General features: G+C 40.1%; 2 protein-coding genes and 1 long non-coding RNA gene across 6 annotated transcripts; 2 read left to right on the top strand and 1 right to left on the bottom strand.

Moving 5' to 3' along the window:
- The first annotated feature begins 42,113 nt into the window (after positions 1-42,113).
- stc2a (stanniocalcin 2a) lies at positions 42,114-50,647 on the top strand. The gene is made up of 4 exons (XM_028009388.1): positions 42,114-42,644; positions 44,951-45,093; positions 46,509-46,720; positions 46,900-50,647. Exons 1-4 carry the CDS (start codon positions 42,506-42,508, stop codon positions 47,267-47,269), a joined length of 864 nt encoding a protein of 287 aa, XP_027865189.1. The 5' UTR covers positions 42,114-42,505; the 3' UTR covers positions 47,270-50,647.
- Positions 50,648-54,359: 3,712 nt separating this feature from the next.
- On the bottom strand, positions 54,360-55,588 carry LOC114139236 (uncharacterized). The gene is made up of 2 exons (XR_003594403.1): positions 54,782-55,588; positions 54,360-54,630 (listed from the first exon to the last, which is right to left on the bottom strand). It is a non-coding gene; the product is annotated as an uncharacterized LOC114139236 (long non-coding RNA).
- Positions 54,609-64,976, top strand: LOC114139234 (cytoplasmic polyadenylation element-binding protein 4-like). 4 transcript variants are annotated; one of them, XM_028009029.1, is made up of 12 exons: positions 54,609-54,749; positions 55,602-56,692; positions 56,782-56,880; positions 57,519-57,609; positions 59,211-59,261; positions 59,825-59,848; positions 60,257-60,433; positions 60,526-60,615; positions 60,713-60,831; positions 61,473-61,587; positions 61,659-61,840; positions 61,951-64,976. In XM_028009029.1, the coding sequence occupies exons 2-12, from the start codon at positions 55,646-55,648 to the stop codon at positions 62,176-62,178; spliced, it is 2,223 nt and encodes a 740-aa protein (XP_027864830.1). In that variant the 5' UTR covers positions 54,609-54,749; positions 55,602-55,645; the 3' UTR covers positions 62,179-64,976. The 4 variants fall into 4 exon arrangements, with proteins under 4 accessions (XP_027864830.1, XP_027864829.1, XP_027864834.1 ...); XM_028009028.1 differs by having other exon boundaries at positions 57,516-57,609; XM_028009033.1 differs by lacking the exon at positions 59,825-59,848.
- The last annotated feature ends 7,113 nt before the right edge of the window (positions 64,977-72,089 follow it).

Genomic DNA, 72,089 nt, shown 5'->3' with positions numbered 1-72,089 from the left:
TCAGGCTCTAACTCTTGCCTACTTGTTTCCCTGCTGTTGTAGTTGAGAAGGTCGTGGCAGCTGACCTTCTTCCTACAGGTGGCTCCTGCAAGGAGTCTGCCTCCTGCCACCTTTTCACACTCAGTCTGGCTGAGCTGCAGGAGCAAAGAGTAGACCACCAGAAACTCGCTACATTCAATTGTTTTGCCCATGCTTTTGTTGCTTAATAGCTCAAGGTCCGCCAGAAGGGGTGAAAGAGCAATTTTCTTATCCTGCCACAGATTCTCAGTTGAACTTAGGTGTAGGCTATTTTAAACTACTATATCTGAACCCTTTCCATTGTAGCTTTGGCTGTATGATTAAAGTCATTATGGTGGTTTTAGACCGTTTTAGACTTTAGCAACCTCTGACTGTTTTCACTGCATCCCATAGTTTCACTATAGTGTGCTCAGCGGGATGTGCAGTGTTGGTATTTGCTTGTGGGACAAAAATTTCAATTTTGGTCTACTTTGACTAGATTACCTTCTTCCACGTGTTTCATATGTCACTTGCACAACCTTGGGCAAACTGCAAACTCGACTTCTGATGGCTTTCTTGCAACATTGGCTTTATTCTGGTGCGGTTGTGGCTCAGTGGGTAGAGTTGCTGTTTTACAATCGGAAGGTTGTAGGTCCAATTCCAGCTCCCTCCTATCACATGTCAATGTGCCCCTGAGCAAGGCACTTAACCACATTTTGCCTACTGATCAATCGGTGTATAAATGTGAGTGTTTGGGAGTGCAAGTGGGTGCAAGTGGCTTTAGTGTAAAGTTCTTTGGGTGGGCAAAGTGACTGGAAATGCGCCATATAAGTTCAGTCCATTTGCCATTCTTCCCACTCTTTCATAAAGACCTCATTCTTGGTGTGCCTGACTAATGACTGCCAACAGATTCTCCCATCTGCAGTTAATCCTTTTCCTTCCTGTTCACAATTTGGCACCGCTACGTGTTGGGCTATCTGGTTGTAACAAGCCCAAGAGGGAACATTAGGAAACTTCTTATGTCTGACTAATTAATGGGTGTGAGTTAAATTGCTGTAGATGCAATCCCCCCACACCCCCCAAAAAATACGGTTCTAAACTATGACAAAAAACAGTGCTACTTAAATTGCACCAGCAGAGGGCAAAAGCTGGTCATAAACCATTGTGGACATGGAGTCTATGGAGCACACATGGAAATGCACATAGACACTGAAAAACAAAGGCGATCATGTGCATCGAGCGCAGATCCACACAACCACTTACTCGCACATTCTGTTACGTTATGGAGCAAGCACAAAACTGCCATACCGCTAAACAGCAGTAAAGATACGCTCAGCTGGGAGGACTGAATGAATCCATAACTGAAACCTCCACATAGGTAACATTAGTCTCTGATTTACATGTCTCAGCGCTGATGTCTTCATTCTGGGCCACGGTGGGTTTTTTCCCCCTCTGCCTATTGGCTGCAAAATTCCTCTTTACGGTTTTTGACGTGATGTGGTTTTATATCTGATATTTCACGTCTGAGGGGATAGAGCCTCCAGGAAAACTGAAAAATAATTAAAAAAAAAAAAAAAAGTGATTCCAGTCGACGTACTCTGCAGCGGTAGATGATACATGGCAACTGCGCTGTGAAGACAGCTTTGCTGAAGCGGGACGATGAAGGACGGCTGTTAGACGCAGCAGCATGTTATTACGCTGTATTTATCGTATGCGGTTTCATCGAGGTAAGCCCTGCTGCTCTGTGCCTGCACAGCTAAGCTCGTGCCAAATGTTTTATGTCTCCCTATATATCTGTGCGAAGATGCAAGCCATGGATAGTTTAGGTCAGCTGTTGTCAAACCCATGCCGAGAGACACGGAGCCGCTGAGGGCCATGACGAGTGCTGTTGTTGCATATGTGTGTGTGTGTGTGTGTGTACTTTTATATGGCTTTAATAGCAGCCTGTGAACACAGACAGACTTGTTTATTCTGCTGCACAGTATGCGCTGAGGCCTGGTTAGCACCGCAAGCACACGTGTCCCACACACCCGGACAGTCCTACGTGGATTAGTAGTAGTAAAAGCCTCTTTCCTGGATGGCACAGGTTGTACCAGTCAGTAAAATATGTCTCGTCTGAAGTGCCTTGGAGAAGCAGTCGTGCTCCTGGGTCTTTTCAAATTTTTGTCACACTGCAAATAAAAAATGCTTGTCTGTTTTTTTTTATTAGGATTTTATGTGACCGAGCAGCACAAAGCAGTGCATAATTGTAAAGTGAAAGAAAATGCACACAAAGTTATCAAAAGTCTTTACAAACAGAACTTAAAGGGGAAGGGCGTTGTGCGTATTTTACATAAATACACTTTGTCAGTCCACTGTTTGCTCATACCATATTGCTACATATTCTTTTGGAATATATCTAGACCAGTTTTGCTTATTCTTGCTTGTTTTTTCCTTGCCAAATTGATCATGTTCAATAACAACGATGAATAAAGTCAAGGCTTGCCTTGGTCTTTGGTGGTGATGTTCTAAAATGTTTCCGCTCTAATCTGAAGGCTTCTGTTGTAGCTCCTGTGATGGACGCCCCGTTGGGAGGTTAAACTCTGTCACAGGCTCAGGTTTTCGACACCTCTCTCAGGTTTTCTTCCAGGAAGAAGTTCTAGGAACAGCCTTCCTAGAACAGCCTGAAAACAGGCCATTTTCCATTCAACTGTGACTGACTTCCCTCTCCCTCCAGTTAGAATGCATGCCCACAGTATGATGCTGCCATCCTTCTAGTGACGAAAGTATATTCAAGGTAAAATGTTGAGTAATAATTTTTTCAGTTTAGCTTTTGTCTGTACAGACAAGAGCAACTCCTTCCTTGTGTTTCCATTGCCCCCTTTATGCCTTATGACAAATAACAAATCTTATTTCATTTTGTTGCTTTTACATAAAATTACTATGTGTGGCATTAGCAACCATTTAAACTGTGGATCTCTGTTCACTAATTTCTAAAACAATCACCTAGTAGGCATTTATATAAAGGTGAACTCAACTTACCAACTGCTGGAGACTGCACTGGATTTTATTTGGCGGTATCAAAGATAAAGGAACTGTACGGAAGAGGATTAGGGCCACTAAAGTCAGAATTCTTTTTTTTTTTTTTTCGGTGGCCCTAATCCTCTTCCGTAGTACTGAATAAAAATGTCCGCAAAAAAAAAAAAATGAAAACAAGACACTGCGAGTGCAGCTATCGACAGCTATAATTGCTTGTCCACTTCTGGACCGTCTGGCGGTGTTTTTTTTAAAAATTGTTTTGTGTTTGTCCAAACATGATCTAACACTGCACTGCGTTGAAGGCCTTCTCCTGTAGTGTAGACCTGAGGTCACTGAGCTCCTGGATGGGGGAACTTGGGGTCTCCACCTCACCACAGTCCATCCTGACCCCCTCTCAAAGGTGCCACCATCCCAGAACGCGACCTCCTCTGCTGCCAGTACGCCCTGCCGTCATCCATCAGCAGACAATCATTATGAGCTACAGGCATCTTTGTTGTCATTATAAAAACACAGTAAAATTTTGTGGCATCTCCCAGCTTAGAATGCACACATAAGATATTAAAAACTCTAAAAAAAACCCCATCGTTTTAATAAATTCTTACAGAAAATAGATATTCTTCTTCACAACAGTCCACTACTATTTTTGGTCTATCACATAAAATCCTAATGAACATTTGAAGTTTGTGGTTGTAAAGTGACGAAATGACAAAATGTTCATGGATTATGAATGCAAAACACTGCGTATTAATTTCTAACCGCGTTTCCTCCATGTTTATCCGAGTGCAAAGCATTGTGACAAACACTCTTTGCAGCGCTGTCTCTCATCGTTTCACGAACTAAATAACATCTTTTTTTCTTTTCTACTCTGCAGGCATTATAGGCACATTAAAAATTTTCCAGAATTGCTTTGGGCAAGTTGCATTCTAATTCATCCAGCTTAAACAAACAGGCTATTTAAAGGACATCAGTCTAACATAAGCTGCTTTATTTTGAGTGAACGAAGACGGTATAAATAGACTTTGAATAGTGCAACAAGTAAATGCTTCATGTGAAATGGCTGGCGTTACATCATTGCCTGTGAGAGTGAAGTTCTGGAGAGGCACTGGGCTCTTTGGGCCAGCCATTATGGTTTGTACTAATGTTCTGGTTTCACAATCCAAACATTCTCAGAGCTGTTATTTGGTCTCTTTTTTCCCCCTCTTGCTCAGTAATTCGACTTTTTTTTTCTCTTTTCTTTTTTTAGCAGAGAAAAGCTGTCAACATTAAGCAGTATCCACTTAAACATAAAAGGGATAAAGAGGAGAAAGAAAATGAACTGTAGACAACTAATGCCCCCCATAGGTGGACAATGTCAAACAATAATGGGGTTTTGTATGGTAGACAAATGCATCACTGCTGCTCTACAACTGTCTTTCAGCGTCTGGAAAGGGAAAAAAAAGAAAAAAGATGTTTGTTTCAACCAGAAATATCAGCCTAATAGTAAGGTGTTTCTCCACAAAGACAGCCAGAGGTCTGTGTGGATCCTGCCGGTAATGTAGCGTCCACCGTGCGGTTTGCACTGCAACTCATCATTACTGCTGGCTTGAGTTGGCGCTGCCGAAATGACTTGTATAAAATATCTGTCCTGCTCTAAGTGCTTCCAACTGGTAGCTTAATCATGGGTCAAACCATCATGTGTCTCTTCTGCATTTATCTTCTGTCAGGAAGAGTTCCTGCTCTCTCTCTTCTTTTTTTTTTTTGCAGATGCAGACCAGTATGAGCAGCATCAGCATCTTTCTAAAGCCAGACTCGAATATCTTAAGTTTTCCATGGCTGGGACATTTGCTGCCATTTTTTTATTTTATTTAAACAAAGTAACACGGATCAATGAGCTGATCTCCTGACCTGTAGCGCATACGGCAGTCTGAGAAATGTTAAGCTCAAGAAGAATCAGAAGACAGTCGCTGTTGAGTCAACATGTGACACAGACCTGGAGCAACTCTGAGCATCTGCAGTTGTTTACAGAGGAGAGGGAGTGTCATGAAGCAAAGTTTTCGGTTCGTTGCAACCTGTTAAGAATTCGTAGCGTAGTGTTCCCTTCGCTGGCTATCGCAATTTTAGAGTTTGAGTTGGTCCGTGGTAATAAACCCCGTGATGTAAAACACAAGCAGCAAAAACAGAAACGGTTCCATGTATTTGTCCACACGAAGAATCTGACGAAAGAGTAAAATAACTTAAATCTTGATAGCAAGACGGGCTAAACCTCTTCCATTTTGCGGTCGTTTTTATGTTTTACATGAGGGAATTATTTGACCAACAGTAACCTTAGGTTTCTTCGTAAATAAATACCTATTGCCAATATGAAGGCGTTTTTTTTTTGGTTTTTTTTTTTACACTAACCGCTGTGATGTTTTTGAGATTGGAGTATTTTTGACATAAGCCTGCTCTTTTTTTTTTTTAACCCTGCTCTGATTAGCTGTTAGCTCTGCAGCTAATCCAGGTTTCATTAAAGTTAAGACACTTAGAGAACTGACTACTACAAGTAAGATATTTGCTAGTCGCAACCTTAGAAAACAAAATCCCACTAAATGTCTGAACTTTCTTTTAATGACCTAGCAGTAGAGTTCAACACAAATATACAATAGAGCCAAATGAGTTGACATCATTTTCCGCCCTATGAGTGGGGATGCAAGTCAACTTTAAACATCCATTCATTGTCTATACCTGCTTGTAAGTGCAGAGTGGCTATTATACTATCAGGACAAAGTGACGGTTTTAACACACATGCAAAAAAAACAAAAAAACATCATGTTTATAAAAGTTACATACTGCAGCTTGAAGTGATAGTTTCCATCCATATAATTCAAAATAGCAGCTCTGAGGCTGCATGAGTAGTCTGCTGAGGTTGTGATGCTGCATTTGGATTTTGTTAAAAATATAGCACTCACTGAGCAAATAAAAGGCAAGATTGCAACTTGGCCTGTTCCCGTTTAGGGATCGTCAAACCACCTCCGAGCATCATTTGTGTAAGCCGTGTACAAGTGGCGGGTTCCCAAAGAAAGAGCAATCAGGGTAACTTTGTTCGTTTATTGCTGTTATTTAATTAAAGCTGAGTGTTCTTAGTTGTTGATTAATCTGCAGTTGCATAGCACTTATAAAATTAGCTTGTTTGCGATGGCATGAGTGTGATTTTTTTAATTATTATTATTTTTTATTACGTGTGGTAGTTAGAAGCAGAAACACCATGCTAGCTATCCCTGCATCTGTAGTTCAACTGTTTTACATCCTGGACGGCGTTCAGAATAAAGAGTGACATTTTTCTCATTAAGAAAACGAAGATAGCACTGAATCTATTATCTCACTAATAAAGCTTTGGCTGCAGAGCCGTACCAGTTCTTGATCTGCATTCCATTGAAAACAGCTCATTTGATAATTGTCCTGCAACTCTTGTCTTTTTTTTTTTTTCTAAAGCCTCCCCAGTGCTCTGTTTTCCAACAAGATACAGCCCATCTGAAAAAAAAAAAAGATCAAATAAAACAACAAAAAGGAACAAGTAATGACAAGAAGAGAGAGATGCAGATAAACAGGTCTTCCAGTTTATCAAGCAAGGCACGAAAGTGTAGCAAATCCGGCACGCTGCACGAAGATCCAGGCGAGTGTCTGGCATGGTTGGCATGGTGCCTCGGGGGAGTGTGTGTGTGTGTGTGTGACGCATGCCACACATTTCTGTGTGTAGCTGATTGCTGTCGCCACATGGGCAGCTGCACAATGCAAACTGCCAAATCCCTCTCCACGGTTAATAAGTCATAAATGCTAAAAGTCCACAGACCTGCATCAATTCATCCCTTTTAAATTAAGACCAAAGAACGTTTGTGTGAATACCAAGAAGCTGACCTTAGGTGAGTGGAAAAAAAATCACACCCTCCAGCGCTCGACGGCGGTGCAACAGGACTGTCCTGAGTTAAGATGAGCCTGCTTTCAATCACCGCACATCAGGCTTTATATCAGGTCTAATTAGCGCATGTGGGTCTGCTGCACAGAGCTTGGTTTGAGACATGAGTTTTCGTGCACTGCTCAAGTTCCCCCCACACGGCACCAGCAGACCTTATGCTTACATGGCATGCATTGCGTGGGACGTGACGCACAATTTTTATGGGTTCTCTATTTCTCATCTTAAAAGCACATGTGTCACACTGTGTATAAAATTCCACAAGATCAAAAGCACAACAGCACAGATATCCATTTCTGTGTGAGACCTTCCACAAACAAAGCGGCGCGTATCACCGCCAAAAGTCGTCCAACTTTTCTTTTCTTTTCTTTCTTTTTTTTTTTCTCGTCTCAGCCTGAGATGGTCCGAAATCTATGAGACAAAAATCGAGGATGATGAAGGGGAAAAAAATTAAGGTGAGACAACTTAAACGTCCTCTATAGGACAGAGATGTGTGGCAATCGAAAGATCAAATTACAGAAAAAAGTTCTTAATCTTAAAATGATTTTTTTAAAATTATTTTTATATATAAAACCTTTGTCAGTCAGTCAGTTGCCAAGCTAAAAAAACCCCCAGAAAAGGCAGTGTTTTTTTTAATGTTATTTTCGTTTTGGAAACCATGAATCCATGTCATTCCAGCATCTCAGAGCCGTACCTGGCACCACTCTCACCTCATCATGAAATGTCAGGAGGGTGCAGTGTTTGGATGGCTGTATTTTACACCAAGCAGTGATCCTGCTCTAACCAAAATGAAATATTTTTGGCCCCTAAACGCAATGATACTTTAGCAATGGAACCAAACCTTCAGCCCCATATGGTCTCTTGCAGGACCAGCAAAGGGCATTGTATCCATTCCATGTATCTATAAAAAGTCAGAGTCAGAAACATTCGAAAAAGATAGAAAAGAGGCAAACAAATGTATTCTGCTGACTCAAAGGACAGCAGTAATGGAGGATATTACGGTCTGTATGTTCGTAGATGATCAGTGAGGTTGCTATTATCGGGTATAAAAGCAAAACCTACCAAAGATTTAGTCATTGCTCGGGATTTTTTGTGAGACCCCTTCAAGGATTCATCGAACCCGATCCAAGCCCAGACACTGAGACCACTGAGGGATTACTGTGACTTTTGACAAGAACCCATGAAGCTGAGGATAAGACATTTTCCATTTCTGAACACAAAATTGTAATCTGCAAGAAATGAGTCATGTCTAGGTTCTTCACGAAAACGCCTCCAGGTTCGATACGCTTTACAAAGCAAAAAACGCGGGGCCATCAGTTTGGGACTTTCATCCTATGCAGCAGGACAACGCTTCGTTTCGCGTCTCCTCTGGTTATCATCATGTGTTTTATCTCTCTGGTCTGCAACTTGCAAGTGTGACGAGATTGCCTAAAGAGAAGGACGCAGTAAGGAGGCAAGTACTTTGTCAAAAATATGGGACAGTCAGAGGCTTAAGCATAAGGACAAAATAAAATTTTACAGCCACTGTCTGGGCCCCTATACAGTTAACCGACCTCAGATGAAAAATCCCTTGTTAAACATGATTTGATTTATACAAATTAAGCTAAAATGTCAAAGGAGCTTTCAAGCTTCCTTCCAAAAATAAATACGAAGCACATGTGAACCACTAATCAAGCATTCCCGAATTATTGCTTAATAAGACAAGGAACACCCTTTTGCATAAGCAGACTGGTCTGGAGCATTCAGGTGCGTTGGCATCATGGCTGACGCATCAGGCTTCACTTTCTGTCCAAGCATTCAGCAACATTAAAAGGTCGTTTGCAAATAACATAGCATCGATCATTTTACACTTAGAGAAATTATTCACAAATGGACAGTTTTCAGGACAGCTGCAAGTTCTCCAAGGAGCGATCACCACTTCAAGTTCACTTTGAGGTCACATGCTGCAGTCCGGTAAAAAAAAAAAAAAAAAAAGTCAAGAGCAATATCGCAGACACTTCAGGCCTCACTCAGCATGTCAAATGTGTTATTTCATGACTCTACACTTGGAGGGGGGGGGAGAAGCAAGATTTCCAGAAGAAGTTCTGAAAGAAAAGCTGTTGCACAGTTTTGTCTGCAAAAAGGCTTTCAAAGAAACAAAAAGCAAACTTGAATGGACATATTTGGTACCAAAAGCTAAAGTCACTATATTAGCACAAACACTAAGCACCTGTCAAACAGAGTTGGAGGGCTGATGATTTGGGCTTGCATTGCCTGCTTTCAGAATGTGACCATTTACAATAGTTCCCGCATGTCACAGTATTCCAGGGAAGCGGTTCTCCGGTTCCATTGCATGACTTAGAACGAGCCCTGCCCCAACACATCTGATGCTAATGATTGCATTACCTTCTCGGCATGCAATAAAACATTTCACCTTGGATTGACCCCCCCCCCCCCCCCCCTCCCCGCCCCCCCTTTTTTTTAAAGTCAACACGGCAACAACTACTCCATGCAGTAAAGTCCTGCCCTTAGAATCAGAGGGTTGGGGGCCACTGTTCACGGGTTATATGCCAGAGCGGCTGAAACTGGGTCACATGGCAGGGCCGCTATCCCAACCACACTTGAAGCTATTGGACTGAATTGCCTGGAAAATCGAAGCATCAGTATGTTGAAATCTCCCACTCAGACTCCAGACCTAAACCAGATACAAATTCTGTGGTATTTTAAAAGACCTGTGAGAAGAACAAACGCAAACAAGTCTCATTAAAGTGAAGCAACGCTGTAAAGTAGAGCACACAATGAGGTGAGGGACCAGCAAGGTCGTAGGGAAGGTAAAGATGCTGCTGCAAACAACTTACTTTTCTACATGGTGGTTAGCCGTGGCTGTCGCTGTTCAAAAGAGCTGAGACATGTTGATTTTTGCATTGCTACGATTTGAGCAATCAGCAACGAGGAACATTCTTCTGCAGTTTTATTTGTCATTTATCAGGGTTTTATAAATATCCATAACACTTTTTCCACTTTCTCTCATGTTGCAACTTTAAGCCTGAGTGAGTTTTTAAAAAAAATTTTTTATTGGAAATCGACCAACACAAAACAGTGTGCAATTATATCCACTGTCTCCTGCAGTTCTGCTCAATTCTCATTCTCCACCAGCTGGGAAAAAAAATCTGGGATTTCTCCCCCATTGAGCTCGATTTGAGTTGAATTTCAAAAACGGCCAATCAGCGAACAGAACGAGGAGATGTGAATGACTTGCTTCTGTTTTCCACGCGGTTTTGGGGGATTGTAGTCTGCCTTTGGTCATAGTTTGGCAACGGCAGTGGAGGAAGTGAACAAAGCTATTCAAGTCCTGTGACTACGCTTCAAAAATTTTGAGCAAATAAAGTCGGAGCCAGAGGAATGTATGAGACATTTTTTATTTGCCGGCAAAGATGGCATGGTCGGACTAGGCATTGGGGTTGTTTACGTTCTGGTAAGCTACGTTGTACATCGAACTGGTACATTACATACATTACGTACATCACAGGCAAAATGGTGCGGACAGCAGAAAGGATCATCGGGGCCCCCCTTCCCTCCATTCAGGACATTTCATCCCAGCGCTGCATGTCCCGAGGCCGAAACATCATCAGTGACCCCTCACACCCCCACCATGGACTGTTCTCCCTGCTGCCCTCTGGAAAGAGGTTCCGCAGCATCCGGTGCAGGACCACCAGGTTCCAAAACAGCTTTTTCCCACTTGCCATCAGACTGCTGAACTCTTAACTGGACTGCACTCAAAATCTGGTCTCCACTTTATACCTTGCACATGTACAGAGCTAAATAACTTCTATTTTACTGTCAGTCCTGCACTTTATATTTTATATTTAGATTTATATTCATATTTTATACTGTATTTTATTTTATTCTGGAGTAACCTCACATTGGAAGCTCAAAACATTGTCCTGAGCCGTATGCAACGAAATTTCGTTCTGTATACACCCTGTGCATGCAAAATGACAATAAAGTCAGTCTAAGTCTAAACATAGACAATTGGGTAAAATCAGATGAAATCATTTAAAAATTCCACACCTCCAGAAAGAAATCATTTCTCAATAGCTGAGAGTCTAGACGCTCTGAACAATCTTGAGCTGAAGGGGTCATTGTTTTGCTGGAAGGTAAATTTCCACGTCTCCAGTCGTTTTCAGTGTCTTAACAATTTTCTTTTCCCAGTATTGCCCTCTGTTTACAGCTCCTGCCGTCTTCCTATTAACTTTGACGAGATTCTCTGCCACTTCTAAAGGAAAGAATCCCCACATCATAATGCTGCCACCACCATGTTTCAAAGTGTGTTTGAAACATGGTTCTGAGTAGCGTTACTGTTTAGCCAGACAATTTTCTGGCATACATTATGCCAGAAAGCAACATTTTTGTCCTATCTGATCAGAGATCTTCTTCCTCATGTTTGCTCTCTCCCCAAGCAGGAATCCTGATTGCCTGTTTTTTTTTTTTGCAACAAATTACAGCCAGACTCATGGAGTGCACGACTAATGTTATGCTGTTCACACTGTCTCCCACTGAGGGTTGGAGATCTCTGCATCCTCTGCAGAGTTGCAAGCCTGACCGTCAAGAGTTTTTCTGAATGCTAATTCCTCTGGCAGGCATGCTTGAAGCTGAACTACCTTCTTTCCATTTTCACACGACAGATTGACCAGCATTCTTGGAGATGTTCAGAGCTCGGGATATTGTTTTACAGATTAACCCTGCTGCCTCAAACTTCGCCACAAGTGAATCGCGGAGTTATCATGTGTGTTTCTTGTTGAAGAAACACACTCGTGATGCTGTTTGTTCGCTTTCTGTTTTCCATCAATACTTCTGCAGCTCTAACAACTGCATTCATACTGAGATTAAATTAGAAGCAGGCAAAGTTATCAAAACGCAAAGTGGTTGTGCTGAATTTTTAGGGTGTTATTTGTATTTGTAAAACAAACAAACAAAAGAACAAGAAGAAGAAGAAAATCATTTTTCTTTACAATTCCAATTAAATGTTTTTGAAGTCTGTGGTCGTAATGTGTCAAAATGCGTAAAATGCAAGAAAGCTTACATGGTATGAATACTTTTGCAAGGCACAGTAAATAAGACTGGCTTGTCAAGCGTATTTTATATGATGGCAGACCAACCGCATGGTGCATACAAGTGAGAGCGCATTACAATGGAAATGTTTGTGTGGGTCTAGTCTTTGAACCAAACCGCTCACCATCATATTGTCTATAAAACGTTTTTTTTTTTTGAGTAGATCCTGGCTGGAGGGCAGAGACTGGCTGAACTGTGTGACTTTATTGGGAAAATTAGAGTAAGTGGTGCGGTGTACAGCATGTGTTACTGACAGCGGAATTTATTTACTGGCCTTGGGGAGACGTTCCTCAGCTACGCTGTGGCTGCTGAAAAGCTAATCCTCGTAGTAAATCATGACATTATGCATTCACGCAGCTAAAATTATCCTCTGAAGGTCGGACACTAATTGTCGCCGGGGTTTGGCTGAATCCTGACAAAAGTCCTAGCAATCCACAGGCGGACAAACATCCAGATAAACATAGTTCCATTACTCTGACCACTTCACACGGCCCCTTGACAATGTCCAAACGTTGCAATTTCAATTTGCATGCTCTGAATCATTACACAAAATGCAGGTATTTTAGGTAAGTTGAGATTGTTTTATTATTTTTAACACAGTAATTGCAAGGCAAATGATCTTAATTGTAACCCCAGCCTCTGAAATAAACAAGGCTAAAAAAACGAAAGTGGTGATTATGGTTTTCTTCGGGCCTGATGTGGGATTTGTGAAGCCGCTGCCAGCTGCCTTTTCATGTCACTGTTTTCGAGCTCCTGCCCAATATAGACACACTGAATCACTCATCAGAATACATGCCTTAATGAAGGATAGTTCTGTGCAGCTCAGGAGAGATGCTGGATCCGTCTGCCCCCGCCTCTCCTCCCCCCCCCCCCCCCCGTGGAATGTTCCCTATGCTGCGCGCGTCGCAATTACCCAAAGTACGGTGATGAATAGCGGAAAAACTGGTTTTAATAAATTATATTTATCAGTGCTTCTTTTTTCTCTTCCACCCCACAAAACAGTTAAATCACTGCAGCGAACCAGGAGACATGCATAAATGCCATTATACGACATGAAGTGCTTTAGTGCTTGGGCTGATTCGTACTCAGTAGAAAGCAAAGCCAGCGGTCTCAGATCGCTGCTTCTCCTGATTGGAATCTTAACTGCCTTGAGGTCCTTTAAAGTGTTTACTTTTCTTGAAAAATTAGACCCAATTGGATGATATGAGCATAAAAGTAGTGCAATTGGACATTGACTAAGTTTGTGGACAGGACTTGGATACCAGGCCAGTGTTTTGATGCCTTCTACATTAAGATGTTTATCTGTCAGTCAAGTCAAAGGCAGAGTTTGATGGATTGTAGAGGGAAAGTGAAGTTAAAGCTCTTTAATTAGGGGAATGCAGTTGCTTGGACCAATGGCTCCAAGCAACTGCATTCCCCTAATTAAACCAATTTAATGCTGTGGCAAAGCTGAGGAAGAACTTGGCTGGTGGAAGTAAAATACATTATTTGTTTCACTCAATAAGCAGCAAGAATAGATGGTGGCATATATGTTGTAATTAAACCTGAAAGAAAAAGATATTTCAATTCACAGTCCATTTCTAGTAGTCCATTTTTATTCAATCATATTTGTTGTTTTTATGTATCTCTAACAAAGTAACAAATATTAAACGGCCTGTACTTTTATATACATTACATACAGTCATTCACATACACACTCTACAAAAGCGCAAAATCTTACCAAGCATTTCTTTTTGTCTAGATTCTAGTGCAAAAAATATCATGTTTTTAATTTTAATAATATCATGGTTTTAATTTTTGAGGGTGCCGAAATTTTTAGTCTGGCATGTGCGTTTGTCGCAGGCTGCACAGCATGACCGATTCTTTGTCTTTGTTCAAGCTACTATCAGTTTGGTTGGAAATAGAGATAGTAGCGAGAAGCCTCTGCACGACGGTCCAGGAAAGCCCTTTTCCTGTAGAAAACAGGTGTTGCTCACTCAGTCAAAACCAGAATACCATACTTTGTGAAATATCTGCGTTTTATTTAAATCTGGAGTGAATTTGTAGTAAACATTGCAATGCTGGAGATAGCTCTACCCACCTAACTTCTAGAAAAGAAAAGATGTCCTGCAAAAGCATTAGCAGTATGAATACTTTTGGTGCCACAGTTTCTAAAACTTGATAAGCAAAGAACCAATCCGTGCTAAGGATGCCCATTTAGCTGAGAGTCAATGCCGCTGATATTTTAACCCAATGTAACCTGGACAACGTGCGTCTTTCCACGTGGCTGTCTTTAATGCCATTGGGGCATTTAGAAATTGCGAACAAGGTTTCCAATTTAAAGCTTAACGCAATACTAAATTTAAAATAAAAAAATAATGAATAAAATTTCACAATTATCCGTTTGAACGACATCCAATACAGTTCTTTTGTGTAAAGGGTTTGGATGCATTTTCTTAATTTATTATTTCAGCATAGCAGTCTATATTCATTGAGCGCCAAAAAAAGAAGCCAAATTATCACAAGCTGATGCCATTTCCTCAGGTCCAATTAATCGTCTGTGACATCCTTCGGTTTTAAAGCACACTTGATGGAATGTAAAATACCTGGCCTGACAGCTCATATTTGCACGCACTGGAAGCTACTAACTGGCATGTTAAAGCTCATATTCTTTAATTACCCTAGGACTTCTGGTTCTGACAGTACGTACCGATCTGTCTGTCAGGCGCAATCTCATCAAAATGAATCTGTTAAAACACGCTGAAGTTCATAAAATGCTATGCCAACAAAACAGGGGAACCTTGGCAAACCAGTGCAGATTTTCTAAAAATACCAACTGCATTGGTTTGAGTACCAACACTGAAATTATTGAAGCATCATATCTGTGGGTAATGAGAGTCCGTTCACAAAAACATGCGCTACCCGTTTTTGGTAACCACCTCAATTTTTCATAAATACTCTAGTGACTGTCACGAGTGGAGATTAATAGAGTAGGAAGCTAACCGGCTTAAAAAGCCAAAGTTAAAGTTAGCATTTCATTATCGTTTACAAAAGAAAACTGGCAGAGTGAGCACATGTTGCTTTATCAAAAAATAAGCAGAAGCAGAGCCGACTGGCTGTGGTGATTCAGGTATTTGGATTCCCTCCTGTAAAGATTACCTTTCCTGAACTAAAAACTAAGACTTTAAACCCTTAACCCGCCACATATTTTCGTGAAATAATAACAAAACTAGCAATTATAAGCACACATTACCAATTGGCTCCACTATATAATTTGAAGAGAGATAGATATATACACAAAAAGTGTGTGTTTCGTAAACTACAAGTTTACAGTTTATTTTAGTGTACTTCCAGTTGTGTGCCATTATTGCATTCAATGTGAACTTCAACTTCAAGTAGTCATGTTATATATGGCTTTATTGGTTCACATCATTTGTCTTTACAACATCGCCTTACCACAACATTTGAGATTGAGATCTAGACTCTACCTGGACAATTTCAACAACCCAGTTGTATTTTCCAGCTATGATTTGCTGTTGCGTTTGGTGCTGCACAGAACCCACTTTAGACTGAGCTAAGTTGTCAGAGAGATTACCCAAATTTGACTCTAGAATGCTTTTCATATGTAGTTCATTGTTTGTGTATGATGTAAGATGTTTAGGCTCTTTGTCTGAAATCTAACTCAAACCATCAGTTCTCCACCACTGTGCTTGACAAATAAGTTGTGTTTGCGATGAAAGGTTGCGCTGAAGTTTGTTTACATCCGACATGATGCTGTACAGTATTTCCAAACATCTCCGTTTTGGCCTGAGTCTTGTGGTTCATTGGGAGGGAATGTGAGGTCCGTTCTATGGGAGTCCACCGTCATCTCCAGAAGTCTTAAGCAGACCCCACGCGGACACCGGTGTCCTCATGGACCCAGAAGATAACATGCAAGTGTTTTTGTGGTGAGAGTCAATTAAACTCTCATGGTAGAACCACATGGTCCGCAGCAGTGGAGCATGTGATTCTACTCCTGGCTGTACACAGACTCAACGTTGTCCTAAATAACAGTGGTGCCATCTGCCAGTTTCAAGAGTTTCAGAGACGGGTCCACTGATGTACAGTCATTTGAGCAAAGAGAGAAGAGGAGCAGGGAAAGGACACATCCCTGGGGGGGATCTGCTGCTGATGGAGAAGATGCTCTGCAGCCTCATCAGCTCCTGCTGGTCAGTCAGGAAGTTGGTGATCCACTATCAGATGGAGGCTAGCACTATGAGTTTGGTGAGCTTCAGGTGGAGGATGTCTGCATTTAAGGTTCAGCTAAAGTCCACGAACAGGATCCTGACACACATCCCTAGATAATCAAGCTGGTGCAGGATGAGGTTGGCTCTATCAACCAGCGACCTGCTTGTTTAGTAAAGAGATTGTAGGAGTAACGGGAGGGGGCTGGGATGTCCTTCAAATGGTTTGGCAGCAGTCGCTCATAGGATTTCATGACCTCAGAGATCAGGGCTAATGAGCAGGGTTAGTGACCTCATTTAATCCTGTAATGGTATGTTTGTTGGGTGACCAGGATGATGGTGGAGCATTTTAAGCAGGAAAGAAATCTCACAATGCTCCAGAGAATTGTTAAAGATCTGAGTAAAGATGGGGACAAGACATTTGGCTCTGAAAGAGCCTATTCAGGTCTCAGCGTCTGGGAGTCCGAAGAGAGGAGAGTGGTTGGTGTATGTATAGGCTTTTTTTTTTTTGACAGAGGGAGACGTGAACGAGTTTGTGGGAATAGTAAAGAATACTAGAAGTTGTTGAGGTCAGGTGAAGAATAGAGAACAGAAATCTTTCTCCTGGAAACTCTTAACAGCAAACCAGGTTTAATTGTCCAGTTATGAACATTAAGTTAAGTGTATAGAGTACAAGATAAAGCTCTTTGGTTTTAGCAATGTCTCTGAGCATTGCACCAGTCTAACTCTTCAGTCTTGGGCGGTTCAGAGGAGGTTCACTTCAGAGGAGACAACCCCTGTCTTAAACAATTTCCATTTGTTAATATTTTTTCTTACTATTTGATAATGGACTTCCAATTGGTTGGAAAAACCCTGATTGTTATTTAGATTTCTGACTTCTGGTGAATAGAAGTTAATTTACAATCGGGAGGACATAAATATACAGAGACTGGAGTTCATCTTCTTGAGCATTAAGTGTGAGGTAAGATTAAAAACCAAATCTGAACCTTATATTCTTATTTAAGTTGAAGGTCCCCAACAAAAGTGGCAAATTTTTGTTTTTAGTTTTTTTTTCCATTAGCGTTTACCTTCCATGTGTAAATACATAAATTCAGCCACAGCTAGTGACACAAAAAATACCTCCATTGTTGAATTGGTAATTTCGGGATCGCTTAGCAGCACAGCAGACTCCACTTCCAGGAACCGAAGTCTAATCTGGATTATGTTTAGCAGTGTTTCCAGTAACTTGAAGCAAAAATAATAATGAAAAAAAAAAATTACCTCCCAAAGTAAGTTAAATTTGCTTTTTATTCACTCCTTTAAACAAAGAGTGCATACAGCAGTTTAACTCTCTCTGGTCCTATTGAGACAGGGGAAATGTAAGATTAATGGCTTCGTGATTCTGTTGAGGAGACTGCTTTTCGTCATTCAGACGGGTCCTTTATAATCTCACAGCTTTATTAAAACACTTTATGAGCGACAGAGATTCAGAAATCAATGTGGGAGCCTTCGAATTTAATACAGAAGCTGTCTGGGCTAAATAAAAAGCAACTTAATTTAAATCCATTCGCTTTATGTTCAAGCCAGTACTTAGTACCACACATAACATAAACCAATTCATAGGATTTCATTATAGCAGTGGAAACCTGATTTTGGTTCAGATGTCTGTTTGAGCAAATAAAACAAAATGTTGGCTGTGTCATTTTATGTTGAAAATAATTTCATACCACTTTACAGCAGCCATTCTCGCTCCTCTAGCACAGTTATTTCTTGCTACAAGCACCCAACGTGGCTATTTCTTAGTTAGTCTTTGATTAATGATAACCTTTGATAATGTATGGACCATAAAAGACATCCTTCAAAGGAGTGCAGTGAATCCTTGGTATTCGCGGGGGGTAAGGTTCACAGTCACTCGTGAATAACAAACCTCCACAGCTACTGAAATGGCACTGCTGGATTGGCTGCTTTGCACATCTCATCCAACAGCATGTCAACTAGCATTAATTAGCATTGTGTGTAGACATTCCAGCTTCCCAAGCTGCATAGTTGTTGGTTTTTTTTTTCATATTTTTGACATGCTCTACAAAATTACCTGTAAATAGGCGGATTTTCAGCAACTAAATTGGAGTTTTGTTCCACAGAAAAATCTGTGAGTAGGAGAATCTGCAAATACTTAACCATGAAATAGGAAGTGTCTGCTAAAGCACAGCCATTTGTTTAAAAGACAGACTCCTAATCAAGTGGGAAGGCATAAAATGTGAAGAGCATAATAGTTAGACTTGACTTGAAACGATTGCACTGCCACTGTTTTCTGCCAATTATCTTCATTTTACTGGGAGCTCAGATTCAGGTAAGATTAGATGAATGGAGTGAGGTCATCTTGGACCAACAATTAGAAAGAGACTGAGAGCATTTGAGGGCTGTCCTCTAAATGAACTTAATTCAATCAATTAACTCTATTATGTTCATCTGGGATTCGCTCCATGTTCCCTGTGGCTCTTAGTCTACGCAGGAATGAAGCAATCAGCCAAAACACCAGGACAACTGGGAGACACGTTCATTTCCTGCTGACCAGAGAGAGTCGTCCTCAGCTGGGAAGCCTAGAGGCCAGAGATTAACAAATTATTTTGGACGTCCTTGACCACAATAATAAGTGACCACATATAAGATAGATGCTCTTAATACAGATACTATCAAACAAAGATATGTCAGAAATCATGTTGTCCATGTTGGTATTCCTATTTGGCCATGGCCCAGGCTATGCAAGTGGATTTTCATAACAGCAGCTTTTTTAACAGCAAGCAAAAAAAAGTCTAATATCGTACATTCAAGCAGGCCCTTTTGGGACAAATAAGCATTTAATCACTGTGTTCTTGTTTATCATCACCTATAAAAAATAAAAGTATACTTAGAGACACCTTTTTCGTATCTGACCAAAAAAATGAACAAAAAAACTCAATGACAAATTTTGAAATTGAAATTTGATGACAGGTCTAAAGAGACCTTTATTTTTAAGATATTTTGGTACTAATGTAAAGAAAAGTGACTACAGTTTATCATCTTTTAAGAAACTTCTGTGATGCCACAAAACAATTAATGTTCAGATAACAAGGATTCTTACTAATCTAACCAGGATTTTTTATTTTATTTTATAATATCAAAATTAAACCACTTGCATTGAGTGACATCACAATATCCACAGTGTTTTCATTTTGAAATTCCAAATCAAAAATTAATGGAAAGCTTCATTTTTAAAAAAATATTCTAACAATATTAACAACTACAGATGATCTCACTTTCTTTATTTGTAGCGTTTTATTTTCTAAATTCCACATCAAAAACGATTGAAACTTGAGTGATTTTTGCTTGGACGTGTCCCGCATTAAACTGCTTCTGGACGCAGCTTCATTCTTCTGATTCTCTGCAAGCCTGCAGTAACCACAGAGCTGCGGTGCAGAAAACAGGAAACCGTCTTCTATAAGCTGTGATGATTGCACTTTTTTTTTTATGCAGGGACCATTGGGAGGAAATCTGCTTTCTTGGGCCGAGGCTTTTGTCAGGAAGATACATTTAGAGGATTTCTTCGACTCGTGGTCCATGTCTTCCATGTAGGAGGCAGAGTCTCAAGAGATTCAGTGAAGGTGAGTCCATTAATATGCCAGATATTAGTGAGATAGTTAAAAAAAAAAACTCCCTTGTGGCAGAGTGATATAGGCAGACTCTGAAAGCAAGTTTTGACCAACTACCAAGCATTAACTTATGGAGTTGTGTTGTTATCTGGTCCACATGCTAATCCGGCTTCAACGTCTTTATAACAAAACTGAACCTGTTTAAAAACTATCCCTTTTACCTTGTTGAGTTCATGAGAGGATCTCAGTGCAGAATCATGAGAAGCTGGGTGTCTGGTTTCAGAACGCCACTTTCAGATATGCATTAAACTGTGATATGTGGTGATATGCGTTAAATTGTGAAGCAACCAACATGAGAGTCAACTCTTTTAAATCCAAGACAAAGCTTCTCAACAAAGGAAAGATGGATTTCTCTCCTCCAAATCAGGAGGTTTGTGTGTCTTTATGTCTTATGACAGCAGGGATACAGCTAAGAAACCAAAGCTCTCAATGTACCAGTCTGTCTATGTTCTGAGTGTAAGCTCGTCATAAAGTAAAGATCATGACCAATATCCTTAAAGAATTGGGTAAGATTAGCTTCCTCTGTAGGCTGATTAGACTCAGCCAAAGAAATATGGTAAGGATCCCCAAAGAAGACCAAGACATATTCCTGTTATTCCTGTGAACTACGGATTTAGTTATCTCCCCAATTCAAAAACGATGTTGTTACTTCAAAAATTTTACATCGTTCATTTGAATATTCTTGTGTAAAACGTCTTGTGTGCATAATCCATTACAACTTGATTCAGTATAAGGCCGATATCAGTGCACCTTAACAGAAACTATCCCCCCAGCCCCTCCATCACATTCAGGTGAGCATTTACATCTGCTGCTTTTAAGAGCAACTTGAACCAGTTTTTGTTTTGCCCAGAGAAGATTGTAACTGCAGTAAAGCACGCATACCAGAGGTGATTCATGACAGCTAAGAACTCCGGGTCCACTGCTCCAAGCTAACGTGCCACATCAAGGCCATTTAAATGACCCAGAGAAGTGGCCCTATCTAAAAATAAAGAGACAGTAAGGCCAAGAATAGCCTTGGCATGAGAGGAGAGAGTGAATTACGGCTGCAATAAGCCATGATGCCTACACATGCAGTTGGATCGCAATGTGGCGAGGGAGCGCAAATTGGTACCAGCTGTGTGGCCTTGGAGTATGCCGCTGCACAGACAGGAGACAAGCATCCAGCTATGCGGATTAATCATTTACTCGTATAACACAGCCACATTGGTAACCTCAGGCACTCAGTGCATTTATCTCCATTCTTGTGTGGTGGCACTCAAGCTTGAGGCGGTGTGTGCCTGTGTTATGAGAGTGTGCGCGACTAAAGAAAACAACTCGCACCATCCAGTCTGTTCATGTTAAAGTAGGGAAAACTGCTCACTCATCTGAGAACTCCAGACCACGGGCAACATAATCATTTCGTGACACCTCCTTCTTCCTTTACACATTTCCTACCATGATATCCTCAGCTGAGGCAATCTAAAACGCCTTGGCGTTAGTTTGTTTCCGCATTTGACTTTCGCACAAACCATCTGGCCCACATTTGGTTTCAGCCGCATTTCTGAGATTTAGCAATAGGTTTTCTAGGAACAACATATTCTGGGAAAGTTCTACCATAAGATATTTCAGAGAACTATATTTCACTGGAGGCTTTTTGGTTTTAGGAAAGTGTGATTTCGACTCTTGAGCCAGCTGGTGATGAGGCCAAGCAACTGATGTTTACTACCCTCAAAAAACACAGCCCTTAAACAAAAAAGTTGAGATGTCAGTCAGTCAGCGGCGCAAAAGGCGGCTATGCAGTGTATGCAAAGCATAGGGGCGCTGCACTAGAGGGGGCGCAAAAACGATGTGGGGAACTTTTTTTTCTGGTCAACATTTTATGTACTTAACAGCTGTTTGTATATGAAATGATCAATAACAGAGGAACAGCACTGATTAGGCGCCCCCCTTCCTGCCAGCCGCTCTCCCCTCCCATACAGGTAGCTTGGGCAGCGGCCCTTCGAGAAGCGCAGAGGCCCGTTTTTTTTCTTTTAAATTTGTAGTAAGGCCTCGACAACAGAGAGCTAAAGATGGGGCACAGAAAAACCTCCGGAGCACAAAACAGACAACGGAAGAGGGGGAAGGATAAAGATGTTGGAGAGACGAAGAAAAGCTTTTCAAAGTGGTTGAAAGACAGAAGGTAAGTAATGTCAGGGTATCAACAAGAGAGTTGTAAATATTCAGGTTAGCTTAAGGTAGCCTAAAATGACAGGCTGTTGTTGTCCAATACGGGATGCGATTTATTCCGTATTGCTATAATGTCTGATAGATACAACTATCACACACATCTCAACAATAAGTGTAATAATAATGACCAAATATTAGGGTCAGCTAAATTGTCATTGCGGGACCTAAGTAGGACCCCATGATCTGACGTTGTTGTCATGGTTACCTAGAGACGGACACTATGCAGTCGCAGTGAGCTGCTATCAACCAGTGTCTTTTTAAAATGTCCACCCGATAAAACACCGTCCTTAGAAATAAAACCTCTGGCAAAAATACAGACGGTGGTGGGAAGACAGGCTAAACAATCAGTGAAGTTTAATAGCGGCATTAAAATAAATGTGTCGGTGACATTCAGTGGCACCCAGTGGGTTTGATATCAGACAGAATGGATCAGGAGAGGAACCGCAGACCCGTCAGAACCTAAAGAACCAGACATCAGTCTCTTCATCCCTAAGTAATTTCCTGAGACTAAAAAAATAATATAGATGGCAATTTAAAGAACAAATCATACAAATAGATTAATAGTAAACAAATATTGTGAAGAGAACATTAAAAACGTTTGTTAGGATTGTGTAGGAAAAATGTTGATATTTTTTATGAATACAATGTTTTGTGGTCAATATTATTTCACCATTTTATTGATGTGGGTTGCCAGTTTGGATAAGGCTTCCTATCAAACTATAAGAATGATAGAAAACATGCTAACAAAGAGCCTCAGACCTGCAGACACAGGCTAACAGAAGCTGCTCTTTGTTCGCATCCACCTCAAAAATATGTAGTTGCGCCCCTGATGTCAGTAAAGTCACCACAGACGCAGTGTTTAAAAGACTCCGCCCACAGGCTGTGGGTGTGCAGCGTGTACAGCAAATCCTTAAATCACACACCTAATTTTACACAGCAAGGGTTATGCACCCTGCGTCATGTGACAGCATGTTAAAGGCTGAAGACACGAATCCACTAAAGTCAATGCCTTGATAAGTTGTTGGTTTACAGGACAAGACCCCCAAGAATTAGTGAAGCCTCTGTTTATGTTGCTGTTTTTATAGGTCTGTAAAATATTAGTCTGAACTGCTAGGCACTTGTGTGTGTGTGTGTGTGTGTGTGTGTGTGTGTGTGTGTGTGTGTGTATGAAATAAGCCACATGTGTAACCTGCTGGTCCGTCATGAGTGGTTGTGGGGAATGAGAGCTAATGGTGTGGCTTGGGAGCCTTCCTATAACAACTCTCGCCTGGCATCACAACACATCTCATCAACCATGGAGCTGTGCAATAAAAGTGAAGAAAAACACCAAAGAAAATGCATATACGCGTGTGTCTTTAGGCCCTGTCTACACTACCTGTGGTATTTTTGCAAAAATCTTTTTACAGCCTTTGCACCTGTCAGTAATTTTCAACTCATGTTTTTGGAGAGAAAAACTGAACAAAATACTGTTTTGATGAAGTTTTTTTTTTTTTTTCCATTGAAGAAACTGGCCAAATAAAATAAAGTCAATATCACATCACATGGAGTTCATCTACAAAACAAAACATCTGAATTTATTTTACTGTTTCTTTGTAAATTGTCATTCAACTGGATATTTATGCATGCAACATCCAGTCTTGCACATTTCGTAGGGACTTGTAGCACTCATAGAAAAAAGTTAGATTAGATTCAAATAGATTACCAGATAATTCAGGGGGGGAAAAAACTATATGAAAGTGGTTTAGGAAAAGGGCTAGAATGGCCAGATTTGATTTTCAAATAACTACCATATATCCCACCCTAATCTGCAAAACAATCGCATTATCTGCCACAACTTCCAGAAATTATTGACAAGCTTTGCCTAATCCCACATGAAACATTATCCATTATATTTTTTTTTTTTTTTTTTTTTTTTTTTTGTCTCTCCCTCTTTTCTAAAAAAAAAAAAAAACTCTTGATCTCATTGGTGACCTGGATGTTTACTAAGCGGAAACACTTTCTGTTATAATCTTTGCACTTTTTAAATGCAAAACACTTAAATCTAGTGTCTGATGTTGTTTAACCTGCTGGGGTTTTTTTCTTTTTATTATAATCGTGAGGTAGTAGAGAAGAAAACAAACTCCTGGTTTTCTCCGTGAATATGACGACTCCTGTATACATGCAAACTCCAGTTTTTGGTTTTTTTTCTTTTCAGTTCCCGAGCTCTTGGTATTGGTAAATTGAAACCGCATCTTTATTGCTGTCAGGAACTGGAAAGGTTAAAGATGAGCAAGTAGGGAAAATAAGCGGGGTTTATTCACTTCAAAATTGCAAAAGATATAAACAATTAAACTAGAGCAGGGCTTTGAAAAGGTCAAGTGAATGAAATTACAGCCAAGCACGAGTAGCAACTTTGCATGAATCCAAACCGCACAAAGCTGAACTCACACCCAAGGAACAAAGCAGACCTGAACACTGACTGTGACACAGAGCTGTCACATATTCTCAAACAGCAGATAATAACGTAAAAGTTACATTTGATCAAACTTAAGACACCATAAATAAGCTACCTATTAATCATTTATTTAATAGTATTTAAAAGACACTCAAGTTGTTTTAGTTGGATAATGAATTAATTAGAATGACCACAACTAGCTCGATTTGCCAAATTTAGAGAATCTTTTAATATTTTCTTCAAATTTGAAAATTTACATACACATTGACTGCTCTGCCTTTAAACATTTTTGGAAATCTTACATGTGACAATGTCATGGCTATTTTTAAACTTTTGATTTGTAGGATTCCTCATGGAATATGTTTTAAGGAAATGCACACAACAAATTACAAAGAAATCAGGCAAAACATCAGAAAGAGAATAGTGTCCCTCCACAGGTCTGGTTCATTTAAGTACAGTATCCAGATGCCCCAAAGTGCCGTGTTTGTCCTTTCAACCAACTATAAATCTAAAAATCATGTGAATCTTCAGACATTATGTTGTTCAGGAGGGATGTGTTTTGGTGGGAGTTGCGTATAAAAATTTTTTTTCAATGTTGGGGTGAACTGGCAAAGAACTGAAATGTGTCCTGTGCCAACATGGGTTCAAAGGTCACTTGAAGAAGAAGAAGCTAGAACATAAAAAAAAGCCCAGTTATAATTTACAAATGCACCCAGGGATAAAAACCTAAATTTTGGAGATATGTTGTGTTGGTCTGATGAAAATAAAATGGAACAAAACAAAACCTGTAGTGCAAAAGGTTTCAGCAAAAGGTGAGCTTCTACAGAACTTGTTTCTACTTTTGCAGGTTAGACATTGCCTATAACATCTGCCTCCTCTGGTGCACAGCTGGCAGAAACCTTAATGTCATTTATGTGTGGCAACAAAACTTCTACATTTTCTCCAAAGACAGACATAGCAAATATTATTTATTTTATTTCCTAAACATTTGAAGGGGGTACACTGCAAATCTTCCATACACTCAACACATAAACATAGTGAGTTGTATTTATATCTCCAATAGATAAATGTATCTCTGAAAAATGTAAGCAACTCAGAAAGACAAATTGAATCTGTAGATGGAATATAAACATGGACAAAATAAGAAACCAAGGGGAAAGAGATGCAATTGGACAATAAGTTACAGCAATGGAAGATTGCCCAAGGCCTTGAATCTCGTGTGCACACCATATGCATGCCTTTGCCCATCTACAACAAGCACACACAAATTCACACACTCGCTACAAAGTGCATCTCATCCACTAATCCAACAGGGGGAAAGGCAGGTCCAGGAAATATATAGAAGGATACAGAGTTGACAGATGGCAGTGCTGAACACAATAATTACCACATACTTCCCACCGCTGTGCTTGTCTGCTGTATCCTCGGCAACGTGGGCCGACTCCATCCAACCCACAATGCGCATAAAACCGCCAAACAACTCGCAACGCAACGTCGTCCAATTCATCTCACAAAAACTGGTGGTTGTTGGGGTTAGCGTCTCGACACAAGCCGCAGCACACATTGTCAGCCGAGCTATTAACCAAAGGCATTAGCCCAAAGACGTATAGGTTTAAGCTAATTTGAATCATGTGGTATGGCTCCTGAAAGTATCTCTAACCACCAAAGCCTTTAACCACAGCAGCACCAGAGGAGCCATTGTCTGCCTGGCTCACCAAAGCTACCGTGACAGACTCCACTAAGACCACTTTCAGACCCGGGCTTGCTTCTCACACCATAAACGCTCAATTCACTGGCTGCCTGAATCTTTTGCCCAACCCACAGGTATGACTGGACACACTGGAATGGCCAAGACAGTATAATTTTCCAGATTGGGGTTTTGAGTCCACAACCATGAAGATGAGTGGCGCCCACCAGCGCAACATCCTGAAAGCTTAGCTGTACAACAAGAAGGCTCCCTGATCTTTGGTCTTCTGTGTTGTCTCCCTTAATAGACAGTTGAAAGCCACAAATCAGGTCCGCTGTGACGGAAAACATCAGCAAGTACTTATGTTTCCAATTTACTTCAACTTTATGCCCAAGAGTGTGTTGCTGAAATAGCGTCTCATTTGTAAGGGATTGAGTTTGATTATTGCACGAAAAGAACATGAAAATTTGTCAAAGCGTCACCTTTACTAGACTTTAAAAACTACATTGAAGATTTTCACTAAGGACTGGCAGCTGTTTCATAGCGTGGCTTCTGTAGGCAATCGTTTTCACGTAATTTCATTAAGGGATATCAGAATAAAAGGAAATGAATCCAAATGCACAAAACACCTCAGATTTATATTTGTCAGAATAAAAATGGAAAATGTGTCACTTTCATAACTACACAATACTTTGTGATAGTCTTTCTATTGTCTATCTTACGAAAATACAACACACCGTGTCACTGCAAGGCAACATGTGAAAATGTCAACGGTAATAAATACGTTTGTATTGTATTGTAAGTAGCAATGGAAAATGAAGGTTTTCAAAGAAGAAAAAAGGACCACAACATCCGAAGGCAACTTGCTGTGTGTATTAGTGTAATCTTTCAACAGATATTGATGACGAAGAAGGAGAGAGATTCTCGCTGTGCTCACTGACCTCCTTTCTCGGCCTTCAGATCTAACATGAGCTCATGGCAGGAATGCTAACATTTAAAGTTACACACATGCACACTCTCAAACGTGGCCTGCAGACTAGATGGAGGTTATGACACATTTCTGTCCAGAACATGTATAATATAGGGAGGGATATGTAATGTGTAAAAATAAAATAAGATAAAATAAAAATCACTAAAACTGCCTGTAGTTTCCATATTTAGATTTTCTGATGTATAATATTTTTGTTTTGTTGCTGATTATGAGAATCACAAAAACATCATTGTTAACCTGATTGGTTTTATTGACACATTAACTGTATGTGTGTACAGATTTGACCTATGTATTTTGGCATCATCAATTCAGTCAAGAGGTATGAATGCTTTTGCAAGGGAATGTCTGAACCTCCATTGTTCATTAAGAGGTTAATCGTATATGCAATCTGATCACGTGTCTAGGATTATTGGGTTTTCTGTAGATGTGATGAACCAACTGGCCATTAAAGGAAATTATAGATGATGTCTGAAGACGTGTGTTGTAAAAGGAAAAATGTGCCCTCAGTCATGACTTTACCCAGTTTATGATTAATGTGAAAACTGAATTTAGTTCCTTTCCTTAATATTTGGAAATTGTTGCGAAAATCCATTTTGCAAAATGATGTGCATCATGCAATCTTACTTTAGGGCTCAACAAGCAGAAAATATGTGTGAAAAGACTTTTGGAGTTGCTTAGTGCAGCAAGTAATAAAACCAACCTTTACTGCATGTTGGCTAAGAATAGAAATTTCTTCATTTGTTTGTCCAAACACCCCCCTGTGAACTTTTATATGAATTTCATGGTCTGTATCCAACTGCTTCTGTGCAATTTTAGTCCAGGATAATATTTTCTTTTTTCCCTTCATTCTCAGTCTTCTAGTTCTGTGTTTCTTGTTCCATTATTTTGAAGGGATTTGTAGAGTAGGGTGGGGGAGGTGGGGAATAGGGTTAACCCTGCTAACCCCATAAGATTGGACTCTGTCACCTATGAAATGTCAGTAATGGAACCATAAGCGCCGGTGACCTCAATGACAAATACTTATGTCAGATGTTAAAAAGTTGTCTATGTGGGCCTCATGAAGGATCCCTGTGTGCCATCTCTAATGAAGGGCCTTTTTATTCCCATGGCTGCTCACAGACCGGTCTGGGCAAGGCGTCCTAAAAATAAAGCCATGCATATGCAATTCGGGATAGGTATATTTATATTATGGAGAGGTTATGCGCACACATTTTATGTTGAACCAAATATCCAAGAATATATATATATATTTTAAAAGGAGCCATTTCATGATTTTTAGTCTAATGTATTCAAAGATTCTTTCTAGTTTGACAAAAGCAATATATATATATATATATATTTGTGTGAATATATTTATATATATATATATATATATATATATATATATATATATATATACGTAACAAGTCCTCTGACCCCATTTCACAGACAGCACTTTGGAAGAAGTGGGGAATAAGTTGGTTAGCAAAGCTGTTTACAGAACAGCCAAGGACATAAATTCATCTTCTCTCCCAGTGAGTTGACATATTGTCAAAATAGTAGGACTTAATCAGTGAGATTTCCCCAAGGAACAAAATGTACAGAGCAAACAGAAACACCAAGGCTCAGTTCATACCTCCCACGATTCACACCAAAGAATCTGTGTCCAAAAGCATTTTTGGCACTATAAATGAGGGGGCTGTGTATGGAGCCAGGTTTATAACACAGAAAAATGGTCCTATCCTGAGCATTGATTTTGTGTCTCATTTTAATTTCTCTTCTCTCAGACGGAGGGATTTCCAGAAATAGCATGTTCTCACATGACGAAAATGAATCCAGATCCAAGTGGAAAACAAATTGCGCCTCTTTATATCAGAGCCCAAACATTGCTTTGATAAAATAAAATGAAAATAGCTAAACACATGGATATTTTCAGGGCTTCATACTTTAAATACCATTGTCTGGGAGCTATGCTAACAAACCTTTTGCTTAGTGTTTTTGCAATGCTTTAGCACCCTCTCCTCATTTCTGTTTTCTTTTTCTGTGTATTCCAGCTCAGACTGAAGCTGGTTCTGCTGGATATTTCTTACAGCTACATCAGAGTTGTTTCTTTCCACTGACGCCACATGCTTGCTCATGAAGAGCGATTGCTGTGGCTTGTCTGGCTGCCAAGAGGTCGTATATGAACAACTTCCCCTTGATTGTAATGTGTTAAAGGAAAGAATTGCATCAAACTGGATCAGACCGTGACACCATGAATCGAACTGATCTGAAGTTAAAAAGTTAATTTGACCAAATTAGATTCTAAACACAATGTAAACATGCTTGTTAAACTGAGTTAAAAATATAATCAATGTGAGATTGTAGATGGAGGAAAATATAAATTGATACAGAAATGTACTTAATTTTAGTGCGTGAGGTTTTTGCTTGCATAAACTCGAATTTTTATGCTGTAGTGGTCAACAAGCAAGAATGTTAAGAAACACAAAAAAATGATCCTGTGCACAAAACAAAGAGAAGAAATTCTTTTTAGATGTATAAGTTGACATCAGTCTTTATTGCAGATGCTCAGCTCTGTTTAATTTTGATTCAGTTAGACAAGTACCCAATAAATGTATTTAATGCAAAGCAACAATACCTTTCTGAATAAGTGCAGAAAATGATGCCGCAACACTGGGTGTCATGTGGGACCTAACATGCAACATCAAATGAAAGCTAACATTGTTCCTGATTCTCACCCTCATCATAACATCTGCATCATTATCAGTTTTATAATGTCATCAGAAATGCCTGAACAAACTAAGTTTTTGCCTCCACCAAATCATGCTAAGTGAAAAGTCTGGAAGCCTTTTAAAGTATAATTCAAAGAACATGTTTCCTTTGGTAAGATCACCTGCTTTTCAGCTCGGTGTTGTGTCATAAACCAAACAGATAAAACGGGTCCTTAGGGCTCTTTGTCACTAATTTAGCCTGTAGAAACAAGTCCTGTGCAGACATGGAGACATAAAAAGAAAATCAATAATCTTCACAAGGACTTTTGCTTTTCTTCTGAAGATGATTTGGACGTTTCATGCTGACACACGTCATTTTTGGGTCACAGAACTCATCTCCTTTATGAACAATAAAATGACTGGACAAACTGATGCAGTTTATACTTACATATTATCGTTTGAACCAATAATTGTGGCACCTTAAGGGACCTGAAACTGATACTCGGTGAATAAATCAGACTAAACAAGGTCCACAATTCTCTCCCTGATGCTAGCTGATTTATTTTTATTTTTCCATTTTACTAAAGCCATCAGTATATTTGAAGTGTGGATCTGTTTAATTCAAATGAAGTGAATAAACCAGACCCAACAGGGCCATAAAATCCTCATTTGGACTTCCCCAAACTAGTTACATAGTGATCTTGCAAACTAATAAATTTGAGGAAAATTGAAGAGTTAATAAAAAAAATTAACTAAAAACATTTAGTAAATAATAATATTTTTGATAATTATAACTGACCTAAAATGGTAAAGTCTGAAATTTGGGGAAAAAAAACGTAATTACTTTTACCTCAGTGTATATAAAAATCTGCTTCAAATTGTAAAAACATGTAGAGTACAGTTATGGATATACATATGAAAAAATATATTCTAAACGATAAATAGCTCCAATTATTAAAAAAGTAACAATCCACAAATTGTTAGGCTAACTTAATGGTTTCCTCAGGATCTACAGCTTAAACCAGCCGACCTTCAGGAGTGAGAGCTTTGGCTTTATTGTCTTACATTTTTGCTTCCATTTCTGCATTTCTTCTCATTTGACATCTGTGACGATGGCATCGCTGCAGTCCAAGGAATGTACATGTTTGTATGTGCATACACGTGTGTTGTGGTGCTGCGGCTGTTCAGTCTCTGCTGCACGGATGTCATAATTAGGGAGCTGGAATTCTGAAAATTCCTGGGAAGCTTAGACAGTACAGAGGCTTTTCATCTGTTGCATCGGCCCTGCCCCCGCTAAGCCGCTGGCCTTACGGAAAAATACAATGTGTTCCAACACACACCATCACAACAATCAATTACCTCTAACTGCACAACACACATCGTAAACAACAAATATCCCCAAACATCCTACAATTGTAACCTCATGGCACTGAGGTTCACAAGCATCTGTGACATGTTGGATTAATCTCGACCCAACCACTAATTCAAGAGCTGGCTAATTAACCTCAACTATTCTAAATATATCGTGTGCTTATTTATACCGCCATCAGAAAACAGTTCCTTTCTTGGGTGTTTTTGTTTTCCAAACAAGGGGGCGGAAAAAAAAGAAAAAAAAAAGTACTGAATGCATATGGTACTTCTCATCTGCACAATGAAAGGTTTTCTCTACAGACAGGTAGTCGCACAACACTTGTTTTTAACGGGCAACCGAGGATAATTATAACTCACCGTTCTTTTTGGTGGATGGTTCGATATTTCTATTTTGACTAATCAAATAAAAGCTTGGATATTTCTGCCTCGAAATCGGACTGCTCGCATACCAGTAAATCTAAATTAAGGAGCTTGTGGAATGTACATGTAATGGTGTTATTGTGAGAGCTGAAACTCAGCAGGGAGTTGGCTGTGCTCGATACTTTAAACATCTGCTTTGCAAACTATGATTAAAATTCTTGAAATAGGTTGGTAGTGGTGTAAGTTTGTCTAATTTCTTTGTGGAATATTTTGTTGTCCATCTGAATGTTTAAAATTTTAAATGGTGCCTGGAAGCTGGAAGATCTTTTCGGTAATCATGACTATTCGAACAATGCCTCAACAATCCATTGTAGAAGTGGAAAAACCACCATAAACTTTGATGTATTTTATAGGGACTTTGTATTCTGTCTTGTACACTTCATATTATTAACCAACACTAAGTTGTGGATTATAGTGAAGTGGAAGGAGAAGTATTTTTGACAAATACATTTTAATAAGTGTTGCATACATTTGTTTCCACACTGCTCAGTCAATCAACACTTTGTAACCCATGTTTTGCTGCAGCTGGATGTTCTGAGCATGTTTGAGTATTTGACCTTTTGCGATATGTGAATAGTTTATGCATAAGTCGGTACTGCACAGAGAGAATCTGCTCATGGTAATTTTCAATCAACTTGCCAACTTTGACTAGTTTCCCTGCCACTTTGCATGACTTTCACAGGCATATTTTTTGTCATGCTTTTTGCAATTCTTTGATACATCTCAGATCTGTGGAGTTCTTTCTTTTGTCAGATTGTCTGCACTTTTCTGGAGTTACTACGGGAATCTTGGTTGCCTCTCTCAATGGGGCTCTCCTTGCCAGGTCAGGTTAGGTCAGCGGTCTCAAACTGCAGGAGTCAGGGGCCGGTGTCCCGCAACTTTTAGATGTCTCTCTGCTTCAGCACACCTGGCTCCAATAGTAACTCATTAGCAAAGCTCTGTAGAGCTGGATTGCATAATGGTGAGGCAGTCTAGCCATTTAATTCAAGTGTGGAGGATAAAGGTTGCAGGACTCTGGCCCTTGAGGGCTGCAATTTGAGACCACTGGTTTAGGTGGACAACCATGTCTTTGTTGCTTTACAGTTGCCATGCTGTTTTTGTTTGCTGATGATGGGATTTAATAGTACTCTATGAGTTATCCAAACCATAGGGAATCATTTCACAAGCTGAGCCTGCCTTTAATTCCTGAACAACTTTATTTCTGACCAGTGAGGTGTGTTCACTAGTCTTAACAACGCTGTTTGTTCACCAATGTTTTCAAACAAACCCCTGTGTCCTTCCCAGAACAACTGTATTTATACCTAGATTAAATTACAAGTAGACAGATTGTACCTTTGCAACAGCAGACCAAAGTTCAAAGTGCATGATATAACGTACAATCAAGAGTATATGTTTTCTTTCCATTTGTGTGCTATGGAGACAAATGGCAATATTGTTTATTGCTGGTGGCAATAAGCAATATTACCACCAGCTGAACAGTCAATAAAGATATACATGAACTTTAAAACATAAAGTAAAGTATGAGACTGCTATATACCACCATAAATACACCTTAGTACCAGAGCCAAGGTTTTGGTCGTACAATGGGATGATGTATTGTTCCACTACAAGAATACTGTGAGCCAGCTTGTCTTCTAACACAGTCTAATGAGGCAGGAACAAAAGAGTATCCACTCTAACACTCTTTCTGTACGTGCACTTCTCTGAATTTTGTCAATTATCCCCCATGTCTTGGCTGACCTGACTCTGAATATGGGTCATGAGCTACACAATCACCTGGTAATTACCAGAGAGTAAACAAGCCAAGCCAGGGGAGAAGTTTTAATGATTGTCAAGCTGCCACAAAGAACCCTTCAACTCTAATGAGGGGTAAGTGTGTCATATCATCTTGCACAATTGTTGGACCTGATGAGCTTGATAAATATAACATCCCTGGTTGCAGTATTCCGGGGATCCAAGAAAAAAGAAAAAACGTGTGTGTGATCAAATAAAGGCATTACCTAGAAACAAAACTTTTGCTTGAATGAGGATTTCAAAGATGACCTTACATAATAGGCACATTGGCCAGTTCTTGAATCTGATGATTAATTGTCCGGTGGTCTTTTCAGTGGCTATGACACTATGTGCCACCCACGGAGTCCACGCTGGCCTCATGTCTCACCCTCATTAAAAGGGGTCTTTGTGTCCCGGTTGCTCTCGTTTGTCCCAGCATCTCGATCTACCACAGGGGTCGACCCCTGTGTCTCCGGCCACGATGACATCACCTCGGACCTCATGGAAGCGGCCAAGGTGAGGGCTCTCGGGGACAGCTACGTTCCATCTCTCTCCCCTTGACACTCAATGACTCCTTTGTCTTGACGAGGCCCGCAAGCGTATATGGACAGTAATGAGATGGGGCACTTTGTAATCTGCCAGCGCTGTAGCATTATAACCCATATGGAGTGAAGTCTATAATAGCACATTGTTCAGGCTGAGTTAAGTCTGACATGTGGCGCTTTCACACCAGTTGGAATCAGAGCCCAGAGTTGGCCTGCTGAGCTGGGCCAGTAAAACCTCTCTTTTCACGAGTCAGGTGAGTTAACACACCAAGGAGTACATTAATGTTCAAGGCAGAGAGGAGCCATACACCCCTTTCCTCACCTCACCCCATCCCCTACACCTAGCAATGAGACTGCACTTTTTCTTTCTGCCACATTATGCAGAAAGGTTTATAAAAACAACTTTAACAGTTCAACATCTTCAAATCGCAGTTTCGTTTAAAGACCCATAAATGCTCTGTTGTCTTGCATCTAAACTGAGCATACTGTGCATGCAGATCTTGGCTGAGTCAAATTTAGAAGCTAAGATATCGTCTTCAGGTTCCTCGAAGACTGTGGTATTTGATATTTCGCAGCTTCTACTTCTCAGAAGCCAACACCGCTGCCGTCTCATGCTCATTCTCTCCTCTCCTCCGTGGGACTTTTTAAGTTACAGTGTGTTTACACAGCGAGACCCAGAACTCGGCTGGGATTTACTGCACTGATATTTTCTCTTCACATCATGTTTTTATGGCTTTTTCCAACACCGCTTGAAACTGGTCGTGATTTTGTGATGACCCTCTAAAAACACTGCGGAGACTAAACATCTGTCATACTTAGAAATGTCCAAATGCAAGGGAGGCTATATGCATTACACAACTCCAGTAGGTTACATGCTTCAGGCATATAACCCAGTTTAACAAGACATATTTGACATTTGTTTTTGCCTGCATATAATCTTAGAGATAAAGAAGTGACCTTCTTCTTTTTGGTGGTAAACCAATGGCTCAAGTATGTTTTACTATGAAATATGAATTAAATTGAGAAAAAAAGTACATAGAATGCATAGCAAAGATTTTTTTTTTTAATCATTTGAACTTGTGTTATTTTTCCTGAGATTTTATGATAGACAACACAAAGTAGTTTATAATTTTTTCAGTGGAATGGAAGTGCATGGTTTTACAAGTTAATTCTAGACCAACATATCATTCTCTGGAGGAGATGCAGAGATCTAAAGCTCAGGTGGAAGAATATGTTGAGAATCTATCAATGGGACACATAAATTTGGATTCCGTGGAAGAGTGGCGAAAAGAATACTGTATTTAAAGAACTCCTTAAGATGCTACAAGTCAAGTAGCACTTGTTTGCCCCAGGTGAAGTAAGGTACGCCCAAACCCAAAACAAGTGGCTTAGGTCACATCAGAGCCAAACTGAATTTTTGGTCTTCATGCAAAAAGTGAGACTGACAACTAACACAGCAAACTTGGTGGTGGCAACATAATGTTGTGGAAAGAAATTCTTAAGCAGAAACAGGGAAGCTGGTCAGAGTCTATGGAAAAATGAATGGAGCTCAATAAAGGGAAACCCTTTGAGAAAAGTTCTTAGGAGTTACAAATCACTTTACAATGAAGTGGAGGTTTACCTTTTAAGACAAGGGGCCTATGCAATCAGAGCAACAACTTACTAGTAAATCAAAGAAAATTCATATGACAATTGTAACAGAAGATAGCTGTGGTAGGAAAGTAACATGCTTTATTCCTGACTGTAATGGCTGCTTATTCGTTTCAATGTAGAGCCACTATATTGCTCAATGAGTTTCAGTTTCCTTTTGTTAACGTTCCTTAGATTGGGTTTTAGCTGACTTGCTGTTCCTCAATACACTCTTGTGCATCTCTTAGACGTACTTACAATAATTCACACCAAATCCGATGAACGGCGAACTTTACTTTGAGCAGATATCAAAAATAATTCTTCAATCTTGCACAGCTTCCCACATATGAGTCAACAAATGCGTAGAGCCAAGCTAAACACGTCACCTACAATTTTATTTTTTGATCTACCGTGACGCAGCACTTTCCGTGTATTTTGAAATACTTCCACTAGGTGGCGCTTTTCCACAAAAATATACTAAAAAAAAATCTCACTTTAAAGAAAATATCTAAATGTCAAAACGCATGCACAACAATAACCAATGTTACAAACTGACATTTGTGGCTCTTGCACTGACAGCGGCACTAAAATACATGCACCCATTTTATTACTCAACTGGCGAGTCTTTAATTCCCTTAGTGTCCACTAGAGAGCGTAGGTTTTCAAACAACCCAAAACAGAAATAAATATGAATATGCCTACAATGTCCCTGTGAAAGTCTAGAGAAACAATCCATCCTCATGACTGAACTTTAGCTATTTTGAAGAAAAAGAAAAAAAAACAACAGAATTACCAGCAATTTTAGTTGCAGGATGTGCAGCTGTATTGTAGTGAAAGGTGGTTTTGCAAAGCCCTAGGGGAGGAAATTTTTTACAAATTACACAACAGGGCTCTGTTCTGGAAATGGCTTTAAATACGCTTTATGGACTTCTTTGTTTTCTTGCTGGTAGTTATATAAGAAAAAAAAACTGATTCTATTTATGCTCATGTTTGCTCTTGACAGGAAGGAATAAATAAATGAATTAAAGTAGTCAAGACACACATTTACTGTAAATAGATTCTGAACACGCAATAGACTTTTCTGAATAACGTCTGAAAGTTTGCAACAAAAAAACCCCCTCAAAAACAAACATATTGTCTGCAATTATACTTTCCCTTTTGCCTTTTTACACATAAAAGTGACTGCGATATTAGTGTGGTATTTTTAGAGAAGCTGCATGTGGAGTCACTCACTAGTTGTCATACTGCTGCTTTGTACTACAAAGTCTTCACTTGTAACTAAATTACACCCACATACTTCCCGTAAAGCGAAATAAGGAGTCTGTAAATTGGTAACATTAATAGCTGTTACAGAAGCCCCCCTCCAGGAGAAGCATCTCCTCTCCCCTCCCACCCACGATTTACACACAAACATGCCAGCACACACCCCAGGCTGGCCTCTCTATTGTGGTTTCATTGGTGCATCACTTGCCAGATCCCCAGGGGTCCCAATTCAGAACACATGTCTGCTTTCTGTATGTTTACAATGCAGCAGTCAATGGGAATGAACTTTATGCCAGTCAAAGCTTTGTTCCTGCCATGATGTCCCTGAGAACTTGATAGCACCGTTTTGCTTTGTATGCACAATATGTATTTTTAACAGGAACAACGACATTTAAGCCACTGAAGGAACTGTTCCGATATTTTGTTGTAGTATTTTCTAGGGTTGTCATTACTTAATTGGGTACTTGACAGCGCATGCCTGTCTAGACTTTGGAGAAACATGAAGTTCTCAACAGAGGGCTGGAAAACATAATATTGCAGAGCTTTACAAGACCATCAGGCTTGCATGAAGGGGTTACTTACACCGATGTCTACAGACCAGGTTGGTTTGCGATCAGTTGAATATCCACTGATCGCAAACCAATCAGTGGTTGCGATTCAGAATCTGGACTCCTGGTAGGACTCCAGATTATCCTACCGTGGTTTAGAAAATTTAATTAACAAATTCAGAGTCCAACTTACAAAAAAACAAACAATCAAGGGAAACACAAGAACAAACCAAAGCAAATCCAAAACTGAGACACAAAGAGATTCTAAGGTACATTGAGGGAATGATGAGAATAGAGACAAGCAGGCTAACAAGACGGACTGGCGAGTTGTGACTGAACAAGAGGAGCTTAAGTAATGGGAGGTAGTAATTGGAACAAGGGCCTAGCTAGAGGAGAAGAGTGATTGCAGGTGTGAGTAATTGGCACAGGAAATTGAGTGCCTTAATCTCCCTGGCACAGGGAAACTAAGGAGATCTGCTGGGAACACAAAAGGGAGGAAACGGAGCTGAAAAATACTTCTAATACAAAAGACACTAAGAATAAAGTAAACCTGATAAACTAGGAGAGAAAGATATGAGGGAAACCATAATCAAACCTAAATAGCAACAAGGCTGATCTAACAATAATAAGTACTAAGGAACATAGAGCTAGAGAAGCTAGAAAATCGAACCTAACTAGAATTACTGAAGAAAGACTAACTGAACCTAGTGACAAAATAAAAACTAGTAACACTAGGGGGGAGCTAGAAGGACTTAAGAAATAACCTAACTAGAATTACTAAAGGACGATATACATAGACTCGGACATGGAAGAATAACTGAACCCAGGGTGATGAAATTAAGAAATAAACTTTACTAGAAACACTGCAGGGAGGCTGGAATAAGAAATAACTAGAAGGATAAAATAGAAATAAACTATAGTCCTTAAAGAAGGCTTGACATGGATTCAGACAAACAAGGACAGAACCTAAGGTAACTAAAGAATAAAAATAACTAGAAATACTGTAAAGGACTGAAAATAAGGAAAGCAATAAGACAATAAGGAAAGCAATAAGACAATTCTAATTACACTAAATACCTCAAATAATAATATCAAAAGGACCACAAAGGGATAAAATAAAATGAACTAAAACATAAAGCTAAATAAAATGAGAAGCAAAACCAACCCAAAAACCCAGAGTCCTGACAAAAAGAAACTAAGAAACTACACTGAATCCAAGAGAACAGTCAAGTGAATTGTCTCCATACAAAGGGAAGAATTGCTGTGGAAAAAAATGGACTAAAAAAAGTTGTTGAATTGCTCGAAAAATGGGGAATAGCATTTACTTATTAGTAGTACAAAGCAAAACGTGATTCAATTGTAATAAACGCGTAAACAGATTTCAAGATTTATTTGAAGTGATATATTTACTGGTTTAGATTTATTTCCCGCATTCAGCACATACGTCCCATATCTCAAGTATAATATTAAACCCATGTAATCAACATTTTTAACATTTCAACAGAGGAAGAATTTTCACAGCGTAGCAGCTTTTTGGATTACCAAAAGACCTGTTGCATAGTTTCTAGGTATTTCATGATGTGCACGTCCCAACGATTATTGCAGGGATAGTAAAGCCTGCGTGTAAGCAAGCGTTATAATCAGGTATCTTCTGGATGTTAACCTTGGGCTGAAGGTCTGCAGCAGTTGTTTCCCACACAACCTGAATGCAACATCAGAGGGCAGTGCTGACACTCACAAAACACACGCGCACACACACACACACACACACACACACACACACACTCTCTCTATTACAAGCCTGTGGTTCTCTGCAGCATGGCGATTGGGCCAAATCAAGGGTGTGTGGAGAGCGTGGGCTGTGCCTAACAGACGTCAATTGAACTGGAGATTCCAGCTTGTGGTCAAGGCTCCACTGAACACTAAGCTCATCTCCAGACGTGTGTCACGGTGTGCTACACCCCCCTGTGTGAGCGTGATGGAAATCCAAACGGCTGAATACCCAGATTAAGATAATGCCAACTTTTAACCAAAGATTGGAACAACTTTATTTCTTTCTTCTGTGAGTTATAGAAAGCCTCTAATAAGGGCATTTTAAATGCAACGTAATAACACAAACTTAAAAACAAAGACGGGTAAGATAACCAAATGGCAGAGAGGGAATGAAGTCTAACATTTCTATAATAAGGGCATAATAAGAATATCAAAGTGTTGAGGGGATTTTTTTCTGCTCTCCTTACCAAAATTCTTTGCATTTCAGAGCTGTGGCTCATTTTGCTGACTACCGAGCTCAATTAAAACGATTGATATTGCAGCCCCAAGATAATAATTATCTATATTTAGAGCTTGGAGTGATCACCGTTTTGGTTAGGATGGCGCTGTAGTCCAGTTCCCGCTGTAGGCTAATTTCAATAACACTCTAAATATAGCTTTGGTTTAAAAGCTTTTTCCATCAAACAATGCCAGATTTTCTCATGAAAAAGATTTTTATGAAAGTAAATGAAATGTTATCATAAACAGATTTCAAAGTCACTGATCTATGAAATCAGAGGCCAGAGTCAATCAGAGGCCTTTTTGTTTGTCACACACTAAACCACCAATCGTTTCCCCATGTTCATTTATGGGGCGCCTGAGCAGTGGCGCGTTGCACACAGACTCCAAACCACGTTCCTGCTACTCGTTACTACGCTGCCGAGTGATGGAGGTTAAACTGCGGTTCACACCTGAGAGTTTTAGCAGTAAACCACCAGCTGAGGTTTTTGGGAGTTTGCATGTCACGTCAATGTTGCTTTCCCCGAGGTGTGCCCACAGTCAGAAAGACATTTAGTGTTGGATGTAAAGAAAAACTAGGCTGCCTGAAGTATTGCAGTGCTTTGCAAAAGTCTTCACGCCGGTTTATTTATTTTTCTTTTTTTACATTTTGTCACCTTACAAATCACAAACTTTGATAATATTTCACTGGGTTTTTTGTGATAGACTGACACAAATGAACTATTTTATTTGATAAATGGAAGAAAAAATTATGTATGTTTTTTTGTTTTTTTACAACTAGGAATCAGAAGTAGATGTGATTTGCATCTGCATACTTTGTAGAAACACGTTTCAGTGCAATTAAGGCTGCAAGTCTTCAGGGTTATGTCTGTGTCTATCACATGACTGCAAATGTGACTTCTTAAGGCTTTCTGTCCACATTGGCTTTACTTTTGCCAATCCTCTATAAAAGGCAGATTTGTTACGTGCACTAGTAGTTGTCTTTATAAGTTATTCTTCCACCTGAACTATAGATCTCTGGACTCCCTCCAGAGCGCTCTAATTGCTCGGGCCTCTCAGCTTCGGTGGAAACCACATCTCAGACAATAGATGGGACAGTGCGACGTTCACGGCTTGGAATATTGCTTCAGAACCCGCCTTAGGTTTCTTCACAACATTATCTCTGACCTTTCTGCTCTGCTCCCCGGCCTTGGTGCTGTTTGTTCATTAATCTTCTTAAACAAACCTTCAGACCACATCTGTGTTTACACAGAGATTAAATCACGCACAGATGGACTCTGTTTTCTAATTAGGTGGATATTCTAAAGGACGTTTGGTGCATTGGGTTGATTTGGTGGTTTCAAAGTAAGGGGCTTAATACAAATGCAAAAGAAAAAAAAAATCAACTAAAATTGAGATGTTACATTTGTGCTTGTGACGTGACAAAATGTGCAAAAGATGAAGGTGTATAAATGATTTTACAAGGCACAGTCACTGTGTGTGTGTGTGTTTTTTTTCCCTGTCGTTGCTGGGTCTCTGGTTGTTTAGGACAGTAGTTTGACTTCTCCATTGTGACGTTGTGCTTGTGCAAAAAAAAAAAAAAAAGATTTTAAACAATTAGTATCAGTGGGCCCCCTTGAGGCTGGAGAACTTAGTGCAGGCTCCCATCTTTCACCCTGATGGCAGTCAGAACTTTGGCATGATGAATGGTGTAACAACACACTGCAATCCAGGGGAGCTTGCATTGCACCTCTGGCTCCTATAGACATAGAGTTCCTCCTGCAGAGTCATTAAGTTTACCATTTTTGCCCATGGCACCTTTGAATGTTGCTCATGAAAAAAAAAAAAAAAGGAAGAAAAAAATCTTTGACTTCTGCCAATGTTTGCCCTCTGTTCTCAGGTCACTCCTTGTAGTGGTTTGCAGACCCCGGTTGTCACAGAATAAACAGGGCTTTGTGCAACAGAAATCTTGAAATTTCTCATAAAATGCGAAGAAGAAGAAGAAGAAGAAGAAGAAGAAGAAAAAGAAAAAGGCCTTCTAATTAGAAGCATTCTGTTTTCAGTTAACTGTTATTGCAAAGTCTTAAAATAATTATATTTGCTTGACCAGATTGCGTCGTAAAAGTATAATTTCCCCCCTGAGTTTTTTTTTTGGTTTTTTTTTTTGCACTGGCTTTTCTGGAGTCACTGTAGAGCTTTGTGGTCGTTTCACTCGCTGTTTTACGAGTGATTTAACAGGCTGCAGACTGTACAGCTGAAAAGGTACAGATACATTTTGCCCCCTTCGTTTTAAACAAACCAACTTTTGTCAATGCAGGACTTTTAAAGTCTCCCAATTTTCCCCGCAAACCGTCTCGAATGCAAACTATCTTCAGACCAGATATTCCATCACTGACAGACCTGCAGTTTTTGAATCACTGCAGATCATCAACGTTGCCATAAGACGCCAGTTTTACGGCAGAAGGGATACTTTTAAAGTGGACACTCCCCTAAAACCTTGGACGCGGGTTTCTTCGACTCCGATTGGCTGCGATGCCCCGACCGACAACACCTGCTTAACTCCTTCATCCAAATTGACACCCGGGGCTCTAGAGAAATATAGACAGCATCCCTTCCAGCTCATGCATTCAGTCCCACACAGCTGCTCCATGACACACCGAGTCGCAGCTGCGCCGGTCGTTGATCCAAGGTGAACCCTCGCAGACACACACACACGCGCGCACACACACACACAGAGACACGCACTCTCTCTGTCGGAGCTTTGCCGGGAACGGAGGCACACTGCCGGAGACGCAATGCTGGTGAAGCTGGCCGTGGCGCTGCTGGTTTTGTCAGTGCTGAAGCAAGCGGTGGGATCGGATAATATTGATTTTCACGAGCTGCCCCCGGAGAAGCCCGCCAGCCAGAAAGGACGCCTCTCCCTGCAGAACACAGGTAAGACGGGGAGGTATCCGTAGAGGAACGGGAAGGGGAATTTGGAGGGTGGAGGGGTTTGCCCGGGACACGTGTTTCTGTAGCTGCAAATTAAAGCATGCCGGAAGGCACTGTTGGGCAAACTCCGGGATCCGCAATTTTGGCTTAAATTCCGTCGTTTCACGTTGAGTGACGCTCCCCGACTCCTATGAAAGGCGATATTTTGTAAATACTCCCAGACGGAAATTTAATACGTTGGTAAACTATTAATAGAACGGCACAAGGTGATAGGTAATCCACACGGCTGCACGTCTAGGTGAGGGCGCGCTCCGGTGGACGTGTGCGCGCGCGTGTAACCTAGGTGTCCTAACAGTTGTCTGAAGAAAACCTTTCTTTTTCTTTTGCATAGAGGGGGGGAGGGAAAGAGCTGATGGGCGATGTAATCTATCAGTTACAAGATTTAAGCGCTCTTGTCGCGGATCGCTGCTAAAGACGAACTAATGTATCTATAATCTCCATAAAATACAGGTGGGATTTGTTCTCCCGGGGGGGGGGGGGAGAAAAAAACAGTACTTTCGCCTCGGGCGTCCTTCAGCAAGCCTGACAGGCGAGCGATCGTGTGTATCAGAACATCAATGTTACGTTTCCTCTTCCTCACCAGGGAAATGGGGGACAAACTCCCAGCGCAGGTCTCGCAGCAGCAGCAGAGACCCCCGGTAACGCCGCGGTGTAATTCAATGCACGTTTGCGGCCGAGCTCGTACAATCCGAGCGCATTCCCGCGATGCCAAAACAAGCACTGCTGACAGCGGCTCACTTTTCCTGCGCACTAAAGTTCAACTCCCTGCACACAACTCACCCCCCCCCCTCCCTCCTCCATACTTCTGGTCACCCGGAACAGATAGTCTTTGCTGACAAGCTTGATTTCTATTAAGTCACCTTTCATTCATTAGGACGCGAACGGTGCGCAGTCTCCTCTGACACATCGGCGTCATCACCAGTCATCATCGTCATCAGAAGCAGTAGCAGTTATGTGCGTGCCGCTCTGCAAGCGACAGATCCCGTTTATTTGTTTGCATTAAAAAAAAAAAATCTAACTTGTGTGTAATTTACGCCATGGTTGACCACTCTATGCATTGCGATATACAGTATATGCTGGTCTCAGTATGAGGACGTCCTGTTGCCAAAAAAGACTAGGAGCTCTCTATAATTGACAAAATGTAGAACTTGTACTTTAAGCCCATGAGGTGCTAACTGGGTGGGCCTGACTTGCACACAACTTAAATTTTTTTTGGTGTTAATGAAGTCCAGTAGCTCCAGAGGTCCCTATGCAATTAGTTTAGGAGTTTATTGCTCACCAATATTTGCATTTGTTGCTTTGCAGTCCGATTCATGATGATATCTGCATGCTGTCAACAATACAATCGATATTGACTTGGCATCACAGAAAAGGCATCTGGAGACCTGTTTGGGCTTTACTGATAACTTTTTTTTTTATTTTTTACCCCAAGTGATTGTGCCGTTCCCTGACAGAATGACGCTCTGAGGAGTGAATGCTTTCAGAAACTACCACTGAGCTGTACTTTAATTGTACATTATCCAACTGGACTGTCCACAGTGACAATAGGGCAAGTGTCATAAACCCGTTTGGTTCTATCCGAATTGCAGCTCGTTTTCAGAGCACTGCAGGTCTGGGTTACAGTTATCGGCTCAACTAGGATAAGACATGAAACACAACAGTTTTAAGGTCTCGATCAAATGTATATTTCTGGTAACATTTGCATTTGAATGCCATGAGTTCAAACTAAGCTGATGCTTTCATGCATCGATTTCTTTTGCCGCTTGTGCATCCCCGTCTGCATTATTGTGACTTTTTCGACGTGCAACTTTCCTCTCTGCAAAAGCAGTACTATAGTACTTGTTGATACACGTTTCTCAGAGAGTACGACATAAACTGATATGGCTGCATTTGTTGTAAAAGGAATATCTGCAATGCACCATCCCACTTCAGTGCCAGGCAGTGCAGATGACTGTGGTGCAGAATGACACAATATATATATATACATCTCCTACCAAGTGTTCCCCACCTCCTGATGTCCATCTTCCCTCAGCATCCTTTTTCCCCCATCTTAGGCTCGATGCCATGAAGACTCGAATGACGGTCCACGTCTGTGCAAATAGTTATACGCTCATACGCTTTGTGATTAAACCCAAAGTGAAGTTGTGCCTTCAAGCTGTACTGTCTTTATAGCCGTCACCCCTTTCAGCATGTGTCATCTCTGCTGTGAACACATAAGGTCTCTCGCCTAACCTGTTCTTCTTTTCCAGCTGAGATCCAGCACTGCCTGGTGAGTGCTGGGGATGTTGGCTGCGGCGTGTTTGAGTGCTTTGAGAATAACTCCTGCGAGATACGAGGGCTGCAGGAAATCTGCATGACGTTTCTGCACAACGCTGGCAAATTCGACTCTCAGGTACTAAGCTAGTCTGTCTGTTTGCAGACATTTTGCTGCACGGTTATCCTCTAAAACCGCAAAGTAAATGTTTGGTTTTTTTTTTGTTGTTGTTTGTTTTCAAATGTGCTATCTGAAATGCACTTCACATTTAATCTCTTCGGTTTTGATCGGAAGATGAATTGCTTACGAACCCCGGGCTTGTGTGCCAGCTGGCCTGGGGCCCAGTTAGCTTACTTTTCATACATAGCGGAGGTTGACACCCGGCCAAATCAGGCTTGACTACAGTGTTAATATGTCCATAAGGCCACACACTAGGAATGCACATCTATGAGTGTCGGTTACATAAATTTAATCAAAACCAGACCATTTAACCACCGACTCCAGAGTTCATTCTTCAGTACATGCTCTAAAACAACAAAACAGGTGCAGCCACTGATAAAACAATCTGTTAGCGTGTAGCCAAAATGTGGTGCAACTTTTTCCTATATTTCATCTGGGTAGATTATAATAAATTGCTTAAATAGATAACAGTTTAAAATGTAGTATTACTATTTAAAAACTCTTCGACCAATGATCAGCGTCTGCCTGAGAACTACAGCTAAGATGTGCTCTTCACAGGTAGAAACTCCCTCAGGGTTAAGAAGCTAACCTTGCTATTCAGTTTGGCTTAGCACAGCTAAGCCAGTTAGCAAACTTTACTGTTCTTTGCTGGACACCATGACAAATAAGAGTCATGGTTAACTGTTAACATTTTTGCCTTAGCATTACTAGTGTCTATTGGGAAATGAATAAAACAGCCCCCCTCACTCCTGCACCTGTTTGCTGCACACTTCCAGTCAGCTGGCTGAAAGAAGACTGCCACAATTTTTTTGTTCTTACAACAAATAGCAAATTGGCTGCATGGGAAAAAATCTAGTTTAAAAAGAAGCCTTTTGTAGATGATATTGCTATAAGTACAGAAATTGTATTATTATCAGTATGGACAACAATTTCTTGTGTATTCCAATGAAAACAAGTTAAATCATATTGTACATTTTGTTAAACAGCATTTACATGTAAGGGCTAAATAAGTTACTTGCCTTTATAGGTTTCATTCAAGGCAAATTATGGGACCCATATGGGTAAGTCTTTGTTGCAGTATTTGAACTGATTTTCTTAATACCCATTTAAGACCCAGCAAAGACCCACATATGGTATCCAAAATATTTTTCTGATAAAAGTTATCCTTCATAAAGTCAAGTGGGTCCATCAGAGAAACTCGCTGTGAACACTGACCACCTTCAGTCTGAGCAAAATCCACAAGTCCCACATGCCCATGTTGGCTGGGTTATACCAGCCAATAGATGGAGGCATTTTTCCTTCTTTTTCAGCCAGCTGATGGTGCATTTATCCAAGGGTACTTCAGTGTCTTTGTCTTTGTGTTATGCATGCAGGGGAAATCCTTCATCAAAGATGCTCTAAAGTGCATGGCCCACGGTTTACGCCACAAGTTCAGCTGCATCAGCAGAAAGTGTGTGACCATTAAGGAGATGGTGTTCCAGCTCCAGAGAGAGTGCTACATCAAACACAACCTGTGCTCTGCTGCAAAGGAGAATGTGGCAGTCATGGTGGAGATGATCCACTTCCAAGATCTTTTCCCTAAAGGGTAAGCAGCTGCACTGGGTCACCTCTTGTCTCAATTCTAGTCTTCCATTGAAAGTTATTTCTAGTCATTTCAGTAGCCTCATCACAGTTTTTCATCCTAATGTGCAAGATCATGATGTATTTTACTTCCAAATGTTAAATCACAGGATACATGTGAGTAATCCGCCTCTCTCTGCCCAGCCCATACGTGGAGCTGGTGAATATTCTCCTGAGCTGTGGCGAGGAAGTCAAGGAAGCACTAACTCGCAGCGTCCGGCTACAGTGCGAGCAGAACTGGGGGGCGCTGTGCGACAGCCTGAGCCTCTGCTCCTCCCTCGTCCCTTCCCCTGCCAGCGCCGTCGTCGAACACCACCACCACCACCACCCCTTCCCTTCTCCCCATCTAGAGCCAGAGCACCCACGCCTTCCACGCCAAGGCGACAAGGAAAGAGCTGGTAAGGCAGCCCTCAACGCTCACCCGCGCAATCGCAGTCAAGGGTCCCGCCGCCACAGTCCAGACGCAGCCACGGTGACTGAGCAGGAAGACCCCAAGGCTGACATTCGAAGGTGAAACCTCAAGGGATCTTTGTACCTCTTGCAACATTTAAAAAGCCACATTTGCAGACTTATGCACACATCCAAGCCATCACAGGAAGACACACATGCACACACATGCCTCTACACAAGCAGAAACTCCCAGACAGACTGAGCAAAAGGAAATAAGTCCCCGATCTTTCCTTTTCTCTTCCGCCTCTCCAGTCATTCCAGCAGTCCCACATGGTAAACTTGCAGGGTAATTGTGGTGTAGACTTTAGGCCACAGTTTTGTTTTTTTTAATGTTTTTTTTTCTTCTTTTTTTTAATGAATAACAGCTCTAATATAGCATTTCTCAAATCATTACTGGCTGTAAGATTTGATTATATTTGTATTATTTATTTTATTCTTTATGCAATGTTGAAATATCAAAATGTACATAGAAATAAACTTATCTATATTTATATGACCATGTATAAATATAGCTACAATATGCAATACTGAGATACTATTGATGACAAAGTATACAGTGTGCTGTCGTTCTCTTTACAGTATTGCACCAATCATACATTGAAGTGTAGATATGTGATATACACCCTTTTGCTGTTTCAGAGTCAGCATGTTTATAATGCCCTCATAGATACTTGATGATTAAACAGAAATTGTACAGGTTTTGTCCAGTTCTGGCACATATGAATCTTAGTGCATGATGCCCATAAAGCCGACAAACCTGTGCATCTTTTAAAAGCAAAAGTGCGCTCTTAAGAGGTTATAGATAGTTCAAAAAAATAATAATGGCTCATCTGCATAGAGAGACATAAAAGCTAAGACTGATAGAATTTAAGCTCATCGAGTAGGAACAAAGAAAGATGTATGTTTATTTTTTTGGACCCTGCAGCCTCACAATTATAGAGTAAACTCTGATATGTGTCTTATTTTCATGCAAAAATCAATCTCTCTTTGATTACTAACGGAGCTTCAGAAACATTTGTGTAGTCTCTTCTAAAAGAATTCACACCCATTAAACTTTTTCACATTTTAGTTCTGTTACAATCACAAACTTTGATATGTTTTATTCAAATTTTATGCAATAGAGCTGCACAAGGTAGTGTATAAATGTGAAGTAGGAGGAAAATGCATTGTTTCTCTTCCAAACTGGAATCTGAGAAATGTTTCGATCACCGTCATTCAACCTGGTTGAATGATGGCTGTTACAACATTTTGACGTGTGTTTCTACCATTTTTACACAGCTGTAGAATGAATATTCTTCATATTGTTCGCTAAATAGCTTGAGCTCAATCAGATTGCCTGAATAGTCTTTAGGAATTTTCAAGCCCTGCTATAGATTCTTACATTAGATCTGGGTGAGGGTGATTATTTTGCAAGAAGGCGAACTTGCACCTCAGTCTTTAACTGGTTTTCTCCAGGATTGCTCTGTATGTAGCTATATCAATCTACTCATCAACTATGATCATGATTTGCCTCTCTGACCTTGCTGAAGAAAAGCCTCCCAGTAGCTCCTTCTACAAAGCTTCAAATGTTGATTGTGTTTTCAGAGTAAGGTGGAGTGTTTGTGATCTGCCACACATTGTATCTTGCAGTTAGGGCAAAAAGCTACATACTGGTTCTATCTAGTAGAAGTACCTTCTTTAACATGTTTGTTGTGTGCTAAACATGGCTTAGGACAAACTTCCAAAGTGACTTCCTATGACTTTGCCTCGGCACCGTCTTTCTGGCATTAGACACCATTCAGTATAGGCTACACTTTTGGAGTGCACAACTAATAGTTGTCCTTATATTAGATTTTTCCACCTGAGCTTTGGATCTCAAGTTTTACTTCACAATTATGCACTTCCTTGTGCTAGTGTACTGCATAACATCCTATTTTAATACAATAACGTTTGTGGCTACTGCATGAGGTGAAAAAGTTCAAGGTGTACGAACAACTCCTGCAAAGCACTGTTTAACTTCAGCTTGTTAATAGTCAATGAAGAGTAATTCATTCTCGGTCAGCTATCAGTGAAGTGCAGCCAGGGGAGGGTGTTAAGTTTGAAATGTAAAAATCATAAAACATCACCGTGCCTAAGCTGGTTAATGTCCACAGTGACCGCTTCTCTGTGATTTACGTGAATGGATAATTGCTTTGTTGTGAAAAGATTTAATGTTGAGTTATTTTTATATTGGTGTTGAGCCACAGAAGTCTTAGATTTTGCACTTTGGATGATTGTCAGTTTGTGCTGGACAGCTTAGCCAAGAGATCCACATTAGCACAGCAGTCACCCTCTAATCAAAAGCTATATTTCATCTGAGCAGCCTGGTTTTCTTATCAAGCACACCACCGAGTCCCGCATCGCCGCACGGCTCCTTAAGACCCGATTTAGCCCCATTCTGTGCTTGGGCCATACCACTCTCTGGCATCTCTGAGGGCAGGAAACGGGCTTGACAGAAACCTTCCAGATCTCTGGCTGTCTCTAAATTGGCCCCTATCCCTCTCCGGACTCTGGGTCAGATGTGAAGGCCTGTTATTTTGCCCGTTAGAGCTGCAGGCAGCGCAGCAAGGACCCAGGAAGTGGGCTAAGTCCACACACAGGGACTCTGGCATTGTTACTGTAAATGTTATATTTACCGAGGCCACCAGAGAATTCCTCTGGGCCGTGGCCAAGAGCCAGCAACACACGGAAGGCAGGGAGGAGTGAAAGGGCGAGGGAGACGGTTGCAGTCAACGTCTTATTTCAAAACAAATTGTTGATTCACTCTGTCATAACTTTACCTTTTGCTCTTTTTCTCTTACTCCTTAAGATCACAAACACAGAGTAATGCTTCAGCTCTGGAAGCACAGTACTTGAGCACAATGCACCTCATGGTGTGGAGGGGGTGGTGCAAAAAGCAAACACAAATTTAGGCTCAATCAACACATTTTCTATTTTCTCTTTACATTCATTTCCCTATGGACATTTAAAGACTGTAATACTTAAGGCTTTCAGGCTGTTGATTATTTTAATGGTTTTTTTTTTGTTTGTTTTTTTTTTATAAAGTTGATTGTGGAAAGTTGGGATTGCTGTGATAATCCCAACACAGGACATAAGCTAATCCTCTTGAGAATGTACTGTATGTGTTTTAAAGTGACAATCTGTTCAGCTCTCTGTCATTAGGTTTAAAATATGGCTTTTTGTAATGATGTATTGTGGCTTGAAAGGCTTTTCTTGTATGTGCTCTGAGGAAAATGAAACTAACCATGCCCCTGTGTTCCTGGTGCTCTGCTGCCACGTCACGTTGCTCTCCTCTGTTAAGCACAAGGTAAAAGAAAACAAGAATATTTTTGAGTTCATATCGCATCAGCCCCTGTCACTATCCTTGGCTCCTTCCAATTCTGTATTGTTTTTTCTCATTAAAATATTTTGTGTCATAAAACAATTTGTCTGATATCATTTTCCATTTTATTTTCTGGAGGCAAATCTTCCATCCAGCTCCGAGCAGGGCATCAATGAAGGCCCCGGTGTCTCAGGTGTACCCTCGGGTTAGAGGACACCGTATTCTCACAGGACGTGCTACCTCCTTTTTCTAACAGCGAAACAGAGGCCATGTTTCAGGTTTCACCGACTGGAAATATCCTCCCTTTTGGGAGGCCTAATCATTTACGTCACCGGTCTGGACTGTGTGCAATGCGCGAGATGGGTTTTGAATGTCAGTTTTTATGAGTTGCCCCAACAGTGTACATTGCCTCACCAAACATTTAGACAGGGTTCTAATGTGAAAGGGCACCTTCCAACTGCTTTTTTTTTTTTTTTTTTTTTTTTGCACCCTCGCTGGTAGTCTTGGTTTCAAGTATACAGTTTTCCTTGTCAGGCACATTTAGATCTTTGTAACACAAATCCTGCCCTCTTTTTTCACTTTGTCTGCACTCTGACAGAGAGGGTACATACCATACCAAACAGTTTCTGTAACAGCAGCACCTCTGCAGTTCAGTACGTCCCTCCCTCGCGTGGGGATTCATTCGCACACTGTTGCAAGTCGGCTCTCAGCGTGCAGCCTTTCTAAATAACCACTAGGTGGCAGGATTTCCTCTGAAACCCATATGGGTGCTGGAAGCAGGTGTTAGATTTTAACGAGAGGGTGACAAAATAAAGCCACAAATTCTTTAAGAGACCTAAACAAAGGTCAAATGGCTCTTGGTGTAGATTTTATTTGAAATTTGACCTTAATGTGTATTATTGCCACATGTTTGATGGGTTTACAGATGACCAACAGGGCAATTTTGAAAGATACACAAGTTTTAAAGCACTGGGATATCATGGTAGCAAATACAATACCTTTCAAAAATGTATGTTTTCCTTGAACTTTGTCACCATACAACCACAAACTTTAATAATAGTTTTTCATGCGCAAACAGAAAGTTGTGTATAATTAAGTGAAAGAAAAATCATGGTTTTCAGATCAAAACTAGATGAATTTAACTCAGCCTTTTTACTCTGACACCCCTAAATGAACTTCAGTGAAACCAGAAGTCCCCAAATTGGTAAATCGGTGCATAATCAGTCGTATAAACAAAAGTGTTCAGAAAAGGCCTCAGAGGTTTTGCTTGAGAATATTAGAGGAAAAATTAGTAAGGTACCAGATGGGTAAGGGATAAAATGGTTAAGTTGTTTAAAGCAGGGCTGGGCTTAAGCTTAAAACAATTAAGAGAACTGAGAACTGTTCAATCAACCATCTAAAATACAAAAGAGAATGGCACAACTACAAACCGACCTAAACATGGCTATCATGAGGCCCAAGGTAACTCTGGAGGTGCTGTTGAGATTCACGCCTCAGGTGGAAGAATGTGTTGATGCCGTCAGTTGTGCACTACACAAAATGTGTCTTTTTCTTCAAAGAGTAGCCATAATAAAAGTCCTGCTGGCTGTTAACTACAAACCATGTAAGGGACACAGCAAACACGTGAAAGAAGGTCAGATGAGACGTTTGACCTTGGATCTTCATGGCAAAAAAGTGAAGGACAACTACCACTGCACATCACCCTGAACACAGCTGATCAGAGCTGATGGAAAGACGGATGAAGCTAAATGCAGTTCTGTTACGGAAGTGAACCCGTCAGAGGCTGCAAAAGACTGAGTCAAAGTAAAGTCCAAAATCCAATCAAAAATCTATGGCAGGTCTTAAATAGCATTGTTTACAGATGCTGCCCGTCCAATTTTGACTGACCTTTCAGTGTGTCACATAAAATCCCAGTGAAATACCCTGACTGTTGAGGTAGTAACATGGCAAAAAGGGGAAAAGCGGATATGAAAAGTTTGAAAGCTGGAGTACGTTCTGTATGTGTATTTTAGTGAGAAAGCAAACAAAAGAAAAAAAACCATCAAGGCCACAGTGTGGTGCAGCACACACACTGTCTAGACCACAGAGTGTGTATGAGGGAAAATTATGCTGCGTCACTCTCTGCTACTTACAACAACACTTGAGTCTGAGATGGATGACCTCGTGGCCAAAGCAAAAGGCGGCTGACTCTAAACGAAGTCAGCTTCAGTTAGAAGTCACTGTCTCCCAGCTCACACTTGGAAGACAGTGACACAGCTTTTTTTCACCGATATGGTGAAATTAGCAGAGAGGAGGCTGGACCACAAAGAGGAGGCTGTGTGTCAGAGCAGAGAAACCTGAGACAGCTGGCCCCAGGCACTCTGTGGACGTCTGTCCTGTCCTCCCCAGCTATCTAATGAATTAATGACTGGGTGCCTAAGTTACACAGATGAATCATTTAGGATCCATTTGGGAGCGAATGCATGCTCTGCACTTTTGTCTGCTGTTGGGCCTTCAAAACGTATTTATATAATACTGGATGTCCTTTAAGCATTTTGCTGCATAAAGACTCGCCCTGCCTTCTCAGGGGAATAAAGTTTGTTGCTTTTACAGACAAATTATGCTGACCCAGCTCAAAAGGCTTTTGGCATGCAGATGCACACACCTTCAAACCCCCATGCCAATGCTTTCTCTTTCTCACTTGGAAGGTCAGACTATTAAACCTGCAACACCTGGACTGGCTGTTTGGTAATGCTAAGGGAAACCAGACGCTGAAGACACATCGTTGTGTTGTTAAACCAACCCAACAGGCCCTGCAGAGAGTGGGATGGGCTGGTGCCTGCCACTGCTGCTCCAGGATACAAATGAAGGGTGGGTCTGCCCAGGGGGACTCACAATGCCACAAAGACGACAGAGGTGAAACCAAGCATTTTCTCCTCACTCTCTGTGTTTCTTAAGTGCTTTTTGAAAAGCAGGTATCATTTTAATGTATGTGTATAGATTTTTCTATAATAAATATCTATCAGTCTTAGGTCATGACATGGAGATACAATCCAGATTGAAGTGGAGGACAAACCATTTGTTTACCCAAATCATCTCATTTGCATTTGCAAATATTACACCCTGGTTTTGAAATCTATTGACTGCGAGGATATTGAAATTCATAACTCATTTCCTTCTTTTCTTTAAGCTTTCTTTCTCCCAAGCGTTACTTGGGTAACTTTGGTCAAAATTGGTAGAAATTTAACAGTTTGGTCTACACCCAAAACCTTTTGTGGCAAAAAAAAAAAATCTAACATGGCACATCATTTTCATGTTGAAACATTATACTGAGTCCTCACCAGGGACAGGAAAACTGGTGAGAGTTGATAGAAAGATGAATGGAGCTAAAAACAAGCCAGTCTTGGAATAAAACCTGTTAGACGGTGTAAAAGACTTTAGACGGGCTCAGATGATTCACCTTGTGGCAGATCTTACAGATGATTCACCTTGTGGCAGGTCTTACAGATGATTCACCTTGTGGCAGGTCTTAACAACTAGCTAGAGCTACAATAAAATTGTTTAGATTAAGACAAATTCATGTTAGAGTGGACACCTAAAATTTGCTGTTCATTGATGTTCTCCATGTAGTCTGATAATATTGTGAATAACAGGTTAAAGATGTGTCAATACTTTTGTATACTTTTTCAAAGCACTGAAGGCAGAGACCTGTTTCTTTAAGAAATTACAATTTTATATTCTTGAATGACCACAAAGTTATGAATGTTACAAAAAGTTCAAAAAGCTGTTTTGAAAGCCCACTCCACACCCCACGGGAAACAGAAACACACACATACACATATATGGTATTTTTAATCTTCATTAATCTACCTTTCCTACAACTGCTATTGATTTCAAGCCCTCCTTATTTGGAAAAAGATGGAACTGCCATTCATTGACAATATGTGATGTGGGCGTGTGCTGACAGCAATTATCCTATCAGAGGGCAGATTACAGATAATGTGGGCGGGGCGATGTGGAGGAAATCCTTTCACAGAGTGGCTGGCGAAGGCAGCTGGAGGCGGGGAATGGAGACGGAAGTGTCTCCCCACTGGCCCAGCTGTCATCTAGAAGAGCGAGAGAGAGAAGACCCATTTACACCGGCTGCTTAGGAAACCCAGAAAAAGGGAAAACGCTAAAAAATATGGCAACATCTTAACGATAAGGTCATGACGGCGAACTGAAGGTAGCTATATCTGAAATAATTCAATTTCTTACCAGGTTGTTGATTCGACGGAGCTGCGGTTAAAGGCCTCGCTGCGTTACTTTGATATGTAAAAAAAAAAAAAAAAAAGATGATGATGACAAGGATTGGTAAGTGTGTGTGACATTGAGCGTACAGGACACGAAACGGACGAGGTCGTTTAAAGAGCCACGCACCGTTTCTAAACTTGCCACTGATACGGCTTGTCGTGTTCGCTGGCGAAATGTCGAAAGACTTTAAAGCGGCTGAGGTCGTTTGTTGCCTTCTGGCTGGTTGGCAAATACGCTGCGACGTCTGCTGGGTTATCGACCATTATCCTAGCTTAGCGGCTTGGTGAAGGGAACTACCCTGGAGACGTCAGCAACACTTTCCCCTGTATTTAAACGGTTGTTTTTTTTGAAGAGGTCATCGCGGTAAAAGGGACGTTAGACGGTGGGTGTTACGTGCTGTTCGCCTGAGTGGGGTTTAAAATGGACTCTGCGTGATTAAAAGGGCGCATGAGCAGCTGTTAGCTTTGCTGCTAGCTGCCTGACGACCTTTGGAAACGTCAGCCTGAGCAGAGCAGGCGTCCAGCAGCCTGAGTTGGTGAGGCTGGGTGTTTTCCGAGCCTGCCTGCCACAGTGTTATATTTCATCCAGGCCTCCCATGGCCTGGCCTGGCCAGTCAATGATTTAATCTCATTGATTGCATCACAAGACCAGGCAGGCTGCAGCAAAGACACATTCTCTGCGTCTGGTGTGGTTATTTATTTATTATTATTATCTTTAACAGTGATTACATGAACATGATCATGTAATCTGGCCTCTGTCTGTCTGTTCTCTACCCACGTTTTAGGATACAGAAGACTGTGAAAGCTGAAAACCTGCAGGGCGTCCTAAATGGGGGACTACGGCTTTGGAGTTCTGGTGAAGAACGGCAGTGGTAACAAATCTGCTTTCCCTGTTAGGATCCCTCCTCACCTCCAGCCACAACACCTTCAGCACTCCTCCAGCCCCCCCAGCCCTCCTTCCTTTGTAAACAACGCCTGCTCCACCAATGGGGGCAGTGCTTGGCTCTTCCCTACCGTAGCCCAGCACGGTAACATGCAAGATGAGATCCTGGAGTCGGACAAGTCCAAAGCCCTGGACCTCCAAGATATGCAGGAGAAGTCCCAAGTTCAGACCCATCCTCAGACTCTGTCTCCAGGCCAGCAGGAGGTCGGAGGAGGCCTAACGGAACTTGAGGGGGCCCATCCTGAAGATGGCTCCTTGGAGAAGGGTTCCCTGGAATGCAGCGTCGGAAAAGAGAAGTTAAGAATCGAGTCTCCGGTGTTGAGCAGCTTCGACTACCAGGACAACCTGGGAATGGCGACAAGCTGTACACAGTCCACCTCTTCCCCATCTTCGCTGACCAGCTTTAACAACTGGTCCCCTGCTGTTCCATCTAACCAGTCTCCTGTTGTCGGGGAAGATGTTGGCGCGTTCTTCGGTCCTGCTGGCTCCAACACAAACGGCCCACCTCTACTTTTCCAGAACTTCTCTCACCACGCCGGGCCTGGCTTTGGCGTAGGAGGTAGTTTCTCACCACAGATTGGACCAGTCACCCAGCACCACCCTCCTACACCCCATTCTCATGGTCAAGGGGTTCCGCAGCACCGCCGCTCCCCAGCTAGTCCTCATCAACCCCAGCCTTCCTTCCCGCCGCACCCCCATCGTGCTGGACCATTCCCCCAGCTGTCCCATCTTGCTCCTGCTCAAAACAAACCCCCGTCTCCTTGGGGAAGTTACCAGAGTCTGTCCACTCCAACGTCCACCTCCTGGAGTCCAGGTGGCTACAGTGGCTGGGGAGGCACACAAGGGGTTCGAGAGTACCGTCGGGGCGTCGGGGGAGGGGTTACTAGCCTAAACTCCTACTCCCCTTTGAAGAAATCCTTCCCCAACAATCAGGTAGATGATTACTGAGATCAGATTCGTGAACCTTCTCAGATATTTACCACCATTAAGAAAAATAACAGATCCGGTAATCTATTTTGCAGATTCCCTCGCAGAAGTTCCCCAGAAATACCTCTGGCATCAACCACAAGGGCTGGGTTGAGGACAGCATGAACCGCAACGACAACGTCTATTCTATCCAGGTTGGCAGAGAGATGGGTACTGTGCATCAAGTGTGTTAAGAAAGGGTTTTAAAGGAACTGGGAGTCAGTAATTCTTATGTATACTGTGCATATGTCTTGTGTGATTTTCAGCGACAAATGTTAATCCTGTTTAGCATGCTAGTCTGTGTCGAATGCAACAAACGGGCCTTTTTAGCAAAACAGGATACGTGATAGCTAAGCCATCTAATTGAATGAATAGAAACTTGTTGAGTGTGTGCTTAGGTTCTTATCTAGATCATTTGGTTAAATGAGAGCAGTCTTATCATCTGGTGTGATCACATGTGCTTCCTCTTGTCCTGATTTAAGAAGTCTTGTGCTCCTCTGCTGCTTTGTGTGCCCTCAGCTCTCTCATATACTCGGTGGTGCGAGTCTTGCATGGTTTGTTTTACATACTGGATGAGTTTTAGGGTTTTTATTCACCTTCTCAAGTGGGATATCTTTCAATGTGGTATTACAAGAAACAATGGCTAGATTCTCTTTTTTTCCACTTTATCACTATACTGTCACAGGAATTGTCACTGATGGGTTTTTGTAGTTTGCCATGCCAGCTTTTGTGAGCTGCTGTACCTGAAGTGGGAAGCGGCAAGTTTAAATGTTGTAGTTTTCTCTTCCAGCAGGATAGGACACGGTCTTTTGATGGGTTCAACATGCACTCTCTGGAGAACTCCCTGATTGACATTATGAGGGCAGAACAGGATTCCTTAAAAGGTTGGTTCCCACACCAGCAATTGTTTTCCTTGCAGGTGGCTTTAGACTGAGGTTGAGGATTGGACATGAAAATAAAATAAGTGGCAGTTGTTTGGATTTCATATTTTCATTTGCGTTTGCTAAATGCAGTTAGATACAAGTTCTTTTTGAGTTTTAGTTTGATTCCTAACTTAAACTAAATCTAGATTGTAACAATACGAGTCTTATACTGTATTTGAATAGTCAAAGAGAACATTTCTTTAACGTTGTGTGCTGTACAAAATGTACTTCGAAAATATTGAATATTATTGCCATGCAATTAATTTATTATTAATCTTGATTATAAATTTGTAACAACGCCCTAAACAGACTTTAAAACTATTTATTCCAAGTCATGTCATTGTTGTAAAATTCACAAACATCAACATGTCTAGCTTGTTTTTCTGATGTCAAGCAGCAATAATGGCTACAAGGATTATTACACAGTAGTAGAACAGAGCTTGGGCTTTTTCATTTATTTATTTATTTATTTTGAATTAAAACTAAAAGTGTTGCATGATGCCATCATTCCAAGTGGGAAGGGGATGAATCCAATGTAGCTCTCTCACATAAAACTTAGTGATAGCTGCAATAAAAAACATTTATTGCACTTCCAGCACTTTATCTCAATAAATCTTTTACACACAGTACAGTGCAACCTTGAAAACACTGCTACAGCATTTTAATGTCCAAAATGCCAAATAAATACAGCATTAGTCTCTCACTATCGGTGATTATCCAAGTTATTTAGCACCTTTTGGAAACGCAGCATAACTCGACTGTAACTTGTTCCTGATGCATGATGATCAAATTTGTCTCCTGTTTTTATGAACTATTAAGAATATTGATATTTACAACTAATCCTTGTGTTAAAATCAGATTTAAATTAGTAGCACAATATTAGAAGGGGTTTCAGTTCACTCTTCTTTACAGCACATTATTGGTTGGGTGAAATATATTTCAATTATTGCTGAATGTTGCAGGGACAATATCGATTGTGGTTATATTGGAAGATGGAACACTTTCATCAGTGTTTTCAACATTTTACATCCGATGTGGATATCAAGGAACATGAGAGAACAGAGTGAAGATATTATTTAGAGCATAATATTTAATATCTTACCAAATATTGCATCTAAGCAGCTTTCATATTGCAGTGGATATACATTCTGATTCAGTGTATTTTGCAGATTAGGCTCAGTTTTACAAGTAACGCTTCAGAGGATTCTGGTCAGCATTTACTTTTTTCCCAAATCCTTTCTTTTTTTTATTTTTATTTTTTCCAAGCAACTTGTTTTTTTCCCCCTCAACATTTAATTACACTAAACTTTGATTCAAACATTTTGGGAGTCTTTTTTATTGTGTAAATTTGAATCACATTTTTATTGCCGTGATAAGGATACAATGTTGTAATATTTCTTACTCTTTTCAAACAGTTCAGACGTTTTGCCTTTGCAGCACATTACCGATTCGAAAATACTATCTGTAATCACTGTTTTGGGTAGCTTTTTCCAAAACATTCAAGTCCTGAGTTCTGAGGTCTCAAGATATATATTTACTTTTTTTTTCCTTTTGTCTTTTAGGACGCTACACTTTCCCGCATCAGGGTGGAGATGTGCCTCTACCTTTGAATGGTATGCAACATGATATGTAGTACTAAAGCCAAGCTGGGGCTTGAAATTAGTGTCTGCCACATGCAAACAAAAATCTTGACTTTAATTTTTGAATTTTCATGTTGGTTTCTGCATCTTTAGTAATGTCATTTTAATTTGTAAACTGAAAAAAAAAATAAAATAGGAATAGAAAATGGATATGGCACAGCCATTTTTAACCTAAACCCACGCTAGACTAAAGAAGAGAACAACTTAAAAAAAACCGGTGTGTTGTAATTTAATCAATAACCTTATCACGTTTTCTGGCAGAGTTGAACAAACAGTCCAGTCTTATTACATGATTTTAAAAAATGTTGATTGCCCCTCTGAGTTTAAAAGAAAACTAAAACTACTGTAAATGTAGCTTATTTAGGGAAAACATGCACAAAATTCTGTAAATTCCGATTGGTTGTTGCTTTAAAAGAAATTTTAGCTGCTGATCAATACATTTCAAGCCCTGGTAGTGTCTTTTTTTTTTTTTAAACAAACTTCTTTTTTTAGTGTCTTAAAACTTATTTCAAGAGTGTTTTGTGTTTTACATGCAGCAAGAAGTTATGGCAGAAGACGAGGTAAAGCTAATGAATGTGTCTTGTTCTCCCTGATAAATTGTTGCCTCCTGATTTTTTTGTTGTTGTTGTTTTTAGCCTCTTGTTTGTCTACCAAATCTTAATTTTCATTGTCCTCTCTTTACATCGCTTTACAGATTTCTTACCTTACCAAGAATTCAACCAGTTTCATAAGAACTAAATGATCAGTTCTGATACTCACTTTTACCCAATCAAAAAGATGAATAATCTGAAATAAAAACAACGGGTTTAAAACCCGTTTTCTCTGCTTTCTTCTGCTGGTTCCTTGATATTTCTTTATTTTTCATTCAACCAAAACCTTGCCCTTTATTTCCGTTTCTTGTTGTTGAAATGGTTTTGATTTCTGTTGTGTCAAGTCAGCATTTTCATCCAAGTGATTTTCTCTCTCAGGCCACTCGTCTCTGTTCCCCATGGAGGACGAGCGCTCCTTTGGAGAGGACGAGTCCGGTGACCAGGGGCTCGCTGGCCTCGGCTCTGCCCACTGCTTTCCACACCTCAATGGTGAACGTGTGGAACGCTACTCCCGCAAAGTGTTTGTTGGAGGCCTCCCTCCGGACATAGACGAAGGTAAAAACGTTTTTAAATACGCAAGTACATTTATTAGTTAGGAAGAGGTAGTTGTGCTGGAGATTACCTGACTATGAGTTCCGTTTTCCCAGATGAAATCACTGCCAGTTTCCGCCGATTTGGTCATCTCTTTGTTGATTGGCCCCACAAGGCAGAGAGCAAGTCTTATTTTCCACCAAAAGGTGAGTTAAGTGTGCCTCACTTCCTTGATTTATTTTATTTTTTTTGATCTGTTCATTTAAATCACGCTCCTGATTCTGGCTGTACAACTCCTTCCAGGATATGCATTCCTGCTGTTTCAAGATGAAAGCTCTGTGCAGGCACTGATTGACGCCTGTATTCAGGAGGATGGGAAACTGTACCTGTGTGTCTCCAGTCCCACCATCAAAGACAAGCCTGTGAGTGTTTTGCTTTTTTTTTTTTTTTAACTCCTGATGGATGGATATAAACTCCTAGACTGGACTCAAAACCCATTTTTGGAATGCATCTGGACTTTCTGGTTTTCTGCTAGAATTTAACCTCGACCAACTAAATAATATCCATGTACGGTATTGTATATGTCTGTCCAGTTTTTTTAATTGTATTTTTTTAATATATATTTTTATTGTATTTTTTTAAATATATATTTTATATATATTTTTTTTCATAACCATTTTTTGTTTTTCACCCAGTTACTGAATTTTCCATGAATATGCTTGAGTACAGTTTCCAGAGCAGTGACCGTCTGTGGCTCACCCTAACACTGAAGGCTCTCAGTGACTCTCTCCTTGACATGTCAGCTGTCTTTCCAGTGATTATGTAGAGCTAAAAATAAGACTTCTGTATTAAAAGTCCTCTTTTTTTTCTTATTATACTTCGTGTTGTGCAATCTGTAAACTTTCAGTAACTTTTTATTTTGGCTCATAAACATCTGTTGCCCTTAATCATCAAAATTAGCAGAAATGTCCACTTGAAGTATGTCACTGTGTAATGAAATTTGAATAATTGCCTTTTTGATATTTTAAATGTATTTACATGGAGCTTTATTTGCTTTTTGTAGGTCCAGATTCGACCTTGGAACCTTAACGACAGTGACTTTGTAATGGACGGCTCTCAGCCGTTGGACCCAAGGAAGACTATCTTCGTAGGAGGTGTACCTCGCCCCCTACGTGCAGGTGAATGAGCAATGTTTAGTAGGCCTAAGTGAAAGGCGTTTTAATAATGTGTATTTTTTTGTTCTTTCCAGTTGAGCTCGCTATGATCATGGATCGTCTGTATGGGGGGGTGTGCTACGCTGGGATCGACACGGATCCTGAGCTGAAGTATCCCAAAGGCGCAGGGAGAGTGGCCTTCTCCAATCAGCAGAGCTACATTGCAGCCATCAGTGCCCGATTTGTTCAACTGCAACACGGGGAGATTGATAAACGGGTCAGTTTATCCGTCTCGTGCTTATCCATAAAAAGAAAAATGATCTGAATCTGCCCTTTCTTCATCCTGCAGTTTGGGTCGCCATCTTGACAGTTCTCCTCTCCCCTCAGGTGGAAGTGAAGCCATATGTCCTGGATGACCAGCTGTGCGACGAGTGCCAGGGCACGCGCTGCGGGGGGAAGTTCGCTCCTTTCTTCTGCGCCAACGTGACCTGCCTGCAGTACTACTGTGAGTACTGCTGGGCAGCCATCCACTCCCGGGCCGGACGCGAGTTCCACAAGCCGCTGGTGAAGGAAGGAGGGGACCGACCGCGACACATCTCCTTCCGCTGGAACTAAGGCTAGAGGGAGGGAGCAACGCATGATCAGGGGAGGGAGTGAGAGAAACTAGGGAAGGGGTATAGGCTGTAGTATGAAAAATAAATGCACTTTTCTTTTAAGTTAAAAAAAAGAAACTAATTTATTTTTTTTCTTATTTTTTTTAATTTGGCCGTCTAAAAGAAGTTAACAGAAAAGAGTCGAATCCCATTTATGTTTTGACATTAAGTGTGCATGAGCATATGGATGCATTAGAATTGAATTTAGATTTTTTTTTTTTCTACCTGAGTGTACTTTTTGTTTTCTTGTTAGTTGGCAAAGCTGCTTACATTTGTTGTTGAAAGTAACATAAGACTTAACTGAGGTTTGATCACGCCTGATTCAGTACACAAACTGTGGAAGTTGAGTTTATGAAAAGGCGCATTTTTCCTTACTTTGTGCTTGCAGGATTTAAGAACAACTGTACCATTTACCAAAGGTTGAGTGCAAATGGTTGGAACTCTTGTTTCGGATGGATCGATTTACTTTTTCCAAGATTAGTGAATAGCCTCTGGTCACGGTTTAAAAAAAAAAAAGAAAAACAAACAAAAAAAACGTCGCAAGACAAAAATCCTCCCTCGAGTTTGGCACACGTTTAAGATTGTTGGCATAAACTTTTAGGTCTTGGTTTAAAAGTTAACACTTAGAACCAGAGAGAGCAAACCAAAGAATGGCCTAAATCTGTAGTCCAAACAGTCATTGATCTGGGGGTTTATGTTGAGGTGGTCCTCTTGTTGGTTAACGGAGGCAAGGCTGGGGTTTCAGTTTGTAGTTTTGAGCTGATAAAGACATGGCCCTCAGGGCTCAGGTATTGGCAGTAGTATTTATTCACTTTATATCGTCAGGGATCTTAGCACTGGAAGCTAACATGCTAATGTAGTACTAACTAATGGGAATGCACAGTCCAGTCTCCCTGAGCTGTCCTCATGGTGTACCACTGCACGCTCTACCGTGACTGGAGCTCTCTATCACAAGTGTTGTGGTTGGATTATGGTAGTAGCTTGAATTTGCTGTCACAGAGATAAAGATATTATTTTATACATGGCCTGCTGATTTTTGTACAGTGTTTTATAGCTGATTATTTTGTCATGAACATATATACATTTATTATGCACTACTTTTTCTAAATATTTTTTTCAATTGTCATTTTAGGCACATTTTTCACAAATGGGAGAACTCCTTTTGCAATACCTCATTTTTTTCACTTTGTGGAAAAATAATTTTGTACCTTTGTTACTAAGAGATCTGCATTTATGGTAAATTTCATTTAAAGAAAGTGATTAATATAATTTTTCAATTAGCTTTTATATATTTAAGTGCTGGTAAATCTGAAAATTGTTTGTTGCATTGGTGTAATTCTGTAGATAAAAGGAAAAAAAAAAAAGTAAACAGAAAAAATGAGGCTTTTCAGAAGCCTGTCGTATACAGTTCTCTCTCCTAATAAATATTATTACAGGATCCTAAGGCATGGCAAGACCTTTCTAAACTGATTTTGATAGTATTGAGTATAATCTGATATTTTTCTCCTTGGTGTAGTCGATAAGAGTCTCATAAAACTAAATGTTTGGCTTTCACCAGTGTAAAATCTTCCCTTTTGCCACCAGAGTGGATATCATCTGTTTTCAATCTTTAGATCTTCTTTCTGAAACTGCCTGTTAGTCCTACTTATTCTCGGCATGCATAAGAGATAACACGGCTAGTCATAATGCAGGACCTAACGTAATGCACTAGTTCTCCTTTTTTTTTCTTTTTTTTTTAAGAAAAAAAAAAGAAATCTGTTCCTTATCTCGTTGAGATTGCCTCTCTTGTAGCGTCTCTCTACACGATCGAGTCTGCCTTCCTTTACACAGACATGTTTATGCAATATAAACCGTAACAACACTTTGGATGTGTTTTTTGTAATGTATTGGACACTCAGTAGGACATAGGTGAGGAGACATGATCACTTGACTCCCCCCTAACCCCCTCCTCCTCCTTTGTGATGTGGCATGCTTTGGGACATAACCTGAATGTTATTTAATGTTGCAAGTTAACTTTGAGCCATTACGTGCAATACTTCTTTCCAGAAACAGTTCTCCGCAGTGTACGTCACTCAATCATATAAAATCATGCAGTCTTTTACTTTTTTTTTTTTTTTTTTTCTCTTATTCATGCTGGTGTTTGTTGAAAATAAAAAAAAAAAAATAATTTATACCTAAATTTATTTTGTAAACATTAGTTTTGTTCTTCTTGTTTTGCTACTACCATGCTACTGTGATTGAAAACATTGTATATACAAGGTTGATGATGTATTTGGCATTTGCTATATTTTCAACAAATGTATAACATCATTTTGATCTGAACTTTTGTTATCTTTTTATTTTGGGGTGAAGTGTTATACTCTATCCAGTTTGAATTGCTGTAACAAGCTTCACATTTTCACATGGAAAAAAAAAACATTGATTATGTCTTAGTGTAGCTTGATTGCTAAATTTCAATAGTTTTTAATTGAATGCTGGGAAGGTTATATTTATTAACTTTTTTTTTTTTTTTACCTGATATTTTGATTTTTACTAAGTCATTTCACCTTTATATGTAAGTTCCAATTTTTATATTTTCTTCCTGATTAATTTTCGCTACAATGCAGACGTCAGTTTTTATAGTTGGTTTGTAGTATTGAAGTAAAAGACCTAAAGTCATAAATTAATTTGCTGCCAACTGTTTGTAACTGTATGCATACATTTGAAGTATTTGTAATGTGAGATGTTGAATGAATAAAACGGCTGTGAGGAAGAAAATTATTCAGCTCTTTAAAGAGTTCTTTTTTTTGTTCTTCGTTTTTGTCTCCCTCCATGTTGACAGTGCCACCTGCTGGTGTCCGGTGGTAACGCGCCTTTTAAAATCCCATTTGTTCCTGTTTGCAGGATGCCGCCTGTGAAGTACGTACCCCGGTTCGGGTCTCAGCTGAGCTCCAGTCCAAGAACCGAATTTGGATCGGACCACTTGGTTAACTCCACTCCCTCCGAGACTGATGAGCGCGGAAAGAAGCGGAATAAAAAGAAACGTGAAAAAGCAGAGAAGCCACTTTTAAAAGTCAAATTTCCAAACGTCAAAAGCCGCGCTGCGAGTCCAAAGGCCACCACGGATGCAAAAACCTCGACAAAATGGATGCTAAAGTCGTCCTCAAGTAAAAACAATCCTTCCCTAAACCAAGAGAAACAAACGGAGTGTTATATTAATATTCTCTGAAAATGGCAAGCTAGTTTGTATTAGCTGGGTGACAAACATCAGCGCTAGAGAGGAGTTGAGAGAACTAAACCAGGAAAACTAGCATTAGCTTAGCCAGTCATCACTAAAATGAAACATTGTAATAAATGGAAAAACATACTTTCAAAGCTAAAACAAATCTGCTGTCTGTGTGTGACATAATGAAATGAAGTCTTAACTTCTCGGGAATAGAAACGGGGTTTGAAAACGTAGCTTTTTGGAAATAGTCATAGCAACAGGTGCTCTTAAAGTAATTGTCAAGAGGTTTTTTTTAAAATTGTGGTAAAATGTACATTTAAAAAAATATATATTTTTAAAGTTGGAGTGGGAGTCTCAGCTTAAAGCTCTTAAATAAGTAGCAATTTGATGTACAACACAAAAATTAACTCCTACCTTTGGAAAAACCAGTGTAGAAGTATTAAATATATTGTATGTTTACTGTTTAAATTTCACAAGAAATCTGGGGGTTTTGTCATCAGGTGCCAGCACTTCCTCTGCTCTAGTCGATGGAGATGTCTTCTCTTTCACCCAAGGATCGAGCACCCAGCCTACAAATGAAAAGGAGAAGGTAGGTTTTATTAAGCATATCAGTTGATAACTATCCATCAATTAATGCAACATCAGCCAGTAAATCACACCACAAAATACACAATGTAAATGTAAACAGGAATTAGATTGAGAAAGAAAACAAGCTAATATGAACGTTACACTGATGTACTTTGTCACTTATGTAAAGCAAAATAAATTGAGTTAAATTTCATAAATGATGTGTAGAATAGTTGTAAAAACTACTCTGAGAAGATTAATAAAATGAATAACTTTGAGATGAAATTAAATCGACTGCATCGTTTGACTACGATAAAGTGGAATGTATGTTCAACCTTTTCGGTTTATTTAAAAGTGTTAAAGCATCTGACCCTTCTGTGTGTCCACTGTGATTGGTAGGCCAAGCTCTCGGTTCTCCGAACCATTTCCAAGATGCTGGAGGAGAACCGACATATCAGACAAAGGCTTTCTGCCCTCAGCCAGGCCATCTGAGGATGATGACTGGTTCACAACCTCAAAATCTCTTCATTAACGTCCTAATGTTAATATAGAGGATGTGTACGGATAGATGTGTTCTTTAAGCATAGATTATTTAAACGCTGTTAGATCTTAGAATAGTTTGGTGCTTCTTATAGCAGATTCCAGGGGATGTTTTTCAAACTAATATAATTTTTCGGAAATGTTCCAAAGGCATTGTGGGGTTTTTGTGTTTGCTTTTTTAAATGGGCTCTTGTTAACATCTGTTTTTATTTAGCTTTTTTTTTTTAGTGGACTAGAAGCGAACCCATAATTGCAGTCCAGTGTTAAGATTAACACTGTGGCATTTTTATTGTCAGGTTGAGACTGTTAGACTAAAATATTAAAGTATGTTAACATTATTTTGTCCTCAATTTATAGTTCTTATGTTTTGTTTAAATAGCAACTTTGCAATTTCTTTCTTAAATGTCAGTTTGTAGCCATGTGATATGAAGAACTTGTAGCAGCAGTTGCACAATATATCCACGAGAGGGCAGGCTTACCTGCATTAAAACAGCTGTTGTCAAGGGAACAAATTTATAATGCACCTTTTAAAAAGGCTATTTGCACGATGAAGCACTAACACCACAACAAAAGTTACTTAAATAAAAAAATCATATTTTAGCGTAATTATGGTTTAATTGAAATCTAAACTTGAAATGCATGTTTAGGTATTTTATTCTTTTTCGATGTTAATGCAAGTAAAACTGAAACAACTAAGTATTCGAAGTTTTGATGAAGTAGCTGGAGTCAGTGTATTTAATTAAAAACTGTCAGCGTTTTTTTGATGCGTTGAAAAACAATGCTTGTTGGCTTTTGCGACTATCTTCCTATCGTTTACCAACTTTACGTAAAGTCAGAATGGAAATGCATGATTTAGGCAAAGACCTCACAAATATTTGTTATGCTTCTTTTATTCCTTTTTTTATGTTATTTTTTACAGATCATCAGGTATATCTGAATACTACAAAATTACTCAATAACTCCAGCTCCTTCTAGTCGATATGTGCTGGCCATGGCACACTAGACCCAGGATTTGAAACTCGGAATAAATCAATTTTATCACTACTGACTTGTGCTCTATGACAGAAAGAGCTTACGCTTTTGTAAGCTGGCAACTTTGATGATAAGTTGCCAGCTTATCTGGTAACTTATACATTAGTGTGTGTGGTTATCATAAGTGAAGGACCTTCAGAGATACAGTTTATTAGAAATTGTAGCTGTCTTAAGCTTGTTGATCAAAGGTTTGCTGCTCTAATTACTAAGGCAGTGAGATGTTATTTTCATAAAATGTTTTAGGAAGTATAGTAGCCTGCTGAAAAGTGATCCTTTGGTTTAATGTTTGCAAAAGACATGTCGTACAATTTGCTAAAAAGCCATGAAGTGACTGGATTTACATTTTAGTGTAATCTTAATTTTACGTACAGATATTTACTGAGGCAGAGCATCTAGACAGCATTAAAGCTGTACTTTAGCTTTTCTTGGTCTCGCTTGACTTGTGCTTTTAACACCTTTCCCACCACATCCTGAACAAAATGGCTCATTGTGAGAAAAATAAGTGATACTATCAGCATATACTGTACAAACACTGCTGACTCTGGCAGGATGAAGAAAAACTGAGTTCAAAGTGCAAAGCACCAAGAGCAGAGTTTCAGAGTAAAGAAAAGTGACTGACTGAGCGGCTAATGTGAAACATCTTGCTCATTTGTAAACCCAGTCATAACAATAGCTGCCATTGTGATGCCATGGAAGCATGACAACTCTGATGCCACATCAAAACGTGCTTGTGGTTTATTTTCTAGTAAATTTCAAACAGACCTTTGAAATGTCTTTGAAATTTTTTCTTTGCATGAAATTGTTCAGAGCTCTTTAAAGGACAATCGTCAAAAATTAAAAGTGAGGGAGAGAGTAAATCACAAATCCAGACTAACTGGACTGGATTGGACTTTCTTTGGTTGTTGGGTAAATTTTACAATTTAAAAGATCTCAATAAATAATAATGAGCAACATTGATAAATGTGTTACAACATGAAATTAGCACAAAAAAACCCCCAACCCAATATTGGATTCTTGTTTCCTAGAGAGCCACGTGTCATTATGCGCAATAGCAGCACAATAGAGATACGCAGTAGTGTGTCATGGGTACAACCTTACATATAATTTGTAATGAATGTCTTTTGATGAGATGGTGATTTGGTTTGTACCGTCATTCGTTACCTGTGTCGGCATGGTAACATGGTGCCGATGGCTCAAGTTGACGCAGATCTCATTAAAAAGTTACAGTACTTCTCTGAAACAATTAGACAGTAACATCAGAGTTGTTTTAGGGTCAGAACTGTATCCACCGTTATGTTTAAAAACGCTATATATTTGCTGTTGTTTCATCCCTAAAGGTTCCTGCAGTCGTTTTAGTGTGTGCAGCGTGTCTCCCTCACACGGGTGCTTCATCCGTAGCTGGAGAAAACTGGTTTTCACGGCTCTCCCTGGTGTTGTTGTTCCTGAGACAAAAGCAGATACACATATCTCCATTTTGCAGAGTGTCTTCAAGCCCCACGCTAGATACAAGAGACAACCGAGCAGGCAGGTTCAGTCTGAGCTTCAGCTCTGCCGCTCTCTTTTTTACATTTACATGTTGAAAATCTGAAGATTAAAAAACACCAAACTAGTCAGAGAGCGCAACAAACATATTTCAATTTGCACGATTTCTCCTGTTTTATTATTATTATTATTATTATTATTATTATTATTATTTTACAAGAATAATTAACAGAAATAACAATTGAGATGTTCCCGATTAAAACTTAATATACAAAATATCAGAAATAAATAGATAATTAGATCAACCTTACACCTGGTTTCAAAGGTTTACCCTCGCTCTCTTGAGTTATGTTTCTGTTGCTATGATAAACTATGAAGAAGTATGACAAGATAAAAAAATAATAAACAATGACACTGATTGCAAATGTTTTTGTCAACTCTAAGAATAAAAAGCCAAAGGTTTCTTCTTGGCTGGTGCTCCACAGGGCTTTGTTCCTGGTTTAAACTTTTTCAGTTCACCTGTTTTCTCCATACATAGATACATTTCATTCTTGAACTTCTTCCAGAAACATGTATGTTAGGTTAGCAGAACCATGTATGTTAGGTTAGCAGAAACATGTATGTTAGGTTAGCAGAAACATGTATGTTAGGTTAGCAGAAACATGTATGTTAGGTTAGCAGAAACATGTATGTTAGGTTAGCAGAAACATGTATGTTAGGTTAGCAGAAACATGTATGTTAGGTTAGCAGAACCATGTATGTTAGGTTAGCAGAAACATGTATGTTAGGTTAACAGAAACATGTACGTTAGGTTAACAGAACCATGTATGTTAGGTTAGCAGAAACATGTATGTTAGGTTAGCAGAAACATGTATGTTAGATTAGCAGAAACATGTATGTTAGGTTAACAGAAACATGTACGTTAGGTTAGCAGAACCATGTATGTTAGGTTAGCAGAACAATGTATGTTAGGTTAGCAGAACCATGTATGTTAGGTTAACAGAAACATGTACGTTAGGTTAGCAGAACCATGTATGTTAGGTTAGCAGAACAATGTATGTTAGGTTAGCAGAACAATGTATGTTAGGTTAGCAGAACAATGTATGTTAGGTTAACAGAAACATGTACGTTAGGTTAGCAGAACAATGTATGTTAGGTTAACAGAAACATGTATGTTAGGTTAGCAGAACCATGTATGTTAGGTTAGCAGAACAATGTATGTTAGGTTAGCAGAAACATGTATGTTAGGTTAGCAGAACCATGTATGTTAGGTTAGCAGAACAATGTATGTTAGGTTAACAGAAACATGTACGTTAGGTTAGCAGAACCATGTATGTTAGGTTAGCAGAACAATGTATGTTAGGTTAGCAGAAACATGTATGTTAGGTTAGCAGAACAATGTATGTTAGGTTAGCAGAACAATGTATGTTAGGTTAGCTGATCTCCCCAGGTTCTCTTGCGGTCCCCATTCCGGGGCATAAAACTCCTAATGAGCATTCTTTAAGTTTTCTCCATAAATCCTCATAATTGTGCCAAGACTGCATCAAAAGGTAAAGGCAGATGTCAGAAACAATTTAATGTGAAGTATTTGGTTTTCCAGGCTAGTTTTGTAGACATTATATCTAGCCTTGTTTGGCTGACACGTTGCTGTAAACAGAAGTAATTGCTGTTTCTAGGCTGAGGGTAACTGCGTAACTACATTACTTTGTTTGCTGAAAGCTGAGCACTCACTCTCTAAACACAGAGGAGTCGTTATTTCTAAAATGTTCTAACATTTTTTGATCAAAATAAACAAATCTCAGTGCAGTCTAATCTAAACGGTGGTTCTCATTTCTTTACTTCTTAATTTTTTAAAGCTCTGCAGCAGTCGGTGACTGGCGCAGCTTTGGTTGTTTTCTCATCAGTCTTTATGTCTTGATCTGGAAGATCTGGCTGAGATCCACCAGGCCTCCGGAGCCGGACACGATGAGATCCGCGTGACAGTCGTCGCGTTTGAGCGAGACTGTAAAAATGAAAAGGAATAATCCTTTATTCTTGCACTCTAGAATATAGGTTGTGTGTCCTGCGTGACTGCTGTGCCATTTGCCTCCCTGTTTTGGAGAATAAGCTGCTGCTGTGAGAGCTTTCAGGATCATGCAGCGGCTGCTGAGCTGGGAAAAAGTAGATAACACCGTAAATCTAATGAGAGAGAGAGACAGAGGCAGAGAGAGAGAAACTTTTCCTCTGAGCTCATCAGACAAATCGGGACAGCGTACCTGGGTGACCTTATTACTGTATGTGTGGACACCTGCCTGTGTGACCACAGGTGCAGAGAACTACATATCCCCCAATAAAAGAAGATTAAACTGAATTGTGAGTTGAACTGAAACCTTCCACCTCTTTCCGTTTTAAAACATCTGTGGACTTTTAAACATATTCTCAGCATTTGCAACATCAGCCCAGAGATGAGGTTGAGATGATGATGTCTTCACTCTGACCTCATCCAGACTCTACATAACCACTTAAAAGGTGTTAATGATAACAGTGTAATATCATTTTAGATCCTTTCAAAACCATAATGGTCCACTGTCACCATTTACAGTATGTCTGAATTTCAACCACATTTCTACGTTGTGGTATGAGTTTTAACAATAGGCTATAGCATTTTTAAAAAAAAATTCATTTTAACCCAAATTAGCCCCTGCAGGTCAGCCAGGCTCATCCCACAGTAATGTGCTAAATTTGAACAGACATTCTGCTTATGTACTTATTTTTGTATGATTTTGCATGTCTTAATTCAATGAGAAACCTGCTGGATAAGGCAGATACGGTGCTGATCCAGAGTGTGAGTCGGGGGTGTGGCAGAATGTCCAATACGTCTTCTGCCACACTCAGGATCACAACGCGTCTGGCTGAAACTCCAGAGAAAGTCGTCATTTTCTTCCAGGAATAACTTGTTAAAAAACCCTGTACATTTCTTATTATATTACTCTCATTTGTTATTAAGTTTTCTTATCATCATGCAGATCAGGAAGTTTAAGGATCTTATCTGTGACAGTAAATCAGGA

Source organism: Xiphophorus couchianus, chromosome 23 (genome assembly GCF_001444195.1).
Source record: "Xiphophorus couchianus chromosome 23, X_couchianus-1.0, whole genome shotgun sequence".
Classification (NCBI taxonomy): domain Eukaryota; kingdom Metazoa; phylum Chordata; class Actinopteri; order Cyprinodontiformes; family Poeciliidae; genus Xiphophorus; species Xiphophorus couchianus.
The sequence above is the reverse complement of the archived record's forward strand: the minus strand, read 5'-3'. Positions and strand labels throughout refer to the sequence as shown.

Coding starts and splice junctions, on each gene's coding strand:
- LOC114139234 (XM_028009028.1), top strand. CDS start 55,646: ATGGGGGACTACGGCTTTGGAGTTCTGGTGAAGAACGGCAGTGGTAAC. Junction 56,693..56,781: donor AATCCTTCCCCAACAATCAG/GTAGATGATTAC, acceptor TCTATTTTGCAG/ATTCCCTCGCAGAAGTTCCC. Junction 60,434..60,525: donor CCCTCCGGACATAGACGAAG/GTAAAAACGTTT, acceptor CCGTTTTCCCAG/ATGAAATCACTGCCAGTTTC.
- stc2a (XM_028009388.1), top strand. CDS start 42,506: ATGCTGGTGAAGCTGGCCGTGGCGCTGCTGGTTTTGTCAGTGCTGAAG. Junction 42,645..44,950: donor CCTCTCCCTGCAGAACACAG/GTAAGACGGGGA, acceptor CTTCTTTTCCAG/CTGAGATCCAGCACTGCCTG. Junction 45,094..46,508: donor CTGGCAAATTCGACTCTCAG/GTACTAAGCTAG, acceptor TTATGCATGCAG/GGGAAATCCTTCATCAAAGA.